Here is a 71876-nt window from a genome sequence, read left to right as displayed (position 1 = left end):
GTTGGATCCTTAGGTCGACAATTTGGTTCTTATTTCTAACCTCAAAATAGTTATAACTCCAAACTAACAAAATCGGTTTTCACAAATCGGTTCCAATCATGCAGGGTTCGGCCGGGTGCCGGCTCGCAAAAGGCCTTTACTTTTTCATTTCTTCTTTCACGTCTTCCCAAAAAGAAAAAAAAATGCAGAAGAAGAAAAACAAAAGACTCTCTCTCTTCTCCTTCCTGTTCTCCACCACTCCTTTTCTTCTCTCTTTCTCTCTCTACACGGATCTGATAGAACAAGTCTCAAACTGAAAAACCCTCACTTCTTTTACCCCCCAAATCTCAATTTTCAGAGCAACAACCAAGAGATAAATCTCAATTTTCACGTTTCAATTTCACTTTTTTATGGGTTTGTTGTCATTTCTCTGGAACTGAAGCCCCTAGAAGAAGGTAAAGTTTCTATCTTTATTGCTTGTTCTTCTCTTCTTCCTCTTGCCCTAATTCTGTCATTTTCAAATTCAAGCAAGAATTGAGATAAAATGGCTTCAAGGGGAAGTAGAGCGGAGAAGGTGAAGAGAATATTTCAACGATTTGATGCAAATAAAGATGGTGGTTTAAATAGAGAAGAGATGGCTTCTCTTGTTGTAGCTGTAAACCCTAGGGTTAAATTTAGCGACGAACAGATCAATGCAATTCTAGATGAGGTTTTTAAAACGTACGGTGAGTTCATTGATGGAGAAAAGGGTCTTACTTACAATGGCCTTCTTCGTACTTACGATGATGGTGCCGGAGATGTTGATCGTGACACCGACGCTTTGGGATTAGAACTTAACCCTGAATCATCTGTTCAAATTTCCATGACTTCTGATGAAGCATCTTCTTCCTCAATTGTGGATGACCGAATTGTGGAGCAGAACAAAAAACGATCAACAGAAGCTTGGGCAGCTTCCCCTAATCATGGAATTGTCTTTGATGATACATGGAAACTTGTTGATGATTTAGAGATTTTGATTAAGAGGTTGAAAGTAAAGCAAGCAAAAGAAGGAAGATTAAAAGGGGATAATATTGATGTTTACTCAGATGCTGGTTGGTCTAGGGAATTAGGTCCTTCATCAGAAATCTCAGAAAGAAGAATCATTTGGGAGGAATCAGGCAACGATTACGCAGCATTTGTGAAGGAATTAGGGGTTTTGAGAAACAGAGCTGATGCGTCTAGGTCAAGAGAAGAGGCATTCGATGGGCATATGGCGATTGGTAGGATTTTGTACGAACACCAGTTGTTTAGGGAGGCTTTGACGAGTTTTAAACGAGCTTGTGAGCTACAACCTACTGATATTAAACCACATTTTAGGGCTGGAAATTGTTTATATGTAATCGGAAGGCATAAAGAGGCGAAGGAAGAGTTTTTATTAGCTCTTGAAGCTGCAGAAGCTGGTGGGAACCAATGGGCTTATCTTCTTCCTCAAATTCATGTCAATCTTGGGATTTCTCTCGAAGGCGAAGGTATGGTTTTAAGTGCTTGTGAACATTATAGAGAAGCTGCAATTCTTTGTCCAACACATTTTAGGGCATTGAAACTTTTGGGTAGTGCTCTTTTTGGGGTAGGAGAGTATAGGGCAGCTGAGAAAGCCCTAGAAGAAGCTATTTTCTTAAAATCTGATTATGCTGATGCACATTGTGATCTTGGGTCGGCTTTACATGCCATGGGAGAGGATGAGAGAGCAATTCAAGAGTTTCAGAAGGTTATCGATTTGAAACCAGGACATGTTGATGCTTTATATAACCTGGGTGGGCTTTATATGGATATGGGTAGGTATCAAAGAGCTTCGGAGATGTATACTAGGGTTTTAGCTGTGTGGCCGAACAATTGGAGAGCTCAGCTTAATAAAGCTGTGGCCTTGTTCGGGGCAGGGGAATCCGAGGAAGCTAGAAAAGCTTTGAAAGAGGCTTTTAAGATGACTAATAGGGTCGAGTTGCATAATGCGATTGCTCATTTGAAGCAGTTGCAGAAGAAGAAACCTAAGGCAAATGATGGTACTAATGGTGAAGCGCCTTTTCTTATTGTCGAAATGTCAAAGTTTAAGAGGGCCGATAAGAGGACGACACTCAGGCAGGATTTAGCTAATGCTTTGGGTATCAGGTCCTTTCAGAGGCTTACAAGGTTGTATCGTTGCGAAGTTGACCTTCTGAAGAAAGAAATGAACGAATCCGAGGTACCCGTGTCTTATTCTGGTACAGGTGTACCTGAGAAATCAATCCGGAAAGCTACATTAGAGGTAATTCTTCGAAGGTTGCTTCATTTTCTAAAGCCCGAGACATTCCAAGGAGCTGTTAAAGTTATCAACGAGAGGATCCTTTCTGTCTTGGATGCTTCAGGTGTGGGTAGGGTGGATTTAGGCATGTTCTTTGCTATTCTTGCTCCCATCTGTGGCAGTGCTTCTGATAAACGAAAACGAACTGCCTTTGATGCACTCATGTGGCGTCCCGTGAATGAAGTTGGTGGTCAGATCAGACGAGTTGATGCCTTGACATATATCAAGTTCTTGAGGGCAGTTTATATTCCTTCTCAAGGTGCAAGTGAATTGTTAGAAGTTCATGGAGAAAATGATGACACTTCATTGATCTCCTTCCCCGAATTTGTTTTGATGTTTGATGACCCAGATTGGGGTTTTGGAATCATGGACACTCTTGGGAAGCTTGAGAACAAGGATAGAACTCGCCATGGTAACCATACTTGCTCGGTTTGCCGCTATCCCATTATTGGGTCTCGCTTCAAAGAAATGAAATCTCATTTTAGCTTGTGCAACCAGTGCTATAGCGAAGGGAAGGTGCCATCTTCCTATAAGCAAGAAGAGTATCGGTTTAAAGAATATGGGAATGAGAGAGAAGCCATGAAAGATAAGTGCATGTTCTTTAGTTCGCATTCAAAGAGCTCTCCGGAAAATGATCCATAGCTACTCTACCAGAACGGTGTCTCAAAAACACTGTAATATTCCTCCATTCCTTCTAATCTCAGTGTGAATTCTTAAGAATCTTGTGTTCTTGTATAATAACTTGCCTCGATATTATTCGTAGGAATCATTTTTTCATTACTGCTTGTGGAGTTCATTCTATTTTAGTTTCTTTCTCGTGTCAAGTTCATTAAGTATCGGAGAATTATTGTGGTGTATGTTGCATTTCAATTTTTCATCTGTGTTAGGTGACTGTCTTGAACACTTCTTTTGAATTTCAACCGGTGACAACAGCTCCTAGGTGTAATGAAGGTTTTAAGACAGAATGGAACATAGCGATAAAAGTCATAATCCCCGATTCTACCCGTGACTAGGCCTAATCCCCGATTCTACCCGTGACTAGGCCTATTATATTTGTCCGACAGACAGTAGCGGCTACCTAAACTTACGGTACCTAAATTTACGGTTCCATCTATGAACAGTTAAGTAACTTTTGTTTCTTCCGATTCTACCCCTAGATCGAAAGATTGTAGGTATGGTATTTAACTATTTGGTAGTTCAAAATTCAATTATCAGGACATGCCAACTACATGAGTATTCCTTGCTTTCAGCATGATAGGAGTGAGAGAAATTTCATTAGACCATCTATTATGTCTTGTTCAACCAAAATTTGATTCCTATACTTGTTCTGCAAGAATTATTTCAGATACTATTTATCATCACAAAGATATTCAAATGAACAGAATATGATAATCAAGCTCTGATGATCACGAATATGGAGATTAAAAGTTTCATAATGGTCCTTGTTTTTGTCCTCAATAATGAAATTCAAACACTTTCATCGGCATCTCTGGTCTTGAGTTCACATGAAAAAGGTCTCAAATATAACAGAGCATGGGAAGAATATGAAACTAAATCTGCAATTTATCCAGAGGAGGAAGACGATTATGTGATCTTCGACCCTCCACCAACATATCCAGGCAGTCATGGAGCTCCTATACCACATTCACGGGTATTAAGTTATGCATCTACTCGGTTTAAACCTGATTCTGGTTCCAACTCAGAAGAGACAATAGTTACCTAGTAAGTAGAACCTTAAAGTTAGATTTTACTTTGTAAACTTAATCAAGTTTAGAACAAAACAAGTTTATGACATGACATTGAAGGAGTTTAAAACTCAAAATCTAATTCCTACTTCAGTCTGTATTGTATGAAATGGGTCTAACCAATTAGGTTCATTAACGAATCGATATGTTTTATCGTTTCGAATTGCTCATCTAAAAGACGAAGATTTCGTGGTTTCTAGAGCCATATTTCCTATTAACAATTGCTTGCTTTACTGTTCTCATAGTTTTAATGGCCAATTTCAAGGTTAGTTTCCTAACATCATCTGTGGAGACGAATAGACGACCTTCCATTCCTAACAAACCATTCCAGTTAGATGACTAAAAACAACATGGCTAACAAATGAAGTCAGGCTCGAACTGAAATACAACAGACTCGGCAAACATAATGTGGTTGAGGTTTGGTATTTGAGATTTTTTTTTGCGCGGGCCTTTAGTTGGTGTGGATTTATGGCTCATGGTGCCTATTTAAATTCGGATTTGTCCCATATCACCTGATTATTGAAAAGAAAGAAAGATAACAAGAAAGTTGGCCCAAAATTAGTGAAGACAAATGACTAACTTCCCATACACTTGAAATCACCTGCCTCGAGCAGAAGCCGCCTGTGTCCAAAGCCACCAAAGCAAGTACTTCTGGATTTTCTTTGTCATTTTTGAATAACTATTAAATTCCAAACAAATTTATAACATGTTTTAATTTGTAGTTTGGTGGATAAGAAGGTTTATGTACAAGAGGTCAAGGGTTTAAATCCTCTTGTAAGCGTTACCCCTCCTTCCTAAGATAGCAAGATCAAGAGAGGACTAGAGGAAGGTACATAAGAGAGGTGGAACTTTTAGCTCAGTGTGCCCCATATCTTTCCCCATTTGCCTTTTTTTTTTTTAATAAACCTTTCATTCATCAAAGAACAGAGTCCATAGAACTTATTGCGGCCCTTAATCAGGGAAGCCCAACAAGATTTCGAATGTCCAGTATGAGAAGTATGAAGACAACAGTCCAACATCTTCATCTCTCTCCCCTCTCCTTCTCTTTCATCTTCATCTTATCTATTGTCATCTCTCCCCTCCCCTCTCCATACCGAACTATAAAATCCTTTGTCGTCGACATAGACTAGAGATAATTGAGGGGAAAGAGTCATTTTTTTCTTTTTAATGCCAAAAGATATAATTTTTTTTTGTTGAAACAAGGCCAAAAGAGTTGGTCCCTTCTAACCATTTTGTCATATTGGATTAACCAAGTTCACAAAAAGCCTTTGGTTCACAGACCTAATTGTTGGTCGGCCTAAACACAATTTATAATATAACAGTGCAGGAAAGCAAATAAATATTAAATTGTTATTGCTCATTCAAAAGTATATATGCGTACTATAATTTGTGGTTATTAAGATTGACATAGCAAAATACAACTCTCTTTTAACCGAAGCAAATTTTTTGTACGGACATAAAACATCACACCCACAAACAAGAAAGAAGAAATTGGTAAGTACAATTTCGAAACAGAAAAGTTTTGACTGCGAAACTGGGGGATAGAGACATTAGTCGAAATTGAGCTTAAAAATCTCATCTAAGGCCTCAAAATCCCCAATTTTGCAAATCGGAATTTGATGAAATTACAATAAACGACAATTCTTTGTGTCTTAAGTTTAGGACAATGGACAAGTCAAACGTGGAGTTGGAACTGCAATGAGTTGAACCTCTCTGGGTGCAGTGAGTCCAAACATATCATTCATGTTCAACTCACTAGGTTTCATTCCATTAGGTAATTCCCATGAGAAGCAGTGAAGAAGATGTGCCACGGCTAATTCTAAACCATATAAACCAAGTTGCATACCGGGGCAAGATCGTCTACCCGACCCGAATGGTAAGAACTCAAAGTTACTGCCTTTGAAATCAGCTGCTCCTTCATCAAGGAATCTTGATGGTTTAAATGTATCAGCATCAACCCAAGCATCTTTATCTCGACCGATTGCATAAACGTTGACCATGACCCTGGATCGGGCGGGTATGGTGTACCCGGCAATTTCGGTTTCTTGAGAATTTTCGTGGAGGAGAAGTGGAACTGGTGGGTGAAGTCTGAGTGTTTCCTTGATAACACATTTAAGGAATGTGAGCTTTTCCATATCACTCTCTTGGACTCTACGATTCAAGCCCACTACCTCTTTGAGTTCATCTTGGACTTTTTTCATATCTTCTGGGTTGTGCAGTAATTCAGCTATGGCCCATTCTACTGCTGATGCTATTGTTTCTGTTCCTCCAAACATCACATCCTGTTCATTGCAATTAATTCTATTAGTCATTTATAACTTTGAAGAGAGAATTGTAACAAAAAAAGAAAAAAAGACTTTGAAGAGAGAAAATATTTGATATCAATCTTGTCATGACATTTAGGTAGTCCATTGTTAGCAATTCGGGTACGGGTGCTGCTAAAAGCCCACGAGAAAATTGAGGTTAGCATCAGGGGGAGGAGGTTGACCAAGGTCAATCTCTTTCCTCCACAAGCATCTGTTAGCACCCGGTTATAAAGTACACGGTCCGACCCATCTAAAAACCTAAGCAAAGGTTCAGAGTCTGACAAGTCCGAGGAGTTCGGGTTGACCAGTCTGATGGGTCTCGGACTAGTCAGTACGAGCCCTTGTTTTGGGTCTCGGACTAGTCAGTACGAGCCTTTGCTTTAGGTCTCAGATTGATCAGTCTGAACCCCTTAAATTGGCCAGTTCGAGTTGATATCTTTCTTGGTTTGGGGTTGCTTCAAGACAAATCTAACCTAATTTGGTTGTTCAATATTATCTAACTTGATTGTTCAATGTTATATCTAGATATAATTTGTGTTTTAGGGTTTGATGTTTTGAAATTACTTGTTTTGGGGCTTTCTATTTCAGTTCTTCACGAAGAAGAAGAAGAAGAAGAAGAAAAAGAAGAAGATGGTGATGATACGAAGAAGAAGAAGAAGATGGTGGTGAAATTTGATTGTCATACTTGGTTTGATGTTTAAGAGTTTCGGTACGGTGCTTTAGGATTTCATGGTGGTTTCTTTATGTGATGACGATGGCGATGATACGAAAGAGAAGAAGAACACGCGAAGAAGAAGAAGAAAGGAAGAAAAAGAGGAACACAGCAAGAAGAACACAACAAGAAGAAGATGAAAAAACAGCCAAAGCGGGAGTCGGGCGCCTGGATGCCTGACCTAGGCCGTACCCGATGTCAACAGGCACCCAACGGGAAAAGAAATTTTGGCGGGTGCTTTTAGATAGTCCCTCCGGGTATGATAGCATTGGATCATAATCTCCTTCACATATAATGCAACTCTATCAGTTTTCGGCAGATTACTGCCAGAGATAGCTATACAAAAAATGGTTATTCGAAAAAGTTTGTGAATCTCATGATCAATCATTAGATTTTTTTAAAGTTAATGAGTACTTTTAAGAGAAATAAACCAATGAAGCCGACAAGGTTTGTTCAACCACCCACTAATTTAAAAGGTTTTTCTCCACGAGATAGTTGTTGAAATACTTTAATAGGTTATTTATGTAATAGCTCCAAAGCCAAATATTTAGGAGGTCCCAAACTAAATTAAAAATTGGGATTTTATACTACCCATATTAGAAGAAATTAAATAAAATTTGTATAAGTGTTTATCGAAGGATTCGAATACTTCACCTTTTTTACACAAATCATAGGTTCCACCATTATCATAAGCTTTTAGGATATTTAAAAGTGAATCTGGGTTAAATCCATACCAACCCAATCAATGAAAAAAGTACCCAAAACTACTGAGGGGGCACTATGTTCTTTTAGGGGAACTGATCTGCCAACTCCCAGTCCTTCAATTAGGGCACCCCACAAAGAAGCACTTCCTCCAACCATGTGTACTCCACCTAAACTAGCAAAATCAGCCACCCTAAACCGATTTTAAGTTTTATTGGGGTTGCCCAACCAGCAGAAGACCAAAACCAGTGAAAGGAAACCCATAATTTATTTTAGTTTTACTTCAACTTTTGAAAACATCCATTAATGGAGGGAAAAAATAGAGAGAAAAGGAAGAAAACTCAAAAAGTTAATATAAAGAAACTCCAAATTTGTCAAGATCTCTAAAATACCTTTACATACACATGTCACTCTTAAATTCAATATGAAAAAATCAGTTAAAAAACAAAGGTTTCTATTCATAGTTTAAATTTTAGAGTAAATTTTTTTTTTTGTTAAGGGAATTATAGAGTAATACTTAGAGAGTCTTACGAAAACAACTCTAATTTCAGAGTGTGCCTCCAAAGAGTCTATAATAAATGTTTCTACATAATCATAGAAGGCCATATAAAGTGTCCCACTAGAGAAGATCTTTTAACAAAATCTCTAAAAACCGTAAATGACAATCTAAATTTTAGAGTTCTAGTGGGACAATAGGAGAAAGAAAGAAGGAAAAGACAGAAAGGTAGAATCAGAAAGCTTTAATTTGGCTTTCCAATCATTGTTTCAAAAATACAAAAGAAGATCATTTTCGACATTAATACAAACTTAAAGGACTACGCGGAACGGGTTACACTTTAGGAGCCATCTTGAAGAGTTTAAGTATTTTGGACATTGAAAGAAAACGAGGAGTTTTAATTTTGAGCAAGAACATAAGTTGACGAGAACACGTGTAGCATTAGGAAATTATAGCCAAACACAACCAAACACAACCAAACACAATTTATAAAGGAAGTAGAGACCTAACATGAAGTGACAAATATAAACACTAAAAAGTGTAGGTAGGTGACATTAGATGGAGATGAATGTTAGTAAAGATATCTTTAACTAGACAAGTGATATCAAGATATATGCTCCTTTTTCAACAAAAAAAAGATATATGCTCGTTTGGCTATACGATGTAGTTTAGGAAATATATTTACCTCTAAGATTTAAAAAAAAAGACATGGTATATTTGATATATTTATGAAGTGTTCTCATTTGAGAGAAGAACAAATTATGTTTCTTTTGAAATTCTATTTTGGTTTGAGGTGTATTTGAGGAGACAAAAACCAAAAACTTCTCATGATTAAAGATATTACTAAACTTCATTGAATTTGACTATTTTATTGCTGTTTTGCTTACCATAATGATTGCTTTGATGTTGTCACGACTGAGGGCGATGGAACCCTTAGAATCATTCGATACACCTGTTTTAGCGTCTTCACTATAAAACACTAGTAATTCATCAACTATATTTGTACCTATATCTTCATCATCATCATCATATGTCGTGTTCTTTTTCTCTAAATGTTCATCGATAATTTTATCAGTAAACAAATCGAGTGAATCACGCGCCTTAACTAGTTTCATGTTTAAACCTTGTGGGTCGATCCAACCCACATGAGGGAAGAAATCAGCTAAATTGAACGAACCAAATAACTTTGAAAACTCCTGGATAATGGATATGAATTTTCCTTGACCTTCTAGCATATGAACATCCGACCCAAAAGCGGCTCGGTAAATTATGTTCATAGTGAGGTGAAAAGTCAACTCACCCACATTAACAGGCGACTTCGATTGAGCCAAGACTGTTCGGACCGTAACATCGACTTCCTCCCTAATCGAATTCCATGACTCTTCACGTTTTCTACTAAAAAGCTTTGTAACACAAAGCTTACGCATTTGCCTCCAAAACGGGCCGTAGTTGGCAAAAACCATGTCAGATCGGTCATAAGTTAAGTATTTAATAGCGATACTAACGGGCCGATCTGAAAAGATGTTATCCTGAACTTGAAGAACTTGACGAGCAATTTCGGGAGTAGAAATGGATATCATATGTAAGATACCGATTCGAAAGTAAACGATTCCACCGTATTGTTTACCGAGTTTAGCCAGTCCTCTATGAGTGAGTTGGTCCATCATATACATGTTTCCTACTAGTGGTAGACCTTTTGGGCCGGGTGGTAAAGGTAGCTTCCCACGTTTCTTTAGGTAAACTTCTAACAAGAATAACAAAGGAAGTACAAAGAGGAGTACCATGAGCCCTGGTTGTAACCCAGATTCCATCACTACTTTCTCTCCCCTCTCTCACTCTCAGAACTACTCTCTCCAAAAACTTCTTTCTCTCACTCTCTGAGTTTAGTAGAGTTACTCGCTACAAATCTTTATTTGTTTGTAGTTTTGAGTTTCTCTTTAGATATTATGGTGCCTTTATATACATATACTCACTTTCAATGTAGAAATAAAAATATTAGAAAAAGTTGGATGTGACATATCTCTACTAGTAATACTTTTAGGTTTTCTTTCCCAAAAAGAAAAAACTGATTAGGATTTAGGGGTCCACCATCCACACATGGCTAGAGAGACACATATATTGGGATATCCTAAGAGATCAGCTACATTGTTTTATTTTTATTTTATATACATACGAGGGTGTAACCCGTGCCCGTGGGGCACGGACAGTTCTTTCGAACGCGTTACAGATCGAACAAACTATGTGTAACATCATCTATTTTACAATCGAATGACTGTTTTCGTATTTATTCATCATATCGGTTCACTGTTTACCTACTTTAACAACTAAGTTCAATAAGAAACACTTGCAATTAAAAAAAGTCATGGGACTTCATTAGAAAAAATAGTCATGTTCTTATGAATGCATTTGAGAACTAAACTTACAATCTCAGACATTTATAAATACAACCATGAACTAAACATTCAAAACTAATTAAAGTAAACAATCGACAAAAAAAATCGAAATCAATTCATTCAGCTTCCTACTGGCACATTGGACCATATTAGCACCAACATGCATATCTTCATCCTCTTTGTATGCCTATTGAGCTGGAGCTACTTGGTACAGAAGGATCATCTATTTCTTGAGATGTATGTATAGTTTATCCATCATTAATGGCCTCTAGTATATCGACATTTCTCGTCATTTATTGCCTTGAATGAATCTGTACACTCGTATTGTTATTAATTTTGACAATACCATAAAAAATATCATGATAGCAGTACATATGACGTCTTTTTTATCAATGATAAATTGTATCTTACCTATCTTCATAAAGTCCCCAAGGTTGGTTTTGATGAGCAATTTCTACCGCCCAAATAGGGAACACAAACTGAAACCTGCAAGAAAGGATTTAATCCGAGTAAGTGAGTGCACGACAAATAGGTCCTCAATCAAAGTTAATGATGTGCTCGACAAATGAGAAGATAAATGTTTTCTATTTGATAACTCTAACTTAAAACCCTAAATCGATTTGATGTGAAATAAGTTTAGAGAGGGAAGAGCCAGAGTGAGAAGCAGAATGTATGTTTAATTTGAAGCTCTAAATCAATTGTTCAACGTGTGTGAGAGAGAGAAACCGGGAGACAATGAGATACCTGGGGGCTGGCCGAGAGATGAAATGTTGAGAAAGATAGAGGGGCGGAGTTTGGGGCACAGACAGTTCTTTAGAAATTATTCATAGATGGCCATGTGCACCACAACCCATCTTGATTAGTAACATAGAACACTTAAACATGTCAAATTTGAACTTCGAAAAGTGTTGAATTGCTCTGAAATTTGTAGGTAGAGATTAAGATTACCATCTATGAACCATCCACCATCAGAAGATATGTATGCCTTTGTTATGATCAGGTTCATATTTGTGAGAAGTTGAACTACTTCCAATAGAATTCCTATAAAATTAAACCCTTTTATTCATTTAGTATATCTTAAACTTTCAACTATCTCATCATCAGTTCTAATAGAATTCATGTAAAGAAATGTTGAAATAGTAACACTATAAGCCTACTGAGAATTCAAAAATGATTCAGGCATTTCATCATTCACCTGAAGTATAGTAGCATGCTCGGAGCTTTGAATAGTTCAAGTATCAGCAATTGGTAGAAGTTACTAAACAACGGGTAGAAGTTATGAAACAGATCACCATTAATCAAACTAAATAATCAACCTAAACAACGGAAGGTCCTTGTAAGATGCGAACTAAATAACCCCTAAAATTCCTATAAATGCATTTCACTCTCTCTCTAACCACTTCAGCTGAACCGAAGGTATGCTGTGGTTAACACCAACACTAAAGAAGATTCACCTTGAATCATAACATCTAAAGGTCACCAACCTGCCCAAATCAAATCCCTACTCGATCCCTTGTAGTTCGCGTGAGAGAGGGGAGGGGGCAGTGAGAAAAAGAGCGACAGAGGGAGATACTAACAGGATGTGTGAGAGAGACATAAGAACATAGAGATAGAGTTACCTGGTGGAAAGAGAAGGAAGATGAGCAGATGAGGTGAGACTTGTAAGATGGGTGCCTGAGAAATGAGCGGGGAAAAAGGAGGTATTTCTTACAAAAAGAGAATATTCCTTCATCCACTCGAACTCGTTAGAACAGTCATAAAGGAAGACATTCAAGGAAAAAAAAGTACACATAACTTTTTTCCTAAAAGAACTTTAAAGAAAAGAAAGAAGGTGCAATATTCTAAATGGTTAAATCAATTATAATGGGGGGTACCTGTTTTCGAGTATATCTTTACTGCGATTGGTTAATGCTGGACTATAGGAAAATGGAGTAGAAACTGTTTAAGTGAAAGAAAAATAATTGTCAACATAGGCTTCGGATTATGCAAGGAAAATTAACGAAAAAATTGTCAAGATAGGATACGGATTAACCACACAAAATAGATTTGGATAGAATCCAAAACAAACAACAAACTTGAAGGTATGACACTTCACCTAAACAATTAAACTCATACACATAGGTTAAGCACTTCAATTTTCCTCATAATTATGTTCTACCCGTTGAACGGAAAACAATGCTAAGAGGTAATGTATAGTTATGACAAAAAGAAAGCTAAGTTATTATAACATCGTAAAAAACCTGAAAAGATGAATTGTAGTCAAAATGAAACAAAACCGAAACTGAAATTCCTTAGTACCTTTCTGATAGATTTAAAGTGCTATTTAGAATGATTTCGGCCAAACCGACTGGTAGATCTTACGGACATTCAAATCGACTGGTAGATCTTACGGACATCAAATCGACTGGTAGATCTTACGGACATCAAATCGACTTCGGGAGAGGAAGACAAAACCTGCATGAGAGAGAGAAACCTGTATCAAAACAAATCGAATTGATTTTCACACCAAGCCACTTGCCGGAAAGCTTATATTCTGAAGGCCTTAACAACCAAAACTTCAAACCGAATTTCATACGGAGATCACATACAAAAATTAGAACTCTTAAAAAAATTGACCTTAAACACTTCACCTGATAAAAAGAAAGCTAAGTTATTTTAACACACAATCACTATTAAACTTAAAAAAAATGGTGTTGACGTATCAGTGAAAATGTTTGAGTCTGTAGACTTAACAAATCAAAAAAGTTCAAAAAATCAATTACACTCCATTAAAAAAGCAAAACAAAAAGGATGCTTACAAAGTCTAAGGTAATAGTTCGGCATGTTGTCACAGACACATTCTTCAAACTCTGTCAACAAAAAAAAGAGAATAGAATAAATACTTTAACAGAAAAAAAATGGCATTTTAACTATTGCATGATTGCATCAGATTTCATACCTAACAATCATATGAAACAACAGTGAAGAGATTCATATTTAAGGAAATTTTTTGAAATGTAGATATTCAAATGAGATTATGTAAACAGGTTTATGAAGGCAAAACCCTTATAGGGTAGTAATACCCAAGCATAGTCCCTGCCAGAATCAAGTTTAAATGTAATACCATGTCGGAAATTCATGAATTCTCGGACAACCCACAAAAAATAAATGGAAGTTTTAAGGTTGCAAGAGATACCCTCATTAGTTAAACTCCATATAAGCAAAATGGAGAATAGAGTTTGGATCACCACAAATGCAACATCTACAACCTTCAGCCAGAAACAAAATTTGTTCCAACTTTACTGTCAAATTACCCAATGGAACACGTATAACCTGCCCACAGATGGTGAAAAGAGCAGCAAACTGTTCTTCAATACCTTGGTTCCAACTTTCAAGCAATAAGAAAGTCAGCTAGCTGCGCAAGACGCAAGTTGACAATGGAACAAAACAAAATATAGATCAGATGTCGAGTTCGGGGGAACCATATGTATCTTGATCTCTTCTAGTTGGGCCATACTCGTTCGGCATTGAATCTCCGCCTCTCTTGGCTAGTTTTAACTTCTGAAAAAGAAAATAAACGTAAAGCACAGGAATAACACCACACACCCAGATTTTCAACAAAAAAATGTTCAAGAAGTCATTATTTCAGCATACCCTTGTATTAGTATTTCTATTGAAGTTTTCATCACCAAGAGTATTTTGCATCAGAAAGTTGTTGGTAAGATGTTCATAAAACCATAATAATTACTGAATTAATAAAACCCTAATTAATTACTGAATTGATAAAACCCTAATAGACTTTGTATAGATTTAGGTCAATTTTTTTCTTGATAAAACCCTAATAATTACTGAATTGATAAGAGCAGCAGAAACCCTCTACAAATCCTAAGAGACTTTTTCTTGATAAAACCCTAAATTACTTACATGATAAAAGTAGCAAAAACCCTCATAAAAAAGAAGAAGATTATAAGACAGAAAATAGTTAGAAAGAGAGAGAGAGAGAGCAAGAGAAAGCGACAGAGAGATGTAGAGGAGGTTGCCAGTTGAGAGAGAGACCGGCGGTGAGATGATGCGATCGGATGAGAGAGCATGAGAGAGAGAGAGGAGGTGAGCGGGAAAAAAAATTTGAGACATGAAGAACAGAGAGAGGGTGCGTGCGTGAGAAGACTCAAAGAATGGGAGGGAATGAGGGAAGGACCTGTTTGGGGGTATGTTTTTTTTTTCAAAAAGGGCATCTATCTAAAGATGCTCTTTGTTATGATCTGAACACTTTGATGAATAGTAATTAAATCCTCACCCTCCAAATTTAATCAGTTGTATTTCCACCACTTGATATAACTTGTGAGGATAAATCCTAACCTTTGGGAGGAGGGGGAAAGATACCCTCCTCCCTTATTATATAGATATGCTCACTTTTATTGGGCTAATTAGGGTCCACACATGTGTCTAGGGACATACATTAAGATATCCTAACAGATGGGCTACATTATTTTATATACATATGCATATATGCTCAATTTTTATTGATAAACCATGATTGAAATGTTCTAAATTATTAGTAGTCTACACTATTTTTATTGATAAACCATGATTGAAATGTTCTAAATTATTAGTAGTCTACACTATTTTGATGTCCTTTCTCTCTTATCTTTCTTCACCTTGAATTTGAGTATAGGTTAGATTTTGGAAATTTGATTAAATCTACAACAAAAAAAAAAATATTTATTTTTGTTTAAATGGATTCATTAAAGTATTTTAGTTTTCAGCTCCCTAAATCGTTTTTGTAAATTTCTAACCCAGTGAAAAGATAAAATTAACTATGTTAGTCAAACAAATTTATAATTTCTGGTATTTTCAAAATTGAAAGACAAATTTCCCTCTTTATCTTTCTCAAACTTCAATACACGATCTCCCTCTCTTGCTTCTAGAAAACCAAACGCGATCAATCCCTTTCTTCCTTTCTTTAAAACCGAACGATCCTGAAGACAAGACAGAGCTAGGCAGGGGAGACCCCTGGTTGCAGTAAGGAGTTACAATTTTGAACTTCTATTATAGATGTGAGAATTTAACATGCTTGATTACTGTTGAGTTGGTTGGCTCTCTTAGTCCAACACACAGCAACTCACGAGTTTGACACTTTGACTCCCCTCTACTTCAAATTGAGTTTTGTGATTTTCTTCTAATTAATTCCAGATTACCTCTTACATTATGTATCTTTTCACTATTGTTCCAATTTATGCTCCCTACTTCTGAAAGATTCTATTTTGACCCAATTTTTATTGTTAAGTCAAGTTTGACCCCCCTTTTTAGGTTTCATCCTATGTTCTCTTTGTCCCCAAATTACTTACGAGCACTTGTTTTGGATCGATAAGTATATATATATATATAAAAGAATGATGATCGAAGAAATATCATGTTCGACAAAAAATTGCTTGTGAATACTACTTCTAAGTACATAAAAATTTTGCTCTCTTTATAATTTTATGCTAGTCCAAGTAAATTTAAAAGGAGCTACGAGTTTTTGTTGACTTTCATTTCGATATCCCTCCCTCTCTTTCTCGAACCAAACGAACTGAAGAACTACAAATTATATGTCCTTTTGTAAATCGACGTAGACGGGAGTATCTGACACAGATGGGAGTATCCTTTTTAAAGTTGACCTCCTTCCCTCTCTTCATCTCTTTGTAAAATCTACATTGTACAAACGATGTGTCCTTTTTTTCTTTATAGAAGTAAACTCTAGTAAAATGTAACAGAAAAGCATGAACGGTTGCATTATATAGATGGGAGTATCAGATAACTAAAAACAACATAACTAACAAATGAAGTCGGACTAGAATTGAAGTACAACTCAACAAATTTGATGTGGTTGATGGTTGGAATTTGAAATTTTTTCTGGTCGGCCTTTAATTGGTGCGGACTTGTGGTTCTTGGTGCCTATTCGGATTTGTCCCATATCACCTACTTATAGAAAAGAGAGAAAGAAAACAAGAAAGTGTAAGCATAGAATGTTTGTGGGCACAAAATTAGTGAAGTGGAATAACTCACTTCCCATATGCCCGAAATCACTTGCCTCAGAGAAAAATGATGTTAGTATAAGGAAATTTGCTTTCCTAAATAGTACTAAGAGCAAGTCCACCTCATAGGGATTAAAGACCAAAATTTAGATTTTGTGCTTCAACCACTATGGTCCAACTCGGGACCCTTGGGGCTGAGCGGAAGCCGGAAGCTCAATCCCAAGACAACAGAGTCGACTGGGTCCCTTCCCCACATGATTGTTGGGGTTCCAACAGTCATGTGGAGAAGTCCCCTGACAGTTGGGTTAGCTCAAAGGGTCCAAATTGGGTTGGTTCCCCTCCCATAATTTAAAACAAAAATATTTGAATTCCAAAAAAAATAAAATATAAAGAAAAATCTGAAAATAGTTCATAAACGTGTTTCGCACATGCACAATATCACACATGTTTTTTCCACACCTACAAAAAACTCACACACGTGTTTTACACATACACAATTTTTAGGCCTAAACCACTTAAAAGTCGGAGTTGATTTTTTGAAGGAAGACCTTTTGAATGAATTGTATTAACGAAAAAGTGGTTTTTGGGACCACTCAGGTTTTGAGTTGCTCTAAGATAGCAAGATGAAGAGAGGAGTAGAGAAAGGTACACAGAATTGAGGGAGAGCCCCAACCGGAGGTGGAAATTTTAGGTCCCCATATCTTTCCCATGTGCCTTAAAAAGCGACATGAAAGGGTGCCTGTAGAACTTATTTCGGTCCATAATTAGGGAAGCCCGATAAGATTTAGAATGTTCAGTATTAACGGCACCAGTCCCTCATTTTTTGTAATCTTTCAAAAAAACTATGCATGTTCATCTTCATCACCACAACCCATCTGTATTTCTCTCCTCCTCCTCCCTTTCATCTTCATCTTATTTTTTATCATCACTCGCTTACCCTCTTTATATCGACTGTGAAAACCTTTGTCGTCGCAGAGACTAGAGGTAGTTGAGATGGAGGGCAAGAGTCATTTTTTTTCTTCTTTACTTTTAATACCTATTTCTTTTAAGACAAAAGAGCCTCTAACCATTTTGTTATACTAGATTAACCAAATTCTTAAAAAGCCTTTGATTCACAATACCTAATTGTTGGTCGGCCTAGTAAACACGATTCATAATAAAACAATGTAGGAAGCCATATAAAATATTAAATTGTTCTTGCTCATTAAATAGTAAATATAGGTACAATAAATTTGTGAATATTAAGATTGACATAGCAAAATACCAAGTCTCCTTTTTCTTTTTGTTAACCAAAGCGAATTTTTTTGTACGTACATAAAACATCACACCCACAAATAAGAAAGACGAAATTGATAAGTACAATTTCAAAACAGAAAAGTTTTGATCACAAAACTGGGAGATTGAGACACTAGTCGTACTATTCAAGCTCACTTAATGTTTGTATTTTAGAAGTTGAGCTTAAAAATCTCATCTAAGGACACAAAATCCCAATTTTGCAAATCGGAATTCGATGAAATTACGATAAACAACAACTCGATTGTGTCTTAGGTTTAGGACAATGGACAAGTCAAACGTGGACTAGGAACTGCAATGAGTCGAACCTCTCTTGGTGCAGTGAGTCCAAACATATCATTCATGTTTAACTCACTAGGTTTCATTCCATTAGGTAATTCCCATGAGAAGCAATGAAGGAGATGTGCCACGGCTAATTCTAAACCATATAAACCAAGTTGCATACCAGGGCAAGATCGTCTACCCGACCCGAATGGTAAGAACTCAAAGTTACTGCCTTTAAAATCAGCTGCTCCTTCATTCAGGAATCTTGATGGTATAAATGTATCTGCATCAACCCAAGCATCTTCATCTCGACCGATTGCATAAACGTTGACCATGACCCTGGATCGGGCGGGTATGGTGTACCCGGCAATTTTGGTTTCTTGAGAATTTTCATGGAGGAGAAGTGGAATTGGTGGGTGAAGTCTGAGTGTTTCCTTGATAACACATTTAAGAAATGTGAGCTTTTCCATATCACTCTCTTGGACCCTACGGTTCAAGCCCACTACCTCTTTGAGTTCATCTTGGACTTTTATCATATCTTCTGGGCTGTGCATCAATTCAGCTATGGCCCATTCTATTGCTGATGCTACTGTTTCTGTCCCTCCAAACATCACATCCTGTTCATGATAATTACCTCCATTAGTCATTTATAACTTCCAAGAGAGAAAATATTAGGTATCAATCTTGTCATGACTTCCAACTAATTAATTGTTAACCATTCGAGTAAAACAGTATTGGTAATCTCCGTTACATTTACGGGCTCTTTTACAGACTTTATTATTCTGTCAAATTAATGTCACAAACAGATGCACGAGTTGCGGTGGACTAGAAGAAGTTTGTAAATCTCATGATTAATCATTTAGGTTTTTTTAAGATGGTTTGTGTTTTTTTTCTTTTTTCAATGAGTACTTTTGAGAAAACAAAAAAAAAAACAATGAAGAGGATAAGTGGTGGAAGGACAAGGTTTGCTCAATGACCCATGAACTTAAAAGGTTTTCTAGAAGAGATAGTTGTTGAAACTTGAAATCATTCAATATATTTTTTGACTAACTTTGTTGAAGAAATTGGAGAATATTTTGTATATTGAAAGAGAATGAGAAGTTTTCAATTTTGAGCAAGAAGGTGATTTGGCAAGAACATTTTTGTAGCATTAGGAAATTCTAGTCAAACATAATTTATAAAGGAAGTAGGGACGGAACAAGAAGAAGGTGATCCACTCACCTATCCACCAACCCACTATTAAAACCACACAAAATGTTTTAGGTAGCGGTGGAAAACGATAGGAAAGACAAACACTAAAAAATGTAATTGACATTAGATCGAGTTGAATGTTCCTAAAGATATCTTTAGCTATATCACTTTTATCTAGATATACGATCCTTTCGTTATGCCGTGTACTACCCGAAATATATTCAGATTTCAATAAAGACATGGCATATTTAATATACTTAGGTTTTTTATTTTTGAAGATCAAATCGTATTTTCTTTTGAAAATCTATTTTGTTTTGAGATGTATATGAGGAGATAAAAATCAAAAATTTATCATGATCCAAGAACTTGTTAAGTTGTACTTCATTAAATTTGACTATTTTATTGCTATTTTATATTTGCTTACCATGATGATGGCTTTGATGTTGTCACGACTGAGGGTTATGGAACCCTTAGAATCATCTGACACACCTTTCTTAGCGTCTTCACTATAAAACGCTAGTAAATCATCAACCATATCTGTATCTACATCTGCATCGTCGACCTTCTTCGTTTTCTTTTTCTCTAAATGTTCATCGATAATTTTGTCAATAAACGAATCGAGTGAGTCACGCGCCTTAGCTAGTCTCATGTTTAAACCTTGTGGGTCGACCCAACCCACGTGAGGGAAGAAATCAGCTAAATTGAAAGCACCAAATAACTTTGAAAATTCCTGCATAATGGATATGAATTTTCCTTGACCTTCTAGCACATCTGACCCAAAAGCAGCTCGGTAAATTATGTTCATAGTGAGGTGAAAAATCAACTCACCCACATTAACGGGCGTCCCGGATTGAGCCAAGACGGTTCTTACCGTAACATCGACTTCCTCCCTAACTGAATTCCATGACTCTTCACGTTTTCTGCTAAAAAGCTTCATAACACAAAGCTTACGCATTTGCCTCCAAAACGGGCCATAATTGGCAAAGGCCATGTCGGATCGATCATAAGTTAAGTACTTAATGGCGATATTAGCAGGCCGATCCGAAAAGATGTTATCTTGAACTTGAAGAACTTGACGAGCAATTTCAGGAGTGGAAACGGCTATGTTATGTAACATACCGATTCGAAGGTGAACGATTCCACCGTATTGTTTACCGAGTTTAGCCAGTCCTCTATGAGTGAGTTGGTCCATCATAGACATGTTTCCGACGAATGGTAGACCTTTTGGGCCGGGTGGTAAAGGTAGCTTCCGACGTTTTTTTAGGAAAACCCCTAACAAGAATAACAAAGGAAGTACAAAGAAGAGTACCATGAGCCCTGGTTGTAACCCAGACTCCATGACTACTTTCTCTCCCAAAAATAACTCCCTCTCTCTCTTTCTCTCTTTCTCTCTTTCTCTCTCTCTCTAAAACCTTATCTCTCTCTGTCTTCTGAGTTTGGAGCTACTCTAAATCTTTATTTGTTTGTAGTTTTGGGTTTCTCTTTAGATATTATGTGCTTTTATATACATATATGCTCACTTTCAATGTAAATAAAAAATATTAGAACAAGTTGGATGTGACATTATACTATGCTAATTAGGGGTCCACACATGTCTAAGGCACACCTACATATATTGGGATATCCAACTCATGGGCTTAGATTCAAGGTTTACTTTTTATTTAATCTTTTTTGTTGTAAAGGTTTACTTTTATTGATAAATGATAATCAATATTTTGTAAAAATAGGTAAATATTATACATTATTTTAGTGTCTTTTAATCTTTGTTCAATTTGAATGTAGCTAGGTTAATTCTAAAAGAGTTAATTCCTATATGGCCCCCTACTTTGTGACCAGCTTCTTTTGTGGCCCCCAAATTTTTGTAAATTCAAATATGGCCCCCTATTTTCATTGAAATGTCATAACTACCCTTCCCATTAATATATTTTCAAAATAAAATTAAAAACAAAAACCTAAATTCCACCTCACTTCCCTCTCCACCACTCATCTCTCTCCACGTTACCTCTCTCTCCAACTCACCTCTCTCTCTCTCTCTCCAAGTCAGCATTCTCATGAAGGTCGCCGGCCGGAAAATTTTCCGGCCGGCGACCTTCAAACTTAAAAAAGGAAAAAAAAAAATTCACTCATCTCTCTCTCTCCAAGTCAGCACTCTCATGAAGGTCGCCGGCCGGAAAATTACTCTAAAAAAAAAAAAAAATTTTTTTTTTCACTCATCTGTCTCTCTCTAAAAATTCCGGCGAAGGGGGTTTCCCTTCGCCGGAATCTGGTCTGTTGAAGAACAGACCGATTTGGTCTGTTCTTCAACAGATTCGGTCTGTTCTTCAACATAACAGACCAGAATAGGTCTGTTGAAGAACAGACCAAATCGGTATGTTGAAGAACAGGCCGATCTGGTCTGTTCTTCAACAGACCAGATTCCGGCGAAGGGAAACCCCCTTCGCCGGAATTTTTAGAGAGAGAGAGATGAGTGAAAAAAAATATATATATATATATATTTTTTTTTTTTAAGTTTGAAGGTCGCCGGCCGGAAAATTTTCCGGCCGGCGACCTTCATGAGAGTGCTGACTTGGAGAGAGAGAGAGAGATGAGTGAATTTTTTTTTTCCTTTTTTAAGTTTGAAGGTCGCCGGCCGGAAAATTTTCCGGCCGGCGACCTTCATGAGAATGCTGACTTGGAGAGAGAGAGAGAGAGGTGAGTTGGAGAGAGAGGTGACGTGGAGAGAGATGAGTGGTGGAGAGGGAAGTGAGGTGGAATTTTGGTTTTTGTTTTTAATTTTATTTTGAAAATATATTAATGGGAAGGGTAGTTATGACATTTCAATGAAAATAGGGGGCCATATTTGAATTTACAAAAATTTGGGGACCATAAAGGAAGCTGGTCACAAAGTAGGGGGCCATATAGGAATTAACTCATTCTAAAAAGGTATTATTTCTTTATGTAAGAATATTAATCTACATAAAAGAAATTGTTTTGAGTGTACATATAAAGTGTTTGAGGGAGTTTAGGGAAACCCAAGGCACTAGTATGTCGAATATATATTCGTAGTGCCATTAGCATCCTCCTACTAACAAATATTCTTTGAATATTTCTCAACAAATTAATTAATAGAGAGAGGGTAACATGTATGAGCATTTCTTTTGAAATATTGTACTATATAATAAGAGATTCTATATTGAAGTAGTTGTTAGACAACCTCCCTGAGACTTATATATATATATATATATATCATATTCAGGCAATGATTCAAGATGTATTATTGATTTGTGCCGTAAGCAGTCTAGATGTCAGTATTTCAACAGAATACAAGCAAGTTATCTATATGAAGTAAATTTAACCTAATTACTATCCCCAACTTAAATACTACTATTATTTTGCTAAGCAGATTTCAACTCACCTTTTTTCTAATACTAATTTAGTAATTTATGTATCTACCTAATGCTCTAGAAGGCAATTCTATCAACTTTTGGAAGTAAATTTTCATAATATGACTTAGTACCTAACTGCAAACTATTACATAATGTTCTCTTGAGCATGACATAGTAACACACTAGGTCGGCCTTACTCGGAAACAGCTTGGGCGGTTAGCATACAAAAATACTCAACCCCAACACTACGTTAGGTTAAAGCTTATCAGATATCGGTTTAAAAATGGACTAATTTAGCCCTATAAAAATTCAAAGGTTTGTAAGAATTACATAAAAATAAGAGTGATCACAATCAGACAACAATGCAAGGCCTAAGTAAGAAAAAAGTTACCTTTATAAGTAAATACAAACCGTATAACATCGTTGCTTTTTAACATGGTGTGACTTGTGGTGCTCAAAATTGCACTATTAACCTGCGATATAACCACTTATTCCTTTCAGTCCCCTAAACGAGGAAATGAATTTTCTATGAAGTGAAAGTTTTACAATAACAGAAATCAACAAAAACAGCAATAACTTAAACTTTAATCGAACGATATCCGCGCCCAAATGGTTTTCACATGCCAACTAAATGATGAAAATTAAAAACTTTTTGCCTATATATAATTATTATATTACTAATTATTTAGTTAACAAGATCATAATTATGTTATCCAGTTCATAGTATTGATGGTTTTCATTTTTACCTATTAAAAGTACAAAAATTCAAAATATTTCTATAATCTTATTCTGGAAGAACATTTCTTGGGAAACGGAAATACATTTTTCTTTTCATTATGGAACTTGCATAAGCGGATTAATTTGGTAAACTCAATCTCTAATCTCTAATATATTAATAGTACAAGAGAATGAATTTATGTATTCTAAGTCAGAAGAGTGGATGAAGATTAGGGTTCTTGTGTTCAAATTTTGTGGTTAGGGTATGTGACGAGGCTACATTTTTTATTTGTGAGGACACTTTTTAGTTGTAGTCGATGGAAATTTAAGACAAATGCTAAACGAAGCTGCATAATTACTCCACAGAGCTATTTGGTAGACACAACCGGTTTTTATATGCTATTGTCTATACACAGTAGTTTTTTTTATTAAATTGCTCAACAACAGTAGTAGTTGGTTTATTGATTTTATTTAGCAAATATTTTGTTCAATCTCAAATTGCTAAATACAACTATGTTTTAACTCGACAAATTATTTACTAGAGACAACCTTTTCTTTTGTGAAATTATTAAACAAAAATAAAATTTAGTGTTAACTAGCAAACATTAGATTGAGAGTCTCAACAAAAAAAAAAAAAAAAAAAACATTACTCCAAATTGAGCCCGGAAAATAATAAATATAAAATAGATAGGATTTATTTTTAAAAAAGATTAATAATTTAACTCTTATACAATCAATTTCATAATTTCTTTTAAAAAGGATTACTAATTTAACTCCAATACAATTTCTTGTTATATTAATTTCTTTTTGAAAAGAATTACTAATTGACTCTAACATACTCTATTTTAAAATTTTTTTTACGGGATTACTAATTTGACTGTAACGCATTTTTGTTTCTATATAACCTTAACATTGCACAAAAACTATTATAGGAAAAACATTGAAATGACTTGTTAGACTAGACACAACTATGTGAAAGGGGAGTATCTCTATTTTACTTTTAAGAAAACATACATTTTATTTATATGTGAAGAAAAAAATACATAATTAAACTCAAAGAAATAAGCTAGAATTTAGTCACATGTGTTAAAGAGAGAGTATTCATTATTGTGAATTGAGCAATTTTATTTATGATCATTTAATTATGGTAATAGAAATTTGAACCCCAAGATTTTTAGAGAAAAAATTCGGTTGTATTGATACTTTACTCGTGGTGTTGGTTTAGCAATTTAGGATAATATTTAATAAATTTTATTTAGTTATTTTGGTCTAAATTTTTTTTTTTGAGTTAATTCCTATATGGCCCCCTACTTTGTGACCAGCTTCCTTTATGGCCCCCTTTTTTTCGTAAATTCAAATATGGCCCCCTATTTTCATGGAAATGTCTTAACTACCCTTCCTTTAAATTTTTTTTCAAAATAAAATAAAAAAAACAAACATAATTCCACCTCACTTCCCTCTCCACCACTTATCTCTCTCCACCTCACCTCTCTTTCCCAATCATCTCTCTCTCTCTCCAACTCACCTTTTTCTCTCTCCACCTCTCCTCTCTCTCTCTCCACCTCACTCTATCTCTCTCCACCTCACTCTATCTTCTCCGATGAAGGTCGCCGGCGACCTTCATCGGAGAAGATAGAGTGAGGTGGAGAGAGAGAGAGAGGTGAGGTGGAGAGAGAGAGAGAGGTGAGTTAGAGAGAGAGAGAAAGATGATTTGGGAAGAGAGGTGAGGTGGAGAGAGATAAGTGGTAGAGAGGTGGAATTATGTTTGTTTTTTTTATTTTATTTTGAAAAAAAATTTAAAGGAAGGGTAGTTAGGACATTTCCATGAAAATAGGGGGCCATATTTGAATTTACGAAAAAAAAAGGGGGCCATATAGGAAGCTGGTCACAAAGTAGGGGGCCATATAGGAATTAACTCTTTTTTTTTAGTAAAATAGAATTGTGTATGGCATGGAGGAGAAATCCTGTTATACTTTATTTTTGGTGTTGATTAACAATTTAGGATACTATTTTAATTAATTTTATTTAGTTATTTTTGTCTAATAGTTGTCTTTAATAAAATCATTGCGTAAAGTAGCATCCTAAAATAACATTACTAGATTTTTTCCTAAGATATTTATCTGAAACTTTGATTCAAATAGCTTAAAGTCAAACTACTACATAAGTTGAATTTGATAAATCATTGCGAATTTTTAATGTGGATTTGATTAATACAAATTTAGAAAGTTTTCGCAGTCTACCAACTATTATTGCAATGAATAGTTGGTAGACTCTTTTTAATTTTATGTTTAATCGGGGTAGGTAAGGATGGTTTATTTGTAATTGCATATGTAAACCAAAAAACTGCATAAATATATTGTGATCAGTACACATTAGTAGTTGGAAGTAGGAAGATGGGAGAAGATGAGCTCTATTTCTATCATTGGAAAACAATTTCTTTTTTGAAATCTAAATTGTTTATAACGTCTCCAATGCAACCTCCAATATATCATACAAATTCAAAGTGTTACATAAAATTTGAATCTCGGAAATGACACGATGACACGATAGTAGTTCAATAGAGACTTCTCAAAATGACATTTTATTTCTAAAAAATCCCATAAAATATCTCTAGTTGTCAATCAAAAATACTTGAACTTAAACCAATCATGTTTTTGTAAATTTTAAAAGTAACTAATTTGTTAATGACAAAAATAATCATATCACATAAATAAATAAGACAACTTTTGCATTTTGTATTAGAACCACAAAAATGATAGGATCTCTATTTTGTTACTTAGAAATGAAAATCTCATTTGGGACTTATCAATGGAGTTTTTTTTTTTATTTGCATTGGAAAATGCTCTTATACCATGAATATAAGATATAATCCTAGATTTAAAACCCAAATACTCCTTCTATCTCAAATTAAGAGGCTCAATTTTTTTTTGGTTGTTCACCACCATTTGGTGCAGCGGTTGGACACCTCTCTTAAACTCATGAGGTAGTGGGACGAGTCTCGGTGGAAGCAGTTTTCTATCAAGATTTATCCCATGTAATTTAGGCTATAAATAAAGAAAAACAATGTAATACTTTGTCGGGCTTTAAGCTTCTTTGTTGTCCGGCTTTAGGCCTCTTTCATTCGTGGATTAAATTAGGTGGTTATCGAGTTTATTACATCTTCATGGTGCATCTATGTCTTGTAACGACTAACGTATATCGTAGTCGAATTCTCAGAAAAAAAATCCTTTTGGTTTGTCTAAAAATAAAATATCAATTCTTTTTTATCATATAAAATTTATTGAATTTCTAATATTACCTTTTATCTCTATTTTGTCCCTATATTACGCATTTATTTCTAAAACTCAAAAGGTCCAACAAAATAGAGTAAAAGAAGAAGCAACAAATTTTAAGCAGACGACAACTGTCCGATAAATTTAGACTCTAAACAACACAAATGCAATATGGCCTGTCTCTATATAACTTTAAGAATTCAACACGTCGTGTGGTCTCTCATCAAAAAAAAAAAAAACAGGTCGTGTGGTCACGAACTTCAATGGCACATGTATAATCGTGTAGGTCATAAGGAACATCTATTACTAATACTTCAGGAAAAATATCAAATACGTAAGAGCATAACTTAAGAGAATGAGAACGAGTATTTGCCTATAGTTGACAAATCTTTCATGGGTAGGTAACAATGTGACACATTCCAGTTTTTTATTTTTGTTGAAATGTGACACCTTCCAGTTGATGTTTCTTAATTAATTGTAAAAACATGATTATGACGATGGAGAAAAGAAAAGTGGGTGTTACTTGGTAATGCACTAGGCCAACAACTGGTAGCTCGTAAGTGCATTTATTCCGCGATACGGATATCTCAAGTTCAATCCCATCGAAGTGTATATCTAGGAATATTGAACTTGCGTATAAATACAGTAATATTTTTGAATTTTAGGCCACTTATTTCATCGGGTTTTATGCCATTAGTTTCGTTAGCCTTTAGACCGGTAGTATTTGTAGTAATTTGACAGTTATCGTGTTCATCACATCGTATTGATGTATCAAATCAATGATTTTTGTAATGACCATTTTGTCAATATTCAAAAAAGAAAATGCATGGAGGTAGGGCATTTTATTTTGTATTACGAGAGTCTCATTAATGTAAATAAGACACTTTTTCTACAATTTAGTTATGGATGGAGTGATTAGTTGGGGTGTTAATAGGGCAGTTGAACACTTTATTGATCTTGTTTTGTTAGTTTTATATAGATAATTATGGTTAACCGAAAACTATCTTTTTATTTATTTTCTCATCTAAATTAAAATTTAAACTTTTGAAGTTGGTATATTTCTTTTTCTTATCTAGAAGTGTATGAGGCCGAATTCTGTAAAACTTGTATGGTGTCTGTGAGCCCATTACCTAGCCTCATCTAAAATGGGACCATTGCAATTATTGGACTAATGATAAATAAACTCTGAAAAATGTATCTGATTTTTTCGTTTTTCGTTGTTTTCATAGGTTGTTCCCAATATTTAAAATACATGTTCATTCTTCTAATGTGATTATTAAATCCAAAAATGATATTATCATCTACACAACAAAATTTTTCATGTTAATGTGAAACACCAATATGCAAAGGTAAAATAACTAGCATACCAAATATATTCGTCACCGCAGAAAAAAAAATGTATCTGCCATTTAACACAATAAATGAATTACTTTACGTTAACATATCTTTCGACATACCATTTTATATGAGAAGTGTGATTAACAAATTAGACACAAGTTAATTGGTTAGGTGGCTCTTGGCGAAAATGACTGTTTTGATAGGATCAAGTCACATATCATATGTTAATCTATTGACATGATATGACATATAGATTTAAAGGTTAAAGATTTTGATGTTTAATCTTTTTTATTTTGTTTGTATTACTTCTTCCCCAGCCAGAGATAGACAGCTGAACCACTGAAAATTGCTTCCACCATTTCTCTTAACCACGAATGATTGTTCTCCCTATTTAATTCCAAGAATAATGCCAACTCCATTTGATACCTGTTAAATATAGTATAATACTACATGAGATAAGGTCAAAGTTGAGAACCAATTTAATTAATCCACCCTTCTTTACGTGTATTCTCATCACTATGACGTTTTCTGTTTATTTTTCACTAAATTGAACTTTCTTGAAATATTTTTGTCAAAAAGATAAGTCAATCTTTTTTGTGTTTTGGTATGGTAGTATTTTTCAACATGAGTTTGATCTACAAAATTTGAAAATGGAACGATATCTAATGACTAAAATACCTTTTATGGTAATTAAAGTTTTATAAAATTCTGACAACGAATGAACTCTACGAACTGAATTAAGTGGGGATATTTAGTAAATGCCCCCCACTTATTTAGCAATATTAGGACTTTAACCCTAAAAATATTATCGTTCAGGCGTTAACCTCTATTGCTCATTTTTTCGTCAAAATCTCGTTATTTAGTGGGCGTGCGAGCCACGTCCTTGTGATCGGACCAAAATACCTTCGTCCCAATTTTTAATATACGACCCCCCATTTATTTAGCTATATTAGGACTACACCCCCGTCCAAAATAGTTTGGTTAGTTGTTGAAGGAGAATCTGAGAATCGATTTAACATGGATGAATTTCTTTCCCAGTTTCTTTTTCTTTGATTGATTCTCCTTCTCCTTCTTCAATTTCTTCTACATCTATTCTAGATTTCAATTCTTCTCTAGCAAAATCTTCTAAGATTTCATCTATTCTTCGAAACCCATGTTTAAGAAATGGACAACTCCTTAAAACAGGACTAGAAGATTCAATATCAGATTTTTGTGAGAAACAATTGTAAAACAGAGACTTTTGAAACAAATTACACCACTTTTTGGTACAATTACTACTAGTTGTTCTTCCATTCTTTTTCGGGTTCTGTTTAGCCGGAGATTATAACTTGAACTTAATCCATACAAGTAATTTTAGGGTACAACTACCTCGGACTGGTAAAGAGACGATCCACCCTACCATCGGAGTACAAGTGACACCTCGGCCAGAGTCACTCGCTGATTGGCTCTAGTTCGGGGAGAGTTTGACCCAATCTATAACTGAACCTCAGATTTATGAGATAGAGAACGTAACAAGGGTGAACCAGCCGAAGTCACTCGTGGATTGGATCTAGCTATGGCCTCTGGCTAAGGGTGAGCATGACCCAATCTATGGGCGAACCTCGGAGTTAGTGGTTCGGCATGTAACTAAGGTGACTCAACCGATCGTGAGATGGGAAGGTATTAGCTCGGGATAAACTATTCGAATGAACAAGGTATTTTGGTCGGGGGTGTAGTCCTAATATAGCTAAATAAATGGGTCATATACTAAAAATTAGGACAGGGGTATTTTGGTCCGATGACAAGCACGTGATTCGCACGCCCACTACATAACGAGATTTTGACGGAAAAAGGGGCAATGTGGGCCTTAACGATAATGTTTTTAGGGGTGAACTCCTAATATTGCTAAAAAAGTGGGGGGAATTTACTAAATATCCCAATTTAGTGGGTGATGAAATATTGAATCATGGATTTTTCACTTTTTTTAATTAATCATTATTTGTTTTGTTATTAGTTGGTTGAGAAACTAGTTTTGACTGATTTCAAAGTATTCCGGAAATTGGTTTATGATTTTCTGTAGTAATTTTGAAAACGTTCTGGAGAGACAAACTCAATCAATCGACTAAATCATTCTTTCTTCTTTTCTTAGTTGTTTAAAAACTAGTTGGATTCGATTGGTAAGTAACTCCGTTGTTATTTTTTTTTTTGTAGAGAGTTTGAAAATAAATTTTAGAGAGAAACACCGATGAAGCTCATTTAACTTTCTGATGCAAACGGGTGCAAGCCTATTGCAACATGTTGCAAACTTATAGCGACATGTTGCAAGAGTACTACAAATTGTTACAAGTCTATTGCAAACAGCAATTGCAAACCATTGCAAACAATTTACAAACAATTACGAGACAATGTAAAATATATGCAAATCATTCCTTTTCAAACAATGTGCAAGCTTTAGCTAACAGTTTTAGAAAAAGCCTTTGCAAATAGTTTGCAAAAGCCTTTGCAATCAGTGTGTGACCTTCTGCAAACAATGTTATAACAACACTCAGTTTGTGTCATCACATTTTTGCAGTTATAACTGTATTTAATTGTTTGTGATTGAACACTTTAGTTTTGGCTTAATTTGTTATAACAAATCATATCTACATGATAAAACAGAAGGGAAAACGATGATTAGGACAAACTTCCTTTTTTAATAAAGGATAATGTCTAGAAGCCCTTCTCAAAATTTAAACTATAGTCCTTCGTAGAAATAAAGTTACTTATTTGAAAAACAATAATCCTTTCCTTAGAAATAAAACAACTAATTTAAGAAAAAAAAGAAACAAAATAAATTTCAAGGGTTAAAAAAAGAAATTAAAATCTCTCTCTCAATAAAATAATAACTAATTTAAGAGAAAAGAAACAAAAAAATAATAACTAATAAAAATCTCTCTCTCAATAAAATATAACAATTAATTTCGTAACATTTGATTCATACAAGTGTCCGTGTCCGAGGGCACGGGACAAACATCCTTTTAATAAATGATATTGTCTAGAAGCCCTTCTCAAAATTTAAAATATAGTCCTTCGTAGAACTAAAGTTACCTATTTAAAAAACAATAATCTTTTCCTTCTTAAAAATAAAATAACTAATTTAAGAAAAAAAGAAACAAAATAAATTTCAAGGGTTAAAAAGAGAAATTAAAATCTCTCTCTCAATAAAATAATAACTAATTTAAGAGAAAAGAAACAAAAACGTAATACAAAAAAATAATACTTCTCTCTCAATAAAATATAACAATAAATTTCGTAACATTTGATTGATACAAATGTCCGTACCCTAGGGCATGGGATATATCCTAGTTATATATTAAAATAGGACAGTTGGTTTCTCAGAGAGATAAGACCGATCGTCAATTTTTGTTGGAAGTCTGACAAAGATCTAATCTGGCGGAGGATTTCTTTTTCAAATCGTAGATATCATAAACAACTTTTGAACTTCAACAAAAAAAAAATAAACAACTTTTGAAGGTCAACTCTCCTGTTATATGGTTATGCAACTTCTTAAGATAATACCCATTATTCTCTCTTAAAACAATTTTGTTGTGTCAGGTGCAACGGAAATAAATGTTATTACCACAATTAGGTGACCATCACGCTTTACGAGTTTGTTGTGTCAGGTGCAACGGAAATAAATGTTATTACCACAATTAGGTGACCATCACGCTTTACGAGATTTCGAGAATTAACCAGGTGTGCATGTACTGTTGTGTTAATGCTTATGTGTCTGGCGTCGTACAGGGAGATGCGCATGTACTGTAGTTACCATTTTCACACGTTTTGGCGACATTTATATACATGTGATCCAAAACCGTTACATGATTTCAGATGATCCCGGTACTCGCATGACCCACGTAGTGCGAAAATGAGCACCACGGTGCATGAACATATCCATGTATGCTTGACTTAGGTGACGGGAACATTAACACCATAGTACATGCACACTCAGTAAATACTCGAAATCACGTGAACGCAAACTGAGATGTGATATACCACAATAGCATTAACCAAAAAAAAAAATCTATCGTGCCAGTGGAGCCGGTGGAAATTTTGTTCTTTTAAATTAGACGTCAAGGATCATAACTTTTTTTACTTCTAAATCATAGACTCATTTTGTTGTGACGAAAACAAGTAACCAAGAAATAGAAAATTAAACAATCGCACAGAACACAATAAGATTACGTGGTGCGGTTTGTTAAACCCACTCCATGTTAAACGACGCGATGATTTTCACTATGATAAGAATAACAAGTTACATGGGGGATATGTGAGAATGCACAAGATATCTTTAGAGTTTCAATGTGGGAAAATGCTAAAATCACAAAGGATTTTGCAAAAGAAGTTACCCAGCTGATGTGACGGTGGTAGTTTGAAAGTTTGACTACATTTGGGTTGTTGAGAGATGAATCACAACCGCCACATCAGCTGGGTAACTTTTTTGTTGTATCTTTTGTGATTTTAGCACTCCCATTCAATTTATATAGTCAATAGAAACCCTAATTCCACCCCTTCACTGATTCTTTTTTCTTTTCTAATTCTGGAATTTACATGGATATTTTTTACATTGATAACTACCTTTGCACCAGGGTCGTGGATCGACCAGTGCGGACAGGACGCCGCACTTGGCCTCCCACATCGGGGGCCATTTTTGTCTAGAATTTGTTTGACATATATAATTGAAGATTCGTGAATAAACATTAAAAGACTATAAGGTGAGTTGGTAATGCTTCTAAATTTCATTCCAACGACCCAAGTATGAATCACGCGGCCTTAAGTTTTCGTTTTATTCCCGGTTTTGTGTTAAGGTTGAGAGCACTAATGTTATATCAATCTTTATTTTGCTTCATTACACTGTTTTAAATTATTTTTCAATTTTTTTGAGTATTTGTTTTATCTGTTGAAGTGTTTTTAACAAACATAAATCTAAAAGTTTTAGAACTTCCAAGATTATGCAAGTACATATGTCATGATCATGATACAAAAGATACCATATTCAAAGTATTTGTTGAGTATTGCTTCAGGATTTGTTGTCCATAGTGACATTTAATTATCTATTATTTTGATTACTTTAGATTTAGATATTTCAGTTTCAGTTAAGCATGTAGACTTAGTCAAGTAGTTGTCCTAGTCTTTAGGAGTAGTTGCTGAGTTTTCTCCATAAAGTCAGTTTAGTGGGTTTACTTCTAGTTATTTGATTTCCTATTTAAACTGTTACAACTAATGTTAAATCAATCGAATATCTTTTATCTCCTACTCTTCTCTGCTTATTCTACTCAAATACCCAACAATTGGTACCAGAGCTTTATTCTTAAGGGATCTGTGAAATGGAAACTCAAGAAAGTTTTTCTCAAATGGCTCCTCCTGTCTTTGATGGAGAAGACTACCAGCTTTGGGCAGTAAGAATGGAGACCTATTTGGAGGCTTTAGATCTTTGGGAAGCTGTGGAAGAGGATTACGAAGTTACTCCGCTGCCAACAAATCCTACCATGGCCCAAATTAAAAGTCACAAAGAAAGAAAAATCAGGAAGTCGAAGGCAAAAGCAACCCTCTTCGCTGCAGTTTCAAAAACAATTTTCACCAGAATTATGTCTCTCAAATCAGCCCAAGAAATTTGGGACTATTTGGAGGAAGAATATGCAGGAGATGAGAGGATACGAGGCATGCAAGTACTCAATTTAATACGGGAGTTCGAGTTGCAAAAGATGAAAGATTCGGAGACAATCAAAGAGTACTCAGATAGGTTGCTCGGCATTGTCAACAAGGTAAGGTTACTTGGCACTGAGTTTACAGATAGTAGACTTGTAGAAAAAATCCTTGTAACTGTGCCTGAAAGATATGAAGCATCTATTACCACCTTGGAAAACACAAAGGACCTATCCAAAATTACCTTGGTCGAGTTGATAAATGCTTTGCAGGCTCAAGAGCAACGAAGACTTATGAGACAAGAACGTGTGGCTGAAGGAGCCTTGCAGGCCAAACATTATAATGTTGAAAAAAACAAGAAGAAATTTTTCAAGAAAAATCAGGAGTCAAGCAGCGAGAACGCTACTCAGGGCAAGGGTAGAAACTTTAAAAAGAACTATCCACCTTGTCAACATTGTGGCAAACAAGGTCACCCACCATTCAAGTGTTGGAGGAGACCCGATGCAAAATGCAACAAGTGCAATCAGCTTGGACATGAAGCTGTGATTTGCAAGAAGTAGATGCTCAAGTTGCTGAACCAAATGAGGAAGATCATATGTTTGTAGCTACCTGTTTCTCGGCTAGGATCTCATCAGAGAGTTGGCTAATTGATAGTGGTTGTACAAACCACATGACTCATGATAAAACTCTTTTCAGAGATTTGAAGCCTACTGAAATCACAAAGGTCCGAATAGGAAATGGTGGTTTTATTTCCGCAAAAGGAAAAGGAACCATTGCAATCACAACCAGCTCAGGTACAAAGACAATTTCAGAAGTTCTTTATGTACCTGACATTGACCAAAATTTGTTGAGTGTAGGCCAACTACTAGAAAAAGGATTCAAAGTATCCTTCGAAGATCGTTGTTGTTACATTCATGATGGTGCTGGCCATGAGATTTTACGAACTAAAATGAAAGGTAAAAGCTTTTCATTCGACCCAACAGAGGAGGAACACATAGCTTATACTACAGAAGTAAGCATCACTGAAATTTGGCACAAGAGGCTCGGGCATTGTCATCTTCAACGAATGTTAAAAATGAAGGAAAATGACTCGATAAGAGGTTTACCTGTTCTCATTGATAAGCTGCCAAACTGTCATGCATGTCAATATGGTAAACAAAGTAGGATGCCATTTCCTATATCAACTTCCAGAGCTTCTAAAAAGCTGCAATTGATTCACACTGATGTGGCAGGACCTCAAAGAACACCATCACTACAAGGTAGTGTCTACTATGTTATTTTTATTGATGATTTCACAAGAATGTGTTGGATTTTTTTCTTGAAATACAAGTCAGAAGTGGCTGGAGTTTTTTGGAAATTTAAGAAAGTGGTGGAGAATCAAAGTGGCTGCAGCATTCAAGCGTTAAGATCTGATAATGGAAAAGAGTACACATCATCGACTTTTAACTTGTTCTGTGAAGAAAATGGCATTGAACATCAACTTACTGCTCCTTATACACCAGAGCAAAATGGAGTTAGCGAAAGAAGAAACAGATACATAATGGAGATGGCTAGATGTATGCTACATGAAAAGAATTTGCCTAAAACATTTTGGGCAGAAGCAGCAAACACAGCAGTCTTTCTTCAAAATCGACTTCCAACCAAAGCTTTGGAAGATAAAACTCCATTTGAGGTTTGGTATGGGCATAAACCTTCACTAAGCTTTCTTAAGGTTTTTGGGTGTGTCTGCTTTGCTCATGTTCCACAGGTTAAGCGTGACAAACTTGACAAAAAGGCGACTCCAGGCATATTTGTAGGTTATAGTTTACTTTCTAAAGCCTACAAAGTTTATCATCCACAAACAGGAAAAATGTCTATCACTAGAGATGTACACTTCAATGAAGACGAGGAGTGGGACTGGAAGAAATTACAAAAACCAAGTGGAATCCCACCAACTCTAGAAGACAACTTCTATAAAGAAGATAAAACAAATGAATGGATGAATGAGCGAGAAGATGATCCTCCAGTAAGAGGCACACGATTACTTTCAGATATTTATCAAAGATGTAATGTGGCAATATATGAACCTGTTGGACATGAAGAAGCTCTAAAAGACCCAAAGTGGAAGAAAGCAATGGAGGAGGAAATGTCAATGATAGAGAAGAACAAAACATGGGAGTTAGTTAACAGACCTGAAGACAGAAAAGTCATTGGAGTAAAGTGGGTGTACAGAACAAAACTCAATGCTGATAACTCGATCAACAAATACAAGGCCAGATTGGTTGTAAAGGGGTATGCTCAAATCTTTGGAGTTGATTATTCAGACACATTTTCTCCTGTTGCTAGATTAGATACAATCAGATTATTGCTATCTATAGCTGCACAAAAGAACTGGAAAGTGTTCCAGTTAGATGTCAAATCAGCCTTTTTAAATGGTGTTTTGAAAGAAGAAATATATGTGGAGCAACCAGGTGGATTTGTAGTTCACGGTGAAGAGGATAAGGTGTACCTACTCAAAAAGGCTCTTTATGGCCTAAAGCAAGCGCCTAGAACCTGGTACAGCAGGATAGACGATCATTTGCAAAGCTTAGGCTTCAAAAAAAGCTTATCTGAGGCAACTCTTTATGTCAAACAGAAGGATAGTGGTGTTCTCATAGTGTCTCTTTATGTTGATGATGTTTTGGTAACAGGAAATAGTGCATTGTTGGTTGAAGAGTTTAAACAAGAAATGATGCATGTTTTTGAGATGACAGATCTTGGACTTATGACTTACTTTCTTGGAATGGAAGTAAAGCAAAGTCAAGATGAAGTATTCATTTGCCAAAAGAAATATGCAAAGGAGATACTTAAGAAATTTCAAATGGAAGACTGTAAGGCCACAAACACACCAATGTATCACAAAGAGAAGCTGACTAAAGAACATGGTACTGATAAAGTTGATGAAGGAGAGTTTAGAAGTCTGATTGGTTGTTTGATGTATCTCACTGCAACAAGACCTGATATTCTTTTTGCTGTAAGTATCTTGTCTCGATTCATGCATTGCACCAGTGATATTCATTTAAGAGCAGCAAAGAGAATACTTCGGTATATCAAAGGTACTATTAATTTTGGTATAAAGTTTGAGAAGTGTCAAAATTTCAAGTTATGTGGATTCTCAGATAGTGATTGGGCTGGATCTGTAGATGACATGAAGAGCACTTCAGGGTACTGTTTCAGTCTAGGATCGGGAGTTTTCTCATGGTGCTCAAAGAAACAAGAGATTGTAGCACAATCTACTGCAGAGGCGGAGTTTATTGCAGCAACAGCTGCGGTAAACCAAGTTTTATGGTTAAGAAAAATTCTATCGGATTTACATGTTGAGCAAAAGGATGACATCGAAATCTTTGTTGACAATCAAGCAGCTAGCAATCGCAATCTCTCACAATCCAGTCTTTCATGGAAAGACTAAACACTTCAACATCAAACTTTACTTCTTGAGAGAAGTTCAGAAAAATGGAGAAGCAACATTGATTTACTGCAAGTCTGAAGAGCAACTGGCAGATTTGTTTACAAAGCCACTTCCACTTGGCAAGTTCGAGCTTATAAGGAAGAAGATTGGGGTTTGCAATTCCTAAAGCAAGGAGGAGTGTTGAGTATTGCTTCAGGATTTGTTGTCCATAGTGACATTTAATTATCTATTATTTTGATTACTTTAGATTTAGATATTTCAGTTTCAGTTAAGCATGTAGACTTAGTCAAGTAGTTGTCCTAGTCTTTAGGAGTAGTTGCTGAGTTTTCTCCATAAAGTCAGTTTAGTGGGTTTACTTCTAGTTATTTGATTTCCTATTTAAACTGTTACAACTAATGTTAAATCAATCGAATATCTTTTATCTCCTACTCTTCTCTGCTTATTCTACTCAAATACCCAACAGTATTTCCTCTAACTTCTATATTAAATGTTGTACAAAGAAGTGATTTTCTTTTCTTCATTTAGGCTAGACATGCTCAACAAAAGTAATCGTTCTGCCCTGGCTATTTTGAATAACTTGTAAGCAAAGTACTCATTACGATATTATATTAAAATGAAAAGTTCCAAAAGAGTTCAAATTTTATTACGTTATTTGTAGTTACAGACTTACAATCTAAGATGTAATAAACATTTTTTTTTTGCTCACAAGTGATTGCGGATTCTAAACTAGATTTCCTATAAAAAAAAGAAATTTTGAAATGGAAAAATTTCCTCTGAATAAATTCTCAAAAACACAATTAGATGCATTTATGCTTTTATCTATCTATTATTAAATAATCTTGTATTTCGTTCAGTGTGTCCTTACATTTTCTTTATTATACGATAGGTCCAGATTCAAATTTGGCACGGAGCCTCCAAATTCTCAGCCATGGCCCTGCTTTGTACAGAGCCACAGATCATGCTTCTGAAATCGACCCTGCTAAATGAGTTCAAAATTTTGCGTTGAGGCCACTGAAAGCGGTTTAGCAGAGGCACTTCGAGACACTTTCAACAGATTTTGTCTCGTAATTGATGACCCACAAATGAACAAGTCTAAAATACGAAGGCCAAGATAGATCAACTTGTTACTATCTCATTCTTTTATATAGACGACCATGCAAGAAAGAGAAACAAATTAGTAGCCGATCCTTATAGCATTTAGGTAGGATTAAATAAGTATATAATTATGAATTTTCGAAATCACACTAAACCTTTTTCAAGATTGATACTGTAATATAAATAAAAGAAGCAACCCACTAATGGGAGCCAAATTAGAATTAACCTATGCCTTAAATGTGCATACTTGAAAACCACAAGTTCAACGTTTTTGCGAGTCATGAACTTTGGATGGTTCCACAGAAAAGACTTGGAAGGAAAATTCAGACCAAAATTTGTTAAAGTAGCTTTGAAGAGAGCCACTTTAATTATTTTAGCTCCCAAAGTTCCACTCATCACTTTATTCTCATCTTCAATTTCATTCTTCCCTTCATGGATTCACACGAAGTACTATTTTTTCTTTTTTCTTGATAAAAAGTTGGCCCACTTTGAAAGGTTTTCTATCGTTTTCAAATTTTTGTATCAAAGGGTTGAGACTGATGCCTTAAAACTTTAGAGACTACAAAAATGGAGCCAACAAAAGAGGACTTATAAGAGTTAGTGAAAAGAATTGCCCAAAAGAAAAGTAGTGGTCGAACAATTGAATTATTTCCACTAAAGAAATATACAAATGTCTTTCCAACTATTAAAACCTTTGTTGGTTTGCAAATTTTCCCTTTTTAGAGGGTAAGAATTTGGATGGAAACCCTTGGAGATGCTTTATGGAGTCATTTTTTTTTTTATTCTTCACATACATTAGATATCTTCATTTATCTACAATAAATACATCAACCACAAAATGTAGAGGTGGATATTAATATTTCACATTATTAATAAGGTTGGTGAGTGGAAAGAAAAATCAATCAACCCGCAGTCCCATCTACATTAGTAAGGGCGCGGTGTTATTTATGCAGTTGATATGTACAGTGTCTTCTTACCTTAGATCACGTTTGTAGGTAAGAACATGACATTTTTTATGTTGAATCAAGAACATGACACTTTCCACGATTAATTGACTCCCACGCAATCCTAGAAGTTTAGGCGATTTCCAATCCTATACAAATTATTTCTTTAGCATTTGGGAGAAAACTAGAAAAATAAACCATTGACATTTTATAAATTCAATGCTTCTATTGAATATTGTTTTCCACCTATAACTTCACAAATTTAGGAAAACAAAATGATAAATATATCAAACATTTTGCATTATTCAACGAAAAGAAAATCAAACATTTGCATAATAAACTAGGAGTTTGTATAAAAAAAAATTCATAAAGTTAAAGTGGGATATGAAAATAGAGAGAAAAACAACAAAAAGAAAAAAAGGAAAACAAACAAACTGGCAAGACAATAAAATCATAGTAGTATAATGATATACCTTTTTTCTTCATTAGGGAATAAAAAAGTTATTTAGCTATTAAGAAAAATTACAGTAGCAATAAAAAAAACAAAAGTAGTGATACAAGAATTTAAAGGAAATTTAAGTCGTTAGAGACACCCATGTGACAAAAACGACCAAATAAATAGAAAAACACGGTAAAAAGGAATCAGAAAAATAACCCTCCCCTATAAAAATTCAAATACAAAAGTATTTGCATAGCGTGTAGAAGTTTCACAAATATAAGAACTCTAGTAGCATCCTTGTGACCTATGTAAATGTGAAATTATATTTCTCCACTACACGGTATTGTTCCACTACACAAAAATAAGTAATAATTCAACTTAATTAGTTAAAAAATTTAGTCTCCTACCACAAAGATTTTCAACTTAATTTAAGTTATTTTAGCTTATGATTTTAAAGTTAGTAACACAAATCCAACAATGAACTCCACGTGGCCTGTTTTACTTTTTCTTCCTTGTCTACTCATAACTACATCACAATGGGAACTCCACCACTACCACAACTGTACCTCCACCACCACAGCCACCACCATCCTCTACCATAACAACCACTAATGCTACACCACTATGATACCATCACCAACAAACCTCCGGTACCACCACCTTGCCTCCACCACCACCATCTCTAGAGCACCACAACCACGACTATTGTCACACTATCCCCTCAAACACCAACATCACAACCTTTTTCTCACCATCACCCAATTACCACCATCCTCATCACCGATACCATGACCACCATCACCAAAATTTTAAATAAAATTAAATGAGAAAACAAATGGCTTAACTATTTAACTTTTGATTTGTAAACAACTATTTTACCAAATAAACTTTTTTCAAATTTACTTAGGTTAAACTACTTCTACTGTAAGTAAAAGTACTTTTATTATGTAATTGACATTGCTAAATGACAATTACATCTTCGTTTACTAATATATTTTCATTATCACTTGCTAAACAACAAAACACCAAATTCTTAAGAAAAAAAACTCACCTCCAAATCAGGTAGTTGTAATGTAACAACTGCTTAATTAACAAATTGAAACTACATTGTCATAATGAGTTGTATGAGATAATATACTCCAGGCAACTTGACTAGAGTTGTTGTCATTAGCATAATATTTTGGGTTATTTCGACAGTACTCCTTGATTAGTTATTCTAAATAGACACAACTAGCCAATTATTATAAAACTATCAAATTTAATATACAAATAAAATCTCATAAGAGTAGTATAATCTTGCTTAACAAAGAAACCTACCGTTTTAGGATACAAAGTAGGAACTTTCTCATTCTCTTCATGGTCTCCAACCACTAGAACACTATCTATCTCTAAAATAAAATAAAAAATACACATTCCTAACTCTACCAATCCTTCAAACAATTACTAAAAATTACAGCTAAGGTTATTAGGTACTTGTTTATTATTTAAATAAACAACATTCTAGCTCAAAATAACAAGGTTACTGGTTTTCATTAATGGAGAGTTTTCTCTACTTAAACTAATTCGGGGAAATATCTAGTTAGAATTAGTAAGAAAATGGGGAGCAACAATATCAGCGACAACCCACAAAAGTATGAGGCCTTTTTGGTCATATCAGATTCGGAGGCGCATATTTAACCGATAGTTAGCCATTTTTATTTCAGTGCCGAGGAGGTTTCTCAAATATAGAACAACAAGGGTGATAAGTGTATTTGGAATCAGCAATTGAGGAGCAATGTCAAATTCTCCCTATAACATTAGTAAGAAATTTGTTATTTACAATGTCCTAGGGTAGGTGGTGTTGTAATTGATCTTTATATATCTAAACTCATCTGTAAGACATTTAGTAAGAAAAAATAATATAAGCTTATTGAATGCAGGTGAATATGACATTTTGTTTGTTAAAATCTTTACGGAATAATTATTTTTTATACTTATACAAATTTGACATTGTCTATTTGACAAACCTAGCCATTTGGGTTGCAAGTATTTCGAAATTTCTCAAAAACCATATCACCATATAAGAAATAAAGAGTCAAATCATTTGGTGATATTTCGATTTGATAAGTAGATTAATGACATCTATATCCACAAATTACTATTTCCTCCCCCACCATCACCACCTTATAATTGTTAGAATAATAATATTATAGTTAAGGGTTGTTTTAGTAATTTGCCCTTTAAGGGTCTTTTAGTCTTTTTATCTTTACTCATATATGTTATCTTGTAAAACCTAATTCAATCAATGAAGTCTCTTGCCTCCATTAGAGAGTTTCTCTCATCTTCTCCTCTTGAAATATTGTTATTATGTTCAATATGGTATCAGAGCATTTTAAGATTTAAAAGGACCTAAGTTGGTAATGTCAATTTCAAATAGTTTATGGTAGACTGGTGGTGGTTTCAACTATTCGTTGTTTAGTTTGAAAATGGGGGAGGCGGTTTAGTGGAGACTTGGAAGGATTATTGGAGTGGGTGTGTGGCTGGTGTTAGATAAGAAAAGGGGGTGGTTTCCTTGGGTGGTTTGTGTAAAGAAGAGGCAGCATTTGGATTCCATTTTTGAAGAAGGTGGTTTTGGCAGATTTGTTGGGAAGGATTGAAAATTATTGGTGGTGTTGAAGGGTGTTGTGTTAGTGGCGGTTTGGAAATTTGTTGGGTATGAGTTGTTGACATATTTGTTTGGAATGGTTGGAAATCATCAGTGGTTTTGAAGACTTGAAATTATTGACGGCATATTTGTTGGGCGTTTTATTTTTGAAGATTTGGAAACTATTTACGGTTTTGAAGGGTGATTAATCTTCGATTTTGCTATTCTCATTGCGTATCTGGTATTGTTAATTCGCACCTCTTCTTCGTATTTCTTTCGCTAGTCTATTTGGTCTTGTTATTTGTTTGGTTATATTTGCTTTGTTGGTTATATTTGGTATTGAATTGAAAAATGGAGGTTGGAAAAGATGATTCATTGCAAGCTATTAGTGTAAGATTGAATGGTAAAAACTACTCATATTGGAGTTTTTTGATGAGAAATTTTTTGAAAGGAAAATACTTGTGGGATTACATTGATGGTACTGTTGTTCAACCAATTGATAGATCGAAAGAAAACTTTGCTGAGTTATCTAGGATTTGGGAAGCAAACAATTCAAAAATTATTACGTGGATTAATAACTCAGTAGATAACACTATTGGATATCAGTTGGCGAAATTTCAAACTTGTCGTGAGATGTGGTTTTACTTAGCAGATATGTTCCAACAGTCGAACTTTGCAACACAGTATAAGTTAGAAGCTGATATTAGAAATATGGAACAGAGAAATATGAGTATTCAAGAATTTCATGCTGCAATGACTGATCTTTGGGATCAGTTGGCTCTTACTGAATCTGAAAAGTTGCAGGCTTGTCTTCCTTATATTGCTCGTAGGGAGGAAGGTCGTTTGGTTCAGTTTTTGATGGCTTTGCGTAGTGATTTTGAATCAATTCGTAGTACGATTTTGCATAGCAAGCCACTTCCCTCCATTGCTAAAGTTGTTAATGAGCTTATGGCTGAAGAGACACGTCTCAAGTATCAAGCAAGGAAAGACATTCTTCAAACACCTATTGAAACTGTGTTAGCTGTTCATTCGAAGCCACATCAGAACCATCAGAACAAACCTCATACAAAGGTTGCTATGGATGAATGCAACTTTTGTAAGCAAAAGGGTCATTGGAAGGCTCAATGTCCCAAGTTAATGAAACAACAGAATCAGAGACCTCAAAAGAATTTTCAATATAACACTGCAGCAGTTATACCGCAATCTGACTCGTCTGGTTCTAGTGGCTCATCTTCTTTTGTGCCCAAAACTGATAATGTGGTTGATCAATTTCAAATGTTTCAGAAATTTCTTGCTATGCAGCCACATGCTATGTCCACCTCTGTTCCACAAGACCTTTTAGCTCCTAAGCCTTCTAGTACTCCATTAGACTCACTCTCAGATCAGTTTCAGAGATTCTTAGTCATGCAGCCTCATGCCTTGTCTTCTTCTGAAGGTTTGTCTTCTCTTATTTCTTCGTCAGGTATGCCTTCTTCAGTTTGGATTTTAGATTCTGGCGCCTCTCGTCATATGTCTCCTGACTTATCATCTTTTATTTCATTAAAGCATATATCTAACCTTCCTGTCCGAACGGCTGATGGCACACCAATGTCATTAGGGGGTATTGGCTCTGTTGTCACACCTAATCTATCTCTTCAGAATGTTCTTCATGTTCCTAAACTTAGTTTAAATCTTGCTTCTATTAGTCAGTTGTGTGATTCTGGATGTTTGGTTTTATTTTCTTCTACTGGTTGTTATGTGCAGGATGTACAATCTCAGAAGCTGATTGGGACAGGCCGTAGGCATGGGACATTATATTTTGTAGAGGAACTGAAAGTACCTGATCTTGCAGCTTCCACTCTTGACTTGTCATCCTTCCGTTTGAGTTCTTCCTCTTCTAGTTTTTACTTATGGCATTCTCGTCTTGGTCATGTTTCAGCATGTAGGTTGAAATATTTAGTGTCAACTGGTGCATTAGGAAATTTGCAAGTTAACAACATTTCTGATTGTAGTGGTTGCAAACTTGCAAAATTTTCTGCTTTACCTTTTGCTCGGAGTTTAACTGTTTCAGTGAAACCTTTTGATTTAGTTCATTCTGATGTATGGGGTCCTTCTCCTGTTCCCACAAAAGGAGGTTCTCAATACTATGTTTCCTTTATTGATGATTGCACTCGTTTTTGTTGGGTTTATCTTATGAAACATCGTTCTGACTTTTATGATATTTATCAACAGTTTCGAGCCTTAGTTAAAACACAATATTCTTCTATCATTAAGTGTTTTAGATGTGATTTAGGAGGGGAATATACTTCAAATAGGTTTCGTGAATTGCTTGCTATGGATGTAACTGCACATCAATCTTCGTGTACAGATACTCCTGAGCAAAATGGTGTTGCTGAGAGGAAGCATCGACACATCGTTGAAACTGCTCGTTCTTTGTTATTGTCTGCCTCTGTTCCTAGTGAGTATTGGGGTGAAGCTGTTCTCACTGCAGTAAATTTAATTAATAAAATTCCAACTTCCCATTGTTCAGGTTTGTCTCCTTTTCAAGAATTGACAGGGCATGCCCCCTGACTACTCATCGTTAAGAGTTTTTGGGTGTACTTGTTTTGTTCTTCGTCCTCGTGTTGAGCGTAGCAAGTTATCTTCTCGTTCTGCCATGTGTGTATTTCTTGGTTATGGTGAAGGTCAGAAGGGTTATCGGTGTTATGATCCAGTTACTCGAAAATTTTATGTCTCACATCATGTTATATTTTTAGAGCATATACCTTATTTTTCTATTCCTGCTAATGCTCATGATGTGTCTCCCTCTAACCTAATCCATATTGATCCTTTTTCTGATATTTGTGATATTCCTACTGCTCATGTTGAACCTGTTGCACCTGATGTTACTGATGCTCCTGTCACTTGTGATGTCCCTCCAATCCCTATGGCTGACCAAGCTCCTAATGAGATTGCACATCCACCTTCTCGTTATCCTCCTCGTCTTCGTAAGTCTACTCAATTACCTGATTTTGTTTATTCTACTTTTTCTCCTTCTTTTACTTCTTTCTTAGCATCTATTCATTGTCACTCTGAGCCTTCTTCCTATAAGGAGGCAGTTGTTGATCCTCTTTGGCAAAAGGCAATGGCTGAAGAACTCTCTGCTTTGCATAAGACGGATACATGGGATTTGGTACCTCTGCCTTCTGGTAAACGTACTATTGGTTCTCGTTGGGTATACAAAATTAAAACAAAGTCTGATGGGTCTATTGAGCGGTACAAAGCAAGACTAGTTGCTAAGGGGTTTTCGCAGGAGTACGGGATGGACTATGAGGAGACTTTTGCTCCGGTTGCAAAAATGACTACTGTTCGTATGCTTATTGCAGTTGCCTCGGTTCGTCAATGGCATATCTCTCAAATGGATGTTAAAAATGCTTTCTTAAATGGAGATCTTCAGGAAGAAGTTTATATGACTCCTCTTCCTGGTGTTCCACATACACATGGAGAAGTTTGTAAGCTTAAGAAAGCATTATATGGTCTCAAACAGGCACCGCGAGCTTGGTTTGAAAAGTTCTCAAATGTAGTTACGTCTCTTGGTTTTGCTTCTAGCAATCATGATTCGGCTCTTTTTGTCAAATGTAGTGCTGCAGGTCGCATTCTTTTGTCGTTGTATGTCGATGACATGATTATTACTGGTGATGATGTTGATGGCATTGCATCTTTGAAGTTGCAGTTAGCTAACCAATTTGAAATGAAGGATCTCGGCACTCTTCGTTATTTTTTGGGGATTGAAGTAGCCTCTACCCCACAAGGTTATCTTCTCTCCCAGTCTAAGTACACTACGGATATTCTTGAGCGTGCTCGTATCAGTGATACTAGGATAGTCGACTCTCCTATCGAGTCTAATGCTCGTTATTCTTCTACAGATGGTACTTCTTTAGCAGATCCTACACTATATCGTACTATTGTTGGTAGTTTAGTTTATCTCACTATTACTCGTCCAGATATTGCATATGCTGTGCATGTTGTTAGCCAGTTTGTGGGTTCACCTACTACAGTTTATTGGGCAGCTGTTCTTCGTATTCTGAGATATCTTCGAGGTACTTGCTTTCAAAGTCTCCTTCTTTCATCGACTTCCTCCTTGACTTTGCGAGCATATTCAGATGCAGACTGGGCGAGCGATCGCACAGATCGTAAGTCTATTACAGGTTATTGTGTATTCTTGGGTGATTCTCTTATTTCTTGGAGGAGCAAGAAACAGACTGTTGTATCTAGATCATCTACTGAAGCTGAGTACCGTGCTATGGCGTCTACGACAGCTGAGATAGTTTGGTTACGAGAGTTACTTGCAGACATGGGTGTTTCCATTCCAAAGCCTACTCCTATGTATTGTGACAATCAAAGTGCTATCCATATTGCTCATAATTCAGTCTTTCACGAACGCACCAAGCACATTGAGATTGATTGTCACTTTACTCGACATCATTTCACTCAAGGCACCATCAGTTTGCCGTTTGTCTCATCCGCTATGCAGATTGCTGACTTGTTCACCAAGTCACACTCGGTTCCACGCTTTCGTTTCTTAACTAGCAAACTCTCGATGCTTTTCAACACCGCACCGTGAGTTTGAGGGAGGGTGTTAGAATAATAATATTATAGTTAAGGGTTGTTTTAGTAATTTGCCCTTTAAGGGTCTTTTAGTCTTTTTATCTTTACTCATATATGTTATCTTGTAAAACCTAATTCAATCAATGAAGTCTCTTGCCTCCATTAGAGAGTTTCTCTCATCTTCTCCTCTTGAAATATTGTTATTATGTTCAATAATAATTGATATTTCTATTTTAATTGATTCTCATGTGCTTTTTATCCATGTTTCAATTCTTTTTAGACATTACTCTTGTTAGTGGATCAGTCTTGAAAGTGCAGATGAAAAGAACAAAGACAAAAGGAAACTCCACAAAATAACCAGATATATATATATACTAGGCATAACCCCCGCCCGATGGGCGGGGGAATGCCCTTTACGCAGCGGAATAGTAGACATGATATAAAAATTTATTATAAATTGAAATGTATAGTAAATAACTTTGTTACAAAGAAAAAACAATATAATCGTAGAATTACTTAATCTCGTCTGCCACTTCGATTACCGAAGTATTATAATTTTCACTCTTATAGATATATTTGTATAGTCCCATGTTCGGAACTCAAAGACCTAACGAGTAGTTCTTTCGCATGAGGGTCTTTCGAAAACTTCATCCCCACTTTCATGTGGCAATTCTTTCTTGATCCGTCTGTACAGAATAGCCTAGTAAAAAATGATATTAAACAATCTGGAAACCACTTATGTTATCTTAGTGCAAATAGATGAAAGAAATAGTATAACTCCCTATCCAAACTTAATACTAACTTCACTCTTATTGATCCATGGATAAAGTTTGGCTGAAAAGTTCAAATAATCTAACTTTACAAGTTTTATATCTCGGTCAAAAGTGAGCATATAGAAACATTGAAAGTTTATGTTGAGGGAATTTTACCACATTATCTGTTTTCCGAGAAACTCAACACAATATAAAAAAATTGAAGCACTAAATTCAATCCTTACCATCGTTTAAAAGAAAATTGAGGTAAGATACTACCTTTCCTCGAGGGTGGTTCATCAGAAGGAAGCTTCCAATTATTTTCCATAAACTTCACAGCCAAATAACTAAATCAAACACTTATCCCTAATCCTTGAAACTTGAAAGTTGAAAAACACAACACTTATCAGTACTTAGTCGAACATGGCCAAGTAGTGATTATATAAAGATGGCAAGAATTAAAGGAGTATAACTGAAGGGAGATTGCCAATTTTAAGGAAAAATGACCCGTTTTTCATTCAATTAAATAACGTAACAGATGGTGTAAATACCAAATCTATAACTACTGTATAGTTTTAAACAAATCTTTGATAGATTTACTAATACTTAAAGGTCATACATGAACAATATTGTCCACCAAGATTTTTTGAAAACCAAGTGTAGATGAATTAATGAACCACCTGACATATCTTAATATTGACTTTGTTCTTTCTTACAGATTGCGCAAATTCCATTTCCTGCATAATTTGTGAAGCTAACGGGTAAAGACTTAACTAATTAAAAGATGAAGAAGAGCATATGAAGAGAACGGCAAAAACGTTTTACCTCAAGATGTGAGGGTGAAAGAATGCCTTCTAGCTTTTGGAGGTCTGTTAGATGCATCATCTCTTGGTCTGCACGAAAGCAATTTAAAAAACTTCTACCTGCGACATGAATGAGTTTGAGATAAACATCAGATGATGCTTGTTCGAGGAATATCAATTTGGGAAATTCAGAAAGAGACCACTGAGAAAGAAAACTTATTAAATTTACCTTCATGTGTGTGCCCTTTTTTGACAAGATCCATAAAACAATGGATAAATACTGGATAGAGCACATGTACCAATTCATGCTGCACATTTGTCATAAAACTATAATGTTACATAATTTGGTCCACGACAGGGAGGGTAATTGCTTAAAGCATTTAATAACAGAGTTGAGGAAACCTATTAAGACTTCTCTATTCATACTCTCTAATGTTTGCTTCTAAGAGAAAGAAAATGAAAAGAAGAAATCGGAATGGCGAGGAGAAAAAAGTAGAAAGAAAGACCAACAATCGTAAAATGGCTAGGTATCTAGGCCATAACACTTTCTTGAAATAAAATAGGTCACTCGCCATCAGGAACACATTTACAAGGAGAATGGTGATTGTTTAGTTTCTATGTCGCGAAAAGGAAATTATCGATCGAACTGTCATTAGAAATATTTCACTACTCGATAAGAGAAATTAGTTATTACCTTGTAAAGATCCAGACAACTCTATTTCCATGACCTAAACTTCCCATAATCCTTCTCGTATCGCGCAACACCATTCTGTGATCTGATTGTTTCAATTTTTCCGAAATATATTTAGCAAATGACCAAACAAAAGAAACCTAAAATCATGGGAAACAGAATTTTATGATGTTGTGCCAAACGGATTGATGATACTGCGATTGGTGATCTTGTTTGAAAGTAACGGGACACTGACAGTAACTTAACTCGCTTCAATGATTATGGGTACAAACTTTTCCTGCTAGACCATTAACTGGAAGAGAAGTTCTCTTTTCCGCAAAATCAATGCTGGGTCCTCCATTTCCCGTCTTCTGTTTGGGTATGACCTTGGAGTTTTGTGACATATGACTCCCGGACAACAAACTCTGTACACCTTGCTTGTTCAACCTGTTGTCACCTTCCTGTGTTTTATAATTTGTTCCTTTTGTCCACATATTGTCAAAATGTTCGGGAGCAAGGGATTGAGTCTCTCAGTGAGAAACTCTATCTAGCATAACACCCCATTCTCCTCCAGATTGGTGTCCTTGCATCTTTGCTGGCAGTAATTGGAGAATTTAAGGGGAGAGAATTCCACGAACGGGAAGACCGAGCATCAATATAGAGCAACAGATCCTTTTGATTAGTTGTTTGATTCACTCTTTTCTTCACAGGTTCATCTGTGGCAATAGAGTTCTCATGCTTAAGTTGCACGAGTTCAACTCCACTAACAGAAGGATCTTGTGTTCCTAAGCATTGAGCTGAAGTACTCCTTGATGTGCCATTTTGTTTGTGATGTGATGCATCATGTGCTGTAGGAGTACCTCCTTTTGTAGACTTATTGGCATGAGAAAGAATTGGAAACTCCATCCGTTCATTAATAAACCTGCAGAAACAATTTGAAGAAGGAAGTATGTAAAGTAACAAAAATACAATCAAGTAAAGAGTAAGAGCACACAATTAATTAGTACCTTGGGCTAGCCAAGTTCAGTAAAGGTCCCATAACTGCACAAGCAAGAAGTTTCATGACAATATAACGAAAGAAAGAACACTGAAGATCTATATGTGTGAAGGTGATAGAGATAAGCCCATCCATTAAATGGTGCAAAACCTGAAACCTGTGAACACATAAAATAAGAACAGCATCATGATAATGATAAAGAAGCTCGTCAAACTTCAGACATACTCTCTTTACTACTTTATATGTCAGTAAACTTCGTAATATTTGGAAACCTTGTGCTTAGCTACAGCGGAAAATAAAGTAGGATGTAACTTGTTCTCCGCAGCCAGAACTAACATTATTTCCTCGTCGCGGCTATGTATAGTTAAGCTGGCAAGATTTTGCTTCTAAATCTTGGCTTGACTTGTATGGAAAACTTCTAAGTGTGTAGAAAAGAGATTGGTTGTATCCCTGTACTATTCAATTATCGTAGGTCAGTTAAACTCCCCTATAAATTTGACAGTATAAGGCTATAAGCAGTTGAAGATTAAAATAATATCCCTAAAGCTTACCTACGTAGTAAGAAGATGGATAATATTTACTTCCCTGGCATGCCCTGAAATTACACCAAGAACACCATTTATAATAAACACCACCTCCTCCAGCCCATCCTTGTCAGCTGTCATATGGGAATAGCATAGATCAGTCACCCACTCAGCAATTAAGTGTTCGCTAAACTGATCAATTGCAGCCTCATCTTCAGGAGAATTCACCTTCCTTGTCCAAACCTTTCCATAGTATGTCGTCGAATACTGAAGAGCCATCGTCGAATACTGAAGAGCTATCGTCGAATATTGGGGAATGGGATATTTACTCCGGAAATGGTGCCTGGAACAGTGGATATGCTACAATCTTTAATTAAGTAATATATATGCCTCCTGCAGAGCCGCCTGAATGGAGAAATAATAAAGAAGAGAACTCAAACTCCATAATATTACCAGAGCATTCCAACAATGACAGTTGATACTCCAGTTCTTTCAGAACCTCCTCCTTTTCATTATTATTTTTCAGGAACGACGAATGAAGTGGTGATGCATTGTATACGAACAATCTCAAGTTTCAACCCTTCGAAGTACAAACTGAATTAATTGGATGTAATATTAATAACTTGATAGAAATATTACCTTTGCACGCTAGAGATTGAAGTAAAGAAGAGCTGAGACACTATCTATTAAAAAGAAAACTCTTGGATGAAATTTTAAATAGGTAGAATCTACCAAATATACCCATACTAACACCATTAACAACTTACAGTGATGGATTAGTCTCGGACTAAAGTGATGATGGTAGAAAGATAGAAAAGATTGAGGTATAAGAATAATAAAACTCAAAACAGAGTGATACAAGTATAATAAACCCCATCAATATAAATGTGATTTTGAATATGAAAATGATAAAGAAAAATACGTAAGGAGTGTTGTGAATGTCTGCTGCCACCAAGTCCAGGTTTAAAAGTCACGCTTCTTGTCCTTTAAAAATCAAGCTTCTTGCCCTTGCTACACAAATGAAGATGAAAGTTTTAGCTTTAAAGTCTTAAATATGGTGTTGTACTACCCCAAACAATTTATACCTACATCATAAAATATATGCCGAAATCCAACAACATAAATAACATCATTAAGGTGAATTGTTACCTGCTATTGAATCTGCTAGGACAGTATAAGTAGGCAAAAGTGGTTTAACAATATTTGAAAGGTGGCTTACAATTAGAAAATTAGAATAACAGATACACAAAATAATTAGGCACAATTAAATAATCAGCCTAATATCAAAAACTAAAACAGTAATCACCCAAGTTAACTGGTATTCTAGTCTAACGAAATAGTAAGAGATCTACGAATACATAAACAATTATCATTTGTTTTTTTGAAGAAAATATATCATCAACTAAAACAGGAACCTAATGAATGAGCAAACAGTGGGAACCCATTTTCTTTACTAAAAGTTACTTTGCCCTACAATGGCCGATAAAGAAATGGAATAAGAACAAAGAAACCACCTAGTTAAGTAGAGATCCTAACCTCTTTGCTTTGTTGAAGTAGATGAAGGGAGAAACAGGAAGAATTTAACCTCAAGTATGGTTTTTTATTCAGAGGAACACAAAAACTTTTAACCTCAAACTGAAGCCTTCTTCAGTTTGCTCAAGTCCCAAACCGTTGAGCAAAAGGAAGAAAACAACCGGTTCTGGGAGGAAAGGGGTCATTTTGCAACAAAAGTAGGAACGATTATTACGCGAGATTACTTCAACTGACGTAGATACCAAGAGTCACAGTGAGAGAAATTTTTTTTTGCCCCAGTCACCTCACTATTTTGTCCTAGTCAACGTGTAGTTGTCCTAATGACCCTCTAGAAGTAATTTCTTGAAATACCTTGAACACTCTTCTCTACAATAAAAATAAAGCAAAGAAAAATATAGTCAGACATTTCTTCAAACACCTTAAACATAAATGTCACCAAGAAGAAAAACAAAAGTGACATATTTCGAGCCCATACCTAAAGAGGGAGAGAAGACCCGTTCCAATGAGAACATTTTCGAATCCTTAGTCAATGGCAAAGAGGACAGATTCAAATCAAAATATTAACTTACCAATATGATTTACAGGGAGTGAGAAACTTGAATCTTCAAACACCTTAAACAAAGAAAAATTCAACGAGTCATTTCTTCAGACATCTTCAAAACCTTAACATTAACATTAAACAAGCAAAAAAATTCAAATCAAAACATTTTTGGATCCGTATCCAATGAAAGAGAAGACAAATTCAGACCAAAGCATTAACCTATCAGAACAATTTTTGAATCCATATCTAATGAGAAATAAGACAGATTCAAACCAAAACATTAAACTACCAATCTGATTTGCAGGGAGTGAAAAATTTTTAGCTTCAAACACCTTATACACCTTTTAGCTTCAAAAACTTTAAACAAAAACTTATAAAAGTAAATCGAATAAGAAAGGGAACATATTTTGTGCATAAATAAGTTTTTTGGATGAAGAACTAATGGCAAAATATCAATTTCAGAACTAAACCTAATTAAAAACAATTCAAAATCTATATTACAAATTATAAAATTCTATAGACATAAGAGGTCTCACCATTAATCATTAACCTAAATGACCTAAAATACGGATTATATTACAAATCATAAAATTCTATACACATAAGAGGTCTCACCATTAATCATTAACCTAAATGACCTAAAATACGTATTGAATCCAACTCAAGTCGCAGCGTGCATAAAGAGTTCTATAGACATGAATACAAATTGAAACTAAATATTGGTAATAGGTTAGTTTCAATCTAATGGAGCTCTATAAAGATGACCTAAAACAAAAGATGAATTCGGCCTAAATCACCATTAGCATCAACCATTATTTCAACTAAATACAGACTCAATGTTGATAATAGGTTAGTACCAAACTTATCCCTATGATATCAACTATCATATAAACTAAATAAGTAAATATCACTGTTAATCAGTAAGAAGCATGTAAAATTGTTTGGGTGATGAATAAGATATATGCCTAGAGGACAAATTAGACAAACAAATCTATAAAATCCCATGGTAAGAATAATAATAGACCTCTCTCTCTCTCTCTCTCTAATTCTAACAAGCAGAAACTTGAAACAAAAACTACCAGATAATCACAACAGTTTTAGAGATTGCAAGACAACTAATATATATAAAGATAGGATTAGGGCTTTAACTGAATGAACAATTTAGGTCAATGTTACCTATGTTGTCAATGGAAGGAGGAAGTAGAATCAAGCTTCATTTTGAAGAAAGAGAGACAGAGGAACAGCAAGCCAGCAAGGGATGTTTGATTGAAGAGAGAGTGGAAGAGCAAGGGATGTTCGATTAAAAAAGAAACATTTATTTTAGACATTTGGACCGTCATTTTGGATGGACGGTCAGATTATATGAACCAAATAAGGCAGTGGTTGGGATTAAAATCCATATGCTTTTGGACGGACAGATCGTAGCTTTTGTCTAAATCCAAGTATTTGTCCTAGTAAGCACTCCACGTGTTGTCCTAGTCACAAAAAGTATCATTCATTTTGTCAATGGAAGGAGGAAGTAGAATCAAGCTTCATTTTGAAGAAAGAGAGACAGAGGAACAGCAAGCCAGCAAGGGATGTTTGATTGAAGAGAGAGTGGAAGAGCAAGGGATGTTCGATTAAAAAAGAAACATTTATTTTAGACATTTGGACCGTCATTTTGGATGGACGGTCAGATTATATGAACCAAATAAGGCAGTGGTTGGGATTAAAATCCATATGCTTTTGGACGGACAGATCGTAGCTTTTGTCTAAATCCAAGTATTTGTCCTAGTAAGCACTCCACGTGTTGTCCTAGTCACAAAAAGTATCATTCATTTTGTCCTAGTCACATTGACCTGTTTTGTATAATAGATATATATATATATATATATATATATATATATATATATATATATATATATCCCATGGAGAAAAGGTGCCATTTATAATCATCAATAGCATTAGGGATATTTTAATTGTGTGTTCCAAGCTTTCCAACCCTCCCCCACCAACCCCATATCTTATCTATTTCCATATGACATATCCTCCTCACTTAGTGGAACATTATACTTAATGGGTTCATTTCATTTCATAAATATAAAGTCCCAAATTTATAAACAAATTCAGAGGAAACAATTTTTTCTTTTACGGCCGATATTGAAACAAAGTTAAGCCGACAAGATATGGGATATACAATTGTTACTTGTTTTCATGTCTATGTCTATTTAGTTTCCACAATTAAGCATATTGCTCATTTAGTCAAGCCCCGTCATCTTCTTTTTCTCTTAAGCCTAGTTTTGCTTTGAGATTGGTAAGTGTTTAAAGTCTGTGGGGAAGGTAGGGCAAATTTTGAGCTACTGCCCATTTTAGGCACAACCTAATAGCCTAAAGGACCTACATAGGAATGGGGTAAAATCGGAAAGGCTCCTATAGAATTTCCCTTGAGTCGGATACCCATACTATAAAATGGCCCATTATCAAGGAGAAGAACTCTACAGGCGCGGCTTTGCACGTTAACCCCAACAGAGGCTGAGGGCGTGTCTTTTGAGAATATTTGAACTTTGGGATATTGTATGTAGACTGCCACGCTCACATTTCACTTGATTTGGTCTATTTACTTTGACCAAGACAAGTTTTATTTACACACTCAACACTTAGTCAATAAGAAACTATTAAAAAAAAACTAAAATCCTCCACTCCCAAAATCTACGAATTCCTCCATTAACCTCACTCTACAACACCACTTTAGGTTTTTTTTTGTTGAATAAAAACATATCGGAATCACACCATTGTCTTCTTCCAGTGTAATTCTCTATGTCGTAGTTTCGTTTTGGTGTTTTAGTGGTGAATTTTTTTGAAAAATGAGGAAGTTCAAATTCTTATTTTGACCCATATAAAAAGATAAAGACAAAATAATCATCCAATACAGAGATATAGAAGCATTTCATAATCTTTGTTTCAAATATTTGTTTTTTCAATGAAGTGGTGCATTAGTTGGACAGGGGAAACTTCATGAAGGAAACATATCGGACCCACCTGTCGAAAATGAACATAAACCTTTTGAAACGAAATTGTCGATGGTTAAGAGAACATATCGGTGAGCACCAATATATAGTAGAACCTAGCGGGTGTATCTCACCCATTGGTAAACAACCATATCAGCTTGTTATGTCGGACCTTTGCAGATCTACTTATAGTTCTTTTTTTCAGTTTCCTAAATCACATATGATGATCACTTCTCAAATATTCCTATCATTCAATTTTCTTTTATGGATTATTGGGTTTTTAGTTGTACCAACATTGGTGAAGAATATTTTGACGAGGAAACCGACCACCAAGTCCATCAATACAGATACTCATGAATGTCTTAAAAGGGAGATGATGGTGCAAGTGTTGATGTTATGAGATGTTTGGATGTATATGAAAGTCCAATTGTCAATGAAATTTTATTGGTCAATTAAGTTGTCAACGGGAGGAGACTAGGGTGGTTTCGTTTGAAACCACTCAATTTCCGGCTACTTTTTCTCCTTTTTTGTTGTTCCATGAGATTTAGTCTCCTTTATCCTTCATCTCTGCCTAATTTTCAAGATTCCATCTCTCTCTTCCCCCTCACTTTCACCGATAACAACTTCTACAAAATGGATTAACAATATGATGATTTTGTGGCCTATTTACACAGATATTCGCGGTCTTCAGTGATTCAGAAAGTGGTGGTGGTGTTGTGGAAAAAGGAAGCAGATTTCGCTTTTTACTTAATATTATTGTTGTAATTTTCTTTTTGTCGACCTTTAGGGTCTTTTAATTCGTGATCTTTTAGGTCCTTTTATCTTTCTTCTTTCTTTTCGTCAGAGTCTAGTCAATTTCTCATACCTCATGAGGTACTTTACGTTCGAAATTCTGAGAATTTACTTATGTAACTCTCATGTCGCTGAACCTAGGGGAATAATCAATATCCATGTAATCAGTGATTTAATCACTTACTAATGAAAATGTTTTCAATGGTTTCAAAAAAAAAAATTAAGTTGTAAACAGTAAATGTAGACATTCTCTTTATTTTTTGTTTATTCAATTTACAAATTGATTTTTGTTCATGATTACGATTATAATCATGCTTTTGTCTCAAATCTCATCAGAAATAATATATGGAGTGAGGGTTTAATCAGAGGCTCGTTTGAGGATGAATTAACAGGGTCAGCCTGGATTCAAAGCAGCTGAATCTTATAAACACCTCTATTAGTCTACACTTATGTCTTATTTTTTTTGTTTTTATAATTCACGTTTCTTTCCATTTTTCATTAACAGGATAATGAACAAAAATAAAATCGAAGATATCTTTAGTTTATACGGAGTCGGTAGTCATGTTACCTACCAACTTCCCTTCTAAGGTGCTGTTTGTTTTTTCCTTTTTTCAGATCTGAAATCTGAATTGAAACTCAATTCAGATTTCAGATGTTTGTTTTTCAATTTAAAAATTTCTGAAAATTTAGCTGACTCGGGCTAAAGTCTGAATTGGCTGAAAAAGAGTCCATATATTTCAGACTTCAAAACAAGTCTGAAATATGGGGACAATTTCTGAAATCTTGTAAATGACATTTTTGCCCCTTTATTTTAAAAATATGTCTCCACACCACCAAAAGTCTCACCGGCCAAACCACCACCGTCACCGATACAACTCCATCAGCAAAGGTCAGACCACCACCACAGAGCACCGACACCACCGTACACAAAACACCGACGCCACTTTACACCACAAACCAGACCTCCGCCTCACTAAAACCACCACCACCGCAGCACACACTACAACCATCACCACCACATCATGGCAGGAGCCAGGAGATCTGTAAACCCTCGCCGGATCTGGCGAGGGTGACCTTGTTCAAACTCTCGTTAGATCTGGCGAGGGTCATCAACCCTTTTGTTCTAAACCTTTAGTCACTGATTTCAAAACCAAATCCATATCAAATTTCCCCACTGAAATCACTGTATTTCCTCTCTGTAATTGTGAATATGATAAAACACAAAGCCCAAATATATGGAACATTGGAAGGAAACATAAAAACACATTATCCTTTTCTTTATAGAAATCTTGATCAGAAACCACCATTAAAGCTGCAGCTATGAAGTTCCCATGACTTAAAACTACACCTTTACTAGTACCAGTTGTACCAGATGAATATAAAAGTGCAGCTGTATCAGTTTGCTTAATCAAAACTGGAGGAAACCCTAATTTAGAACCTGCTAATTCAACTAGCTCTGAAAAAGTTGTAATTTTTCAAGAGAGAGATAGAGAGAGAGAAAAAGAGATAAAGAGAGATTTGGCAAGAGTCATCACCCATATTATTCAAAACTTACATCTATATAGAGATATAGAGAGAGAGAGAAATCCAGTGAGGCTTTAGGTTAAAGGGAGAGATGTCCGGCGAAGCTTTCTGCTAGGCAGAGAGATATCCGGCGAGGGAGATAGAGAGAGAGTCTTCCGATTTTTTTTTGGGTTCCAAAGTAGAAAGAGAATGAAACCCTAGGGTTTTAGGGTTTTTATAGCTCTTTGCTTTTAATCTGGTCAAGAGATAAAAAGACCCAAAGAAATGATTTTTTAATCAGGGGTATAAACGTAATCTTCTTTTTTCAGACTTCATAATTCAGATTTTAAAAACAAACATCTAAATTTAGCCAATTCAGATTCAGTTAATTAAGTTCAGCCAATTCAGATTCAGCCAATTCAGATTCAGACGTAAATAAAAAAACAAACACCACCTAAGTAAGTGTGACTATGGGCACCTAAGAAATAGCTAACTTAAGTCAGACTTGGGTTTGGCAATTCGTGGTGCCTATAACGTCAGTTGTTGGGCTGGATTAGTTGTGGCCATTGCTTACATGGGCTTCCATACAAAACTAAGAAGTCTCATTATGTGATTTATTTTTCATTTTTATTTTCCTTTGAAATGGACAATTTAATTTTATTTATACAAATAACATCCAAAACTTACCTGACTTTAGTTAAATCATGAGGATATAGAATGAGAATATAGTATGATAATTAAATGAGCACATACACTATCGTAACATAGACACCAGGACTTTAAAAAGTCATAACAAGATACGACAACGTCTACAATTTATTTGTACTTAATATTACCTAGATTGCTTACACTCGGAATAGATTGACGCTTAAGAATCCAACTCATGGCTTCTAAGATCTCAGACTGTACCAATTGAAGAATATATGGAGAAATTCGACCATTCAACAGGCGCGTCATGTGATCCCGGAAAAATCGATATTGTCTCAAATTTAGTAGTTGGGCATGCAACACTTCAATAAAACTCACATCGATTCACTACTTATTGCAGACCCTTGTTATTTGCCTCCAAACAGTTGCATGACCTTATCGTTTAGGTATGGATTAGAAACATAATGGAGAAGTAGACTCCAACTCTGAACTCTCCGTCCAAGAGCAACTCCAATAGAGGCTATTCTCTAAATTTTGGGAGTTTTTTGAGTTCCCAATTAAAAGAGAGACTCCCAAATGAATGGTTCCCAACCGAAATTTAATCTATTGTGTGTGTGTGTGTGTGTGCAATTTTGACTTCAAAAACAAAACCATCTTCATTTCTCAATAATTTATTTTGTTTAAACTATATCTTCTCCATTACCTCTGCAATAACAATAAGTCGCCAAACGACAAGAGTCGGTAAAAAAAATGTTGAACAAATCTTTAACTTACTTCAAGCACATCTTGCTATTCGGTCCGGTTTCGGGATATAAAAATTATGGGTAATATCATGAATACATAGTATAATGCATAACGTGATATTCGAAAATGAAAGATGTGATGTTGCTACCAATGTTAGTATAAATATTCTAGCAGAAACAGTATTTCTCGGGGAGTTATAGCCGAAATAATGTTTGATTGTCTTGGTCGAATTAGAAGCATGGAAGTACCATTAAAGACATATCTTATAGAGCAGATGGTCCAATTAGAAGCATGGAAGTACCATTAAAGACATATCTTATAGAGCAGATGTGAAAAACCACATGACAATAAACATTGAATATGATTATTCTTGGAAGACTTGATTTATTTCTTTACCATTATTTTTTTGTTAATTCTTTATTAGTTGGTGTATTTAAAGTAGAAATGTATTTGAGATGAAATGAGTTTGTCAATAGTTTGTTGTTGGGCTTTAGGCATCTGTCCCTATAAGATTAACTTAGGCAGTTATCGCGCTTATCACATTTTCATGATGTATCAATGTCCTGTATCAACTAACGTAGATCGTAATCGATTTCTTAAAAAGAAATAGTTTGTTATAATAATTTGTTTGGCTTACCTTTATAAGATTGTCTTGGGACCCATTTGAAAACCCAGCCTCGTAGCTCCCTTGTTGGGCAAACAGAGTATAGGTGGACTCTCAAATATCTTCTACATTTTGGGAGACTATTTTACCGTGAGACAGTTTATTGGTTGAAAATAAAGGCCACCGTTTTGAGGAAAACAAAAAAGTTTTCGAGAAAGACGGTAGAAAACAAAAAAACCTCAAACCAAACGCACCTTATCTCTCTTCTCTCTCTCTTCTCCGGCCGACCCTCTCTTTCTGGCCATCGCCGGTCGACTCTCTCTCTCCTCTCTCTATCTCTCTCTTCTCAGTCTCTCTCTCTCTTCTCTGTATCTCTCTTCTCACACTCTCTCTCTCTTTCTAAGTTCCGGCGAAGGGAATGGTCCCTTCGCCGGACCCTTCTTCTGGAAAACCAGACGAAGGAAGGACTCCTTCGCATGGTTTTCCAGACGAAGGTCGCCTGGACCTTGACTCTAGATCCAGACGAGTTTCGCCTGGATCTGGAGTTCAGATAGAGGCGAGCTTCGTCTGGTAGAACCAGATGAGGGTTCCGGCGAAGGGGATTCCCCTAGCCGGAACTATAAAAAAAAAATAAATAAATAAAAAAAAAAATAAAAAAGGAAAGAGAGAGAAGATAAAGGAGAGGGATGAAGGGGGAGATAGATGATAGGAGTTGTTGTCGCCGGAAATAATGGCCTCCGGAGTTGATGTTGGTGAGAAGGAAAGGAAGATGGTGGAAGAAGAAAATCAAAACATAAGAAGTGGGTAGGGGTGGGAATGTTTACCGCGAGCCCGAAACATCCCATGGGTATCCGAGCCCATGATTGACCATGGGCACCCGCTACCCGTTGCGGGTAGATCCCGCCCGGCCCGATGAAATTTGGTGGGCGGGCGCGGGTAAAATCCCTTGCCCGACCTCCCGCCCACACCCGAGTCCGATAGGGCAAGCCCGATTGGTGCCTATATATACCCGCTCATTTGTGGTCCATTAGGAAGCCTAAAAGAAGAAATTCACTTCAAATCTTCAATAAGGCGGAGAGAACGTATGCCGTTAGATGAGGGATCTCTAAGATATCGCTCATCCGTTAGATCTAGGGTTAATAACTCCACCACTACCCTATTATATATACCCCACGTTCCTCCTAAACTTCTGCCTTTTCCACTTTTCTTTCTGTCGTTCTGGTACTCTACTAGTGTTTCTCTTTCTTTCATTTCTTTCTCTCTAGTTAATCTTTCTTTCTTTATCTCATTCCTCTATGAGTTTCTGATTATCTATACAAGATCTATAACTACTATCAATACAAATCTGTAAATAAGATCTATTACTAAGATCAAATACAAGCATATATATATACAACAATAACAATCTACTGAAATATGAAAGAAGAAATGAAGTGATCCCCTAAACAAACAAGTAAAAAAATGATTTAGACTTGGATGAAGAATTATGCCCGATACCTGAGCCGCCCGTCGCCCGACAATCCGACTCCTTTAGCGGGTGTGGGCGGGCTTTGGGTAGAGGAAAATTAAAAATTACCCGCCCGATCTACCCGACTACCCTAATAGCCAAAGAGAAGATCTACCCGACCTGCCCGAGCCCGAAGTGTTTTTACCCGTGGGCGCCCATACCCGCCCGATTCCCACCCCTAAAAGTGGATAGTGTTTAGAGGAAACAAAAGATTTTTGTTTCCACCCAAAACTGTTTTCCCCGAAAAATATCCTTATTCTCCCGAAACATCAACCAAAATAGAAATTGATTTTTTTTGGTCATCACACAACAAAACACACAAGCTGGACCCAAATACATACTGACAAGAAAAGATAGGGTTAACCTTTATAATTTTCTGCATTATTAAATTTTAAAACGTAAGAGTCCGTTTGATACGTGTGAAAATATGATGGGAAAGTCGGTTTTCTTAGGAAAAGTGATTTTCTGCTGTTTGGTTGGTTAAGAAAGTAAGAAAGTTGAATTCTCATGAGAAAAAAAAGTGTGAAAAAAGGGTCAAAGATTTTACCACCAATTAGGTGGTAAAATCGTTTTCTTACTCACAACATACTGTAGCGCTCTCTCTCCTCAGCCCACGCTCACTGTGTCTCTCTTCTTCTCCCTCCCCTCTTTCAGATTTTTTTTCTTCTCCCTCTCTACTATTCTCTACCAGCAATCGAACTAGATTTTTGAAGAGGAGTTTAGAAGGGGCATATTAGAGTAGATGTATGTGAGAATTTTAGATTTTCATAACAATTTTTCATGGTAGGAAGATGAACAACTAGGGTTTTATTTGTGACTTTCATTACTTCATTACCCACATCGATTCAGAAGATTGTGGTTTGAAGGTATAATCGTTGTATCTCGTATTTGATCAAATCTTGTGCGGATTCTAACATATTGCTAGAGATTTGACTCTGATGAACCCTAATTTCAAGATTAATTTTGTTTTGCTTCTCATGTTGATGGAGTTTTGCTTGTATATCAATTTGGTCATTAGAATTTGCTTGAGATTCAATGACCTTGTTAATCTCAATTCCAGAAGAAAAGGAGATAGATGCGAAAGAGTAAGAGAGAGAGATAGACGAGAAAGATGGAGATCCAAGATAGAGACGAGAAAGATGGGGATCAGAGATTGAACTCCTTGGTACTTAATTTTCAGTTTATATAGGCACCCGACCTTTTCATCACTAGAGCCCCCTTTGATGTTTAAAAAATGTGCCAACTGCAAAAATGCTGGGTGCTTTTAGATGTTATCCTTAATTTTCTCATGCTCTATCAAACACTAGAATATGATTTTGAAATGAGAAAGAAAGTCACTTTCTTTCCCGTCAGAAAAGAGTAATTTTCTTTCCCACGTATCAAACGGACCCTAAATCCAAAATGATTTATCCCAAATTAAGGAAATGTCAATCATGTAGTGCCATTGTCCCGCCATGCTAATGAGAACATAAGAATGGGAGATGTCGTGTTTAGTAAATAACTAAAATGAAAAGAATATTTTAATTAAAATTAAAATTTGAAACAAATGTGAAAATTTAATTATGAGGTTAAAAGAAAAACAAAATTAAAAATAAATTTTAAAAAAAAAAATGAAAAGATTGATGTTAATATATGTTAGGATTTATTTAACAATAATATTTGTTAGCTTTGCCTTACTCTCTATAGATTGTCAAACACAGTTGACCATTTACCTAGGCTCTATTTTCAACAAAAAGTAAAAAACCTATGCCCTATAACTAATTTACCATTCTTTTTTTTTCTCTAAACGATACACTGAGAGAACTAGGAATTTTATTAAGGTTAGCATTTTGTTTATGCCAACACATTTAGGAGTTAGTGTTGAGCTATAAATCTTGCAAAAACGAGAAGAAAAAATAACAATATTGATGGTAGAGTTTATTGTACTTTTCTTTTACTTGGACATGCATAAATTTAAACCTACACCTTTCAATTTTACATAATAATTTATGTTCTAATATGTTTTTCGGCTTGAAATTTAATGAAATTTCACAAAAGTACAGCTTTTATTTCTTTTCTTGATGTCAAACCTGGAATCTTATCCTGTGTTCGAACCGATTTAGATCAGATCTCAGACTATCTGATTTTATCTGACTTGTCAAGCGTGGCAAAGAACTTTAGAGTCTGGTACTATGTTTTAAGTGGAGCCCCCATATATGATCATATCTCAGCCAAAAAATCATAATTCGAAACTAGAGTATTGGATATGTATAAGGTTAATTCCGGTTTAGCCTCCAAATAGTTAAACAACAAAGTTTTCTATTAGTTAAAATTTACGGGTTCACATAGAGTCTTAAGAAGACGCTTTAAGTTTAAAGTGTCTCTATTGAGAGTCTTTATATTAAATGCTTTTACGTCATCATAGAGTGTCGAATGAAATATTTTATTGGAAAAGATTTTTTTAACAAAATTTCTAAAAATCTAAGTGACGCTCTAAATTTTAAAATTTGAATGTATCATTAGGGATGTCCTAAGCTGTTATAGTTCAGTTTTTTAATATTCATAATTGTCTCATGCCCCAAGTCCAAATGATCCAATAAAGTAAAGGAACAACACATGAGATAATATCTAACCAATTATTTAATTTTGGGAGCAATCAAACCATGTATGCATAGTAAAACATCTTGTCATGAAATGAATGAAAGGGCCGACTAAAGCAAAAATAGTTTTGAAAAATGATTGAAGTTTCTCCACCGTTCACTAAACTAGTGGCCAAAATGGAGTCCTACTTAAATTAGGAAAAACCAAAAGAGTGAAACGCGCGCAATTTCGCTTTCAAAATTTCATAATAAAACGTCGTTTTCATTACCCTCTCAATTTTATCGTCATTCCTCCGTCCTTTATCAACCCGAGGTAGTAGATGACTCACCTCTTCCTCATGTTCATACATTCCAACGTCTCTTAACTCGTGCCCATTTCATAACTTCCAAACTTTATCACCTAAATATCAAAATTTCATTACAAAATTGTCAACATACCCTCTTAATCGAGCACTTCTTTGTAAACTCTCATATCTTGGTTATGTTTGATTATAAGATTGTACAATTTGCAAAGAAATAGTTCTATTAAATTAAGAGTATACTGAACTGACCAAATAATTTCGATCAAAACAGATTTGAGCGGTTTGGAGACCGATCCAACATTTATCTGGATTAGTTCAAATACCAGAAGGTCCAAATTGAGTGGTTTGGTTCGGACCATGAATCCGTTTGACGGATAACAGAAAAATGATGGGTTATTCCCCAAATGACTCCCGAAATTCTGACCAGCTTCCCGCGTAGCCCCTTATTTTATCGAAAATACTCAGATGACCTTCTTTTTTTGTTACCGACACATGTCCGTTAATTTCTTTTTCCCTCTCTCAAATATACCCTTCCGCGTTGTCAGCTCTTGCCACCTCGTCATCTTCTCCGATAAAGTTGTCGGGCGGGCAAAATTTTTAGCAACCTTCATACTCAAAATAAAGAAAAATACTGTAATTGTTTTTTCTTTCTTTTTTTTCTTTCTCTCCACTAAACCCTAGTGGAGAGGGAAAAGAAAGAAAAAACAAAAAAAAATTACTTTTTCTTTTTTAAGTATGAAGGTCGTCGGCCGATCGCCTGAAATTTGAATCGGTCGGCGACTTTATCGGAGAAGATGATGAGGTGGCGAGAGGAATGGCATTACAAATAGGTGATGAGATGGAGGAGGGAGAGATTGACAACATTGAAGGGTAGTTTAGAAGAGGGAAATAGAATTTAAAAGACATATGGCGGTAACTAGGGGTGGGAAATTTGTCCATGAGCCCGAACCCGCCCACGGGCACCCGAGTCCAACGAGGACCATGGACGTCCGCGCCCGTCTCGGGCACAACCCGCCCAACTCGCCAAGTTTTGGTGGGCGGGCATGGGTTAAAACCTCTATCCGCGCACCCGCCCATTCCCGCACCCACTTAACCTTACCCAATGATAACCAACCAAATTACATCCACTTTATGGGTTGATGAAGCACAACAGTCCATGTTGCTAGGCTTAGTTGAGATGGTAAACAATATGTTTAAGGGTAATCACATGAAACCAATGCATTGCTTTGCAATGGCCCAAGAGAATTCCTAGTAAAACACTGAAGTAGTCTTTGGCTTTGAGGGAACAAAGAGTGATATAAATTTATATTATATCTCATGAGAATTCTTCATTAGTTTTCAATGTGAGATTAAATTCCTAAAAGGAACAACACAAATAATGTCTAATTTTAATCCAACATTGTCTTTTTAGAATCAGGAAAGGCGTTTGAAGATTTTATAAAATGAGAGGAAAAAATAAATTTTTTTCAAGTCATGAGATTACCCCTACCCACCCGCCCATACTCGAATTACCCGAGCTTCTTAATGAGCATGGGCGGGTAATGGACAAGGCGAATTTCAAAATTGCCCGCGCGATTAACCCGCTTACCCTAGTCATTGAAGTTTTGTGCCCGACCCGCTCAGCCCGATGCTTCAAGTGCCCGTGGGCGCCTATATCCGCTCAATTCCCACCCCTAGTGGTAACTAAAAAAGTGATTTTCTTAAGTATTGATAAAGTAGGAGACAAGCTAGTGATAAAGTACGGTGCGATTTGAGAAGTAAATGATTTATCCGCCCGACAGTAGGGTGGTAGGTGAATTTTGTGGATGAGTCGGAATGCAGACTGTGATAGGAATCAATTTCTCAAAAATAATGTGAAGAAAAAAGAGTGGGTCCAAAATCCATGTTAGGGTTACATTGGGAGGGATGAACCATCATAATTCCCACCACAGGGGGTGAAGCAAGTGGCTGAAACAATCCCCATGATGGGTTGAAATTCTGACCCTGATGGCTCCCCCCTCACAAGGGCATATTTGGGAAACTAAAATATGATTTTCTTTGTGGTTTCTTCTCTTTTCTTTTTAGGGTTTTGGGGTTGCTGTTGGTTTGATTTTTAGTTGAAGAGTAGGTTAGGAAAAAAAAAAAATCAGTAAAAGCACGTGGAAGGCTGAGCTATGAAAGGACCCATCACATCTCACGATAATACGTTACGACATAAAGTACCCTAACAAATTCATACCCGTCCAAATCCATAACCCAACTAACCCACCAACCCTTTACCCATCTCTTCTACCGTTTTTTTCGTGGGTCCTCCATCCAAATTCTAACCAAAAATAAAAAAACGCCTGGCGGTAAGAATTTCAAACCCCAAACTGAAAAATTCCAAATTACAATCCACCAAACTAAAACCAACTTTCATTTTTCTCAAAATCGAAAAAATTACAAAAACAAGAAAAAATAATAATTAATTACTCTCTTTCCTCTCTCTAAATGACTGCAAATTAATTGGACAATAATAATAATTAACACTAAAATCTAAGCAAAACCCTAACATTAAAACTAATAAAACTGCCTAAAATCCGTTACAAGCCCCCTAAATGAACGCTAACACCACTAAAATGTACAGTAAAACCGGGTTTACTAAAACCGGATTAAAATTATCCGGTTTGTTTTGATCAAAAACTAGGAACAGCAGAAACTAAACCTGGTTCAGGTGAAGGTACTTCTTTCTTCTTCCTCATTTCAAGTACTTTCCGGTGACTGTTTGAATGAACATCACTTGAAAAAGTCGGACTACATGCCGGCCGATATTCAGGTAAGAGTCGACCGGATTTATATCGAACCCCACAAGCGTTACAAAGGGTTTTTGCACCCATTGGACCGGTTCTCCACTGTGGGGTTTTTTGAACACCACAATGACTACATCTTCGTTGGAGTAAGGTATTTCCCCTACCACCACCACCGCCGCCGATGCCCACTCCGGCATTAACAGACACTTTCCGATTCTTCTGCTTTTTGGCCGGTGGTTTCCCAAAGCAGTCGAGAAATTCGAGGTTATGGTTACCAGTACTGTTGAAGATGAGACATGATGAAGATGATGAAGAGGAAGTTGAAGATGTTGAAGATGATGAACTTTCTGTTAAAGAAGATGACCCAAGTGACCAAACCCTTCCTCCGGTTCTTGAACGTTTGCTTCTTGCCTTTGTCGTTCCTGGCAAACCGACAGGTTTATTAGAAGGAATTATTTCTTCCTTTTCTGGTTTAATAATGGAGTACCCATTTTGGTTTCCTGGTTGGGGTTTCTCTGTGGGGTTTCCATCTAAATGTTGCAGAGAAAATTCTGAGAATGAATCTTCAACAAAATGAGATAACCATTCAAGGTCTTCCAAATCATCTGTCTGAAAAAGTAAAAAAAAAAAAACAGAGAGATTGATGAACAAATTGTGAAAAAGGAGGCTCCTTTTTTTCATTTTCAGACAAGATTAATGACTTACCGGAACACTAAGTTCGCTTGCAAAAACAGAGGCAAATTCAGTCTTAATAGAATCATTACCACATACAAAATTAGGGTTTTTTTCTTCATGTTCATCTTCATGTTGATGTTGATTTTCTTCTTTTCTAACAACAACCCTTTCTTCAACATCTTCATTAGAAAAGACAAGTAAATCATCAACAAAAGTTTCATCACCAGATACTCCATTATTTGTTGTCCATAACTCTTCAGACCCAACTTGTTGATTTGATTTAACAATCATCTCTGGCCAAAAACTGGTTTTCAAAGCTTTTGCTTCAACAAACTCCATTTTTCCAAACCTACAAATATACCCACAACACATAGTAAGAAAAAACCCAAAAAAAATCATAAAAATAGAATCTTTTTTCCTCTAAGAATTGTTATTGTTTACCTTGGATGAAAGAGGAGAGAGAAAGTAAGATTGAGAAGGTTGTGAAGGAAAGAGAGAGAGGGAAAAAGATGAAGGAGAAGAGAGGGAAGAAGGGTTTAATTTGGGAAGGAAAAAAGGAGCAGTTTGGTAAAGGCATTGAATGAGGGGGTTAAAGAGCCCGTGGGCCGAAACTATTGCCTACTTTCCCTTGTTTGTCTTTATTATTATTTTGTACTGTATTTCTTTTATTTTAAATTTTGGTCCTCCCTAAATATAGTTATTTTGAATAACTACCTATCCCTTTTACTTGATGACTAAATTAATGCTTGACTTGTTCAAATACGTTGACTTGTTCAAATATTGAAGTCATAGCCATAAGTTGGGTCATACATACTCATACCTTGTGGACATTAAAATGTTCAAATATATCCGTCACTCTGTGATATAAGAATGAATTGACACATATGACATTGATTATCATTCCATGCTTGTTTGTGTCTTTAAGTGTCATCCACATGCAAATTGCTTTACTTATAAGGCAAATATCGGTAAAAAGAAATTTTGCTTTTCATTTGAAAAACTCGCTTAACATATTGTCGTTTAGATTGTCGCTTCAATCATATTTGTATATTACATCAAACTACTAATTAAAGGTTTAAATGTGACCGTTGTTTTGAGAGTGTAAATGTAATTTTTGTAGAAGAAAAGTTTTATAAGCATCAAGTGCACCGCCATACATTAGAACTATTTGAGAATAATGCTAGTAAGATAAATTATGTTAAAAATAACAAGAACAACTGGAACCTTCGCTATGAAACTATATCTAATACGGAGGTGACATATTATAAATTTCATAAAGATTAATTCATTTATGTTCTCATTCATGCATGCATATCGTTGAAGTTTGATTATATCACAAATTTTAGTTGATCAGTTTGACCCACTAATATTGTATGTATAAATTTTATACTAAAAAGACATAAACTTCAATTTTATTTCCGATCTAAGCTCAACATCAAAATCTAGTGGTTTGTATATTTGTCGATTGTGTTTTCCCAATAAACCCACTGTCCTGGTTATATATACATGCTACATCACCCACATGAGTTGAATAGAAATATTGTCCTTCATTTCCATGATTGACGGTTTTGAACACTTTAAGAATCACAAACGTTGACGAAAGTCATTTTAAGACCCTTGTTGACAATTTCAAGAAGTTTGGGTTTATTCTCATAATAAACAAATTTGAAAGGAGTAACAGAAAAGGTACGTTTCAATTTTGGAAAATTAATTGTGAATTTGTTGGCTCTACGCAAAATTACAACTTTACCAATTCCGAGTCATTTCTGGGTAGCGGAGGCCAAGCCGGACCACAGAACGTCAGTCCACAAGATTTTTCCAAACCCACCCAGAACCAACCAAAACGGACTTCCCCACTTGAACCGCTTTCATCCCTTTCTGTTTTACTTTTCTCCTCTATTTCCTATTCTAAAAGCTTCATTACCCTAACTTTTCACAATTTCTTTCTCTATATTTGATCTATAGAGACAAATGTTATTTTTAAGAATTACCTTGAATTATTTCTGATTGTTTTTTTCGGTAGGCAAATTATTTCGACAAATACTCGGTAAGTCTTATAATAAAGATACTGTGACACTTCAAAATTTAGCAGTTATCGATATTGTTCTCGTTTTTGTCACCACGCATAGGTACATGATTTTGTTCTTGGCCAGGGTTCTAGGAGCCCCCCAAAAGGCCTCGACATTTACTAAGCGCTAGCCTGCATCTATAGCCAAGACTCTGGACACTCTTGTAAGTGATGTGGGACTATCACGAGTGATGTGGGACTATCACAGAGACAATATTTTTACTATGACACTAGTTATCACAATCCTTCCACCCTCAGCGAAGAGCCATCCTTGGCTCTGATACCAAATTATGACGTCCCAAGCCTTATTAATTATCCATATTTGTCCCCACTTTTGTCATCACGCACAGGTACAGATTTTTTGTTCTTCGCCAAGGCTCTAGGAGCCCCCCAAAACACATCGACACTTTCTAAGCGCTACCGTGCACTTATAGCCAGGCTTTGTACACTCTCGTGAGGATGCAGGATTATCACAGATATAATATTTTTCCCATGACACTAGTTATACACTACATTATATAACTTGTAATTTATATGGAGTATTACAAAGAAAAACACGAACATTTTACACTAAACAAAACTGCATTATTGCTCAACAAAGGCACAACAATCAAAAAACTCGAAAACATATTTTTTTCTACGTGTTGTTGATTAATGTAATGTTAGAAAGTAATTATGCATGTGACAATATTTGGCAATACAAAACTTGATCAATGCTTTCAACAAAAAAAAAAAAAAAAACTTGATCAATGAAAAAATATATTTTCTTTAAAATAATAAAGGTACTTCTTAAAATGAAATATCTTACTTTTATGATAAATGAAAATGATCTCGTCTCCTCCACAAACGAGATATATAAATTTTTATCTCTTATTTATGGGAAACATAATATTTCTCTCTTTTCAACGTTTTACATTTTTACGCTTTGGTGTTTCTTTATAAGTATTGTTTAGCTGATTAAGAAATGGAGGATTGGGTTAACCATCCAAAATGAGGGAAGAAATAGCTTTCCCATCCTGCCAAAAAATGAAAGGCAGGTCCAAAGAGTCAAGTTGGGAAAAAAGATGACGAAATGGCACTTAGAAAACAAAGTATTTACGGTTCATGCCATCGAAAATTACAAAATTGCCATCAAAATTTTCTCTGAAAATGATTTTTTTTTCTGAAAAAGAATCTGACAACCCGTACATCAGAATCTGTACTGTTCAGAAATTTACGGAATTGGCACCGAAAAATTCTCGAGAAACGAAATTTTTTCGAAAAATTGTCTGACGCACCGGGAAATTATTTTATTTAATGGAAATTTTCTTTTGTACTAGACACTTTTGTACCGAGAATTTTCTTATGACCGGGAAATTATTTTATTTACCAGAAATTTTCTTCTGTACTAGACACTTTTGTACCGGGAATTTGAAATTTCGTTTAAAAATTTCAAATTTTTCAAAAAAATTTGAAAGTTTGAATTTTCTTGTGTACGGGAAATTATTTTATTTACCGGGAAGAGATGGTTTGCTGGGCGGAAATTTGAAATTTCGTTTGAATTTTCAAAAAAAATTTGAAAATTTGAATTTTTTTGTGTACGGGAAATTATTTTATTTACCAGGAAGAGATGGTTTGCTGGGCGGGAATTCGAAATTTGAAAATTTGATTTTTTTTGTATGGGAAATTATTTTATTTACCATCCAGTTTTTTTTTGTCAGGAAACGTCAGCATGTCCCGTCCAAGGGCAAGAGCGGGATAAAAAAAAAAAATCAGGAAACAATGAGTTGTCCTGACATTTGGATTGGAAACTCATTTTTTGGCAAGGTCGGATTTATTTTGGTTTTACCCCCCCAAAAATTGGACCTTTCACTCAAAAATCCTTAAGAAATATTCTAGCTAGTTATTTTTGTCTTATAGCTTTGTCGAGTAAAAATTAAGTTTTGTCTAATGACATCTTAATATTTCACCACGGGGTATGTCTTGTAAAATTAAGTTTTGTCTAATGACATCTTAATATTTTACCATGAGGTATGTCTTGTAAAATTTATTTGTT

At 35.5% G+C, this 71876-nt stretch overlaps 6 protein-coding genes and 1 long non-coding RNA gene across 9 annotated transcripts; 2 read left to right on the top strand and 5 right to left on the bottom strand.

The window, feature by feature from the left end:
• The first annotated feature begins 30 nt into the window (after positions 1-30).
• Positions 31-3076, top strand: LOC147533591 (putative TPR repeat-containing protein At2g32450). The gene has a single exon (XM_086645877.1). It carries the CDS (start codon positions 524-526, stop codon positions 2936-2938), a length of 2415 nt encoding a protein of 804 aa, XP_086502003.1. The 5' UTR covers positions 31-523; the 3' UTR covers positions 2939-3076.
• A 2339-nt stretch (positions 3077-5415) lies between these two features.
• On the bottom strand, positions 5416-10191 carry LOC147533590 (cytochrome P450 84A1-like). The gene is made up of 2 exons (XM_086645878.1): positions 9145-10191; positions 5416-6323 (listed from the first exon to the last, which is right to left on the bottom strand). The coding sequence occupies exons 1-2, from the start codon at positions 10066-10068 to the stop codon at positions 5700-5702; spliced, it is 1548 nt and encodes a 515-aa protein (XP_086502004.1). The 5' UTR covers positions 10069-10191; the 3' UTR covers positions 5416-5699.
• A 1172-nt stretch (positions 10192-11363) lies between these two features.
• Positions 11364-14078, bottom strand: LOC147533589 (uncharacterized). Of its 2 annotated transcripts, XR_015227975.1 has the most exons (7): positions 14007-14078; positions 13826-13931; positions 13449-13499; positions 12949-13104; positions 12525-12588; positions 11599-11691; positions 11364-11461 (listed from the first exon to the last, which is right to left on the bottom strand). It is a non-coding gene; the product is annotated as an uncharacterized LOC147533589 (long non-coding RNA). The 2 variants fall into 2 exon arrangements; XR_015227974.1 differs by having other exon boundaries at positions 11364-11691.
• Positions 14079-17830: 3752 nt separating this feature from the next.
• Positions 17831-20912, bottom strand: LOC147533588 (cytochrome P450 84A1-like). The gene is made up of 2 exons (XM_086647242.1): positions 19819-20912; positions 17831-18820 (listed from the first exon to the last, which is right to left on the bottom strand). Exons 1-2 carry the CDS (start codon positions 20731-20733, stop codon positions 18197-18199), a joined length of 1539 nt encoding a protein of 512 aa, XP_086503368.1. The 5' UTR covers positions 20734-20912; the 3' UTR covers positions 17831-18196.
• A 12519-nt stretch (positions 20913-33431) lies between these two features.
• On the top strand, positions 33432-34310 carry LOC147533587 (uncharacterized). The gene has a single exon (XM_086650051.1). The coding sequence runs from the start codon at positions 33432-33434 to the stop codon at positions 34308-34310; it is 879 nt and encodes a 292-aa protein (XP_086506177.1).
• A 14263-nt stretch (positions 34311-48573) lies between these two features.
• On the bottom strand, positions 48574-51146 carry LOC147533586 (uncharacterized). Of its 2 annotated transcripts, none has more exons than XM_086648648.1 (3): positions 50339-51146; positions 50077-50216; positions 48574-49991 (listed from the first exon to the last, which is right to left on the bottom strand). In XM_086648648.1, exons 1-3 carry the CDS (start codon positions 50402-50404, stop codon positions 49613-49615), a joined length of 585 nt encoding a protein of 194 aa, XP_086504774.1. In that variant the 5' UTR covers positions 50405-51146; the 3' UTR covers positions 48574-49612. The 2 variants fall into 2 exon arrangements, with proteins under 2 accessions (XP_086504774.1, XP_086504775.1); XM_086648649.1 differs by having other exon boundaries at positions 50618-51144.
• Positions 51147-66709: 15563 nt separating this feature from the next.
• LOC147533585 (GATA transcription factor 5-like) lies at positions 66710-68391 on the bottom strand. Its single transcript, XM_086649528.1, has 3 exons — positions 68215-68391; positions 67804-68122; positions 66710-67707 (listed from the first exon to the last, which is right to left on the bottom strand). The coding sequence occupies exons 2-3, from the start codon at positions 68110-68112 to the stop codon at positions 66985-66987; spliced, it is 1032 nt and encodes a 343-aa protein (XP_086505654.1). The 5' UTR covers positions 68113-68122; positions 68215-68391; the 3' UTR covers positions 66710-66984.
• Between the last annotated feature and the right edge of the window lie 3485 nt (positions 68392-71876).

The sequence above is a fragment of the Eschscholzia californica genome, unplaced genomic scaffold (assembly GCF_041429995.1).
Source record: "Eschscholzia californica isolate CP2 unplaced genomic scaffold, dmEscCali1.0.p SCAF_6, whole genome shotgun sequence".
NCBI classification, from domain to species: Eukaryota; Viridiplantae; Streptophyta; class Magnoliopsida; order Ranunculales; family Papaveraceae; genus Eschscholzia; species Eschscholzia californica.
This window is presented reverse-complemented; position numbering and strand designations above follow the sequence as displayed.

Bases quoted from the DNA above. Each gene is read 5' to 3' on its own strand.
- LOC147533588 (XM_086647242.1), bottom strand. From the start codon at position 20,733: ATGGAGTCTGGGTTACAACCAGGGCTCATGGTACTCTTCTTTGTACTT. The intron at 18,821-19,818 runs GTAAGCAAATAT...TATCATGAACAG, and splicing joins ACATCAAAGCCATCATCATG to GATGTGATGTTTGGAGGGAC.
- LOC147533586 (XM_086648648.1), bottom strand. From the start codon at position 50,404: ATGTTAGTTCTGGCTGCGGAGAACAAGTTACATCCTACTTTATTTTCC. The intron at 50,217-50,338 runs GTTTCCAAATAT...CACAGGTTTCAG, and splicing joins CCGCTGTAGCTAAGCACAAG to GTTTTGCACCATTTAATGGA. The intron at 49,992-50,076 runs GTACTAATTAAT...TTGTTTCTGCAG, and splicing joins CTGAACTTGGCTAGCCCAAG to GTTTATTAATGAACGGATGG.
- LOC147533585 (XM_086649528.1), bottom strand. From the start codon at position 68,112: ATGGAGTTTGTTGAAGCAAAAGCTTTGAAAACCAGTTTTTGGCCAGAG. The intron at 67,708-67,803 runs GTAAGTCATTAA...TTACTTTTTCAG, and splicing joins CAAGCGAACTTAGTGTTCCG to ACAGATGATTTGGAAGACCT.
- LOC147533587 (XM_086650051.1), top strand. From the start codon at position 33,432: ATGGAAACTCAAGAAAGTTTTTCTCAAATGGCTCCTCCTGTCTTTGAT.
- LOC147533591 (XM_086645877.1), top strand. From the start codon at position 524: ATGGCTTCAAGGGGAAGTAGAGCGGAGAAGGTGAAGAGAATATTTCAA.
- LOC147533590 (XM_086645878.1), bottom strand. From the start codon at position 10,068: ATGGAATCTGGGTTACAACCAGGGCTCATGGTACTCCTCTTTGTACTT. The intron at 6,324-9,144 runs GTAAGCAAAACA...TGCAATGAACAG, and splicing joins ACATCAAAGCAATCATTATG to GATGTGATGTTTGGAGGAAC.